Below are 72,089 nucleotides of genomic sequence, written 5' to 3'. Positions count from 1 at the left end.
TGTTACCTACGTTATGGAACAGTTTCAATATGCTGCTTAAATTTATATCAGCTTCTGAAGCTGCTACAATATTCAGGAACTTCCCTGGTTGACTGGCAACTATTGTAGTGAAAAGTGTTTGGCAATCAGTGAAGTCATGGAAACTTACTGTACAGGTTAACTACTGATGTTTGGTAGATTTCAGTACCTTGTTGAGGTCTCAGTCACTGCCCTGAGGAATTTACAATCAAAGATACATAGAGATAACAAACCTGCATCGAGTTTACTTGGCTGAAAATTGTTAGCCAAGCCAAACGTGACACACCAGGCATGACAGATATCATATACCTTGCATTCCACTATTAGTGAGCCAGTGAAAATAATTTGAGTATTTAAATTAAATACAGGAGGAATTAAATTGGACTTAGGACTGGAGGAATATGGTGGGAAATGAGGTAACTTGCATTGCCCAGTGAAAGTTTCAAAAGGGGATGATTTTTATGTTCAAAAATCATATAGAAGTTGGAGAAAGAATTGTTTTATTCTTCAGAGCAAACTGTTTACAAAGAAAAGTGGCCCAGAAAGGGCTGAGCTTCAGTATTGCATATAAAAGTCAGGGTGAGAGGAATAAGGTTTAATCCTGGAAGATTTTCAATTATTCCTCAGGATTTTGAAGATCAAAGAACAGATATGAACGTTGTGTGAGAAATTACTTACCTGACTGCCTTCAGAATAGATTTCTTTTTTTTTTTTTTTTTTTCTTGAAAGCAATTTGTCTCATTTGGTTTATTGGGTCAATGACAGCCCAGTCTCGAAGCTGAGTCACTAAGTGTGTCAATTAATTTGCAAGCTCAGTGCCAACCTGCTCTACGCTCAGTTTCCTCTATTTCAAAACACGCTACTTTATCAAATCAGTGTCAGTACTTCATGGAGCATTCAAGTGCAAGTCCTGCATAGTTGTGTGCTAAAATAGGCCACTGAATTTTAATAAAACCTAAAGCTGTCCTTTCTTATCTCATCTAACAGTGATGGTGATTTGTTTTATCACTTACAAGAGAATTGCTGTGCATAAATTGAATGTCTTGTCAGTAAAACCATGGTTAGGTATATAACACAATTGTTACAGATCTATCATCAAGGTCACCGCAATTCTTGCTCAGTTTTACTGAATAGATTTATCTTGGCTTTGTGCAGTTAGATGGAAAAGCTAAACAAAACACGAGAAATAATTTGTTTCTTTAATTTCAAATGTGAAGATGCATAAGGTAGATGATTTAAGTCCTGATTTGCCTTATTCAGCTTCTGTGTGGTCTGGATTCTCACACTTTTTTTACATCTGTTATGAGTTTTCTTATTTAAGTTTTCTGTATGAACTGTATTCACATTTACGTGCTACATTATTGCAAGACTTGGCTGAGTTTACATTACATTTGCTGTTTTGTTTCATTTGGCCCTTTTCATTTTTATTCTACAGCACTGTATGTGTTCTCATTTGTTCAGATGGCAAAAGCTTCATCAGAAAATAGGAGACAAAGATTTGAAGGGGGAAGCTGTGTGCTTTAAGGAGAGAAGCAATAATCTTCTCAGTCTCAAGACCTTGTAAAAATAATTTTGGATTAAAAAAACCCAGAAGACTGGTGTTATTGGGAGCTTTGAAGACGTGAACTTAAAAGGACAAAGGGAAACAACTTAAAAACTGGTAAATAGAAGGAAGAGCCATTAGAACAGTTAATAAAAGTAGGCACTGAAGAAAAATGAAGAGAAGGAAGGCTTACAAAGCCTCTTCTGAAAAAAACAGCTATGGTGTATGGGGTGGAGAAAGTGAGGATAAGAGGCATGTCAGAAAGGCAGACGCATTTATGGATAAGTTATAGGAACCAAAAAGGGTTTAAAAATAATAAAAATCTCAGGCCAAGGTCCTGAGATTTCATGAGTGACACTTCTTTAGAGTATGAAAATATTCTCTGCTTCGAACAAGATTTTACCTTGGTTAATTATTGTGTAGATTACTAACTTGCAAAGTAATTTAAAGCTTCCTATATTGTAGTTTCTTTCTGACATGCTTTCTAAGGTGAAATTTTCTATGCAAAAGGTCTGCATAAACAGTTCTCCTCCTGTCTGGATTAGTCTTTGGCAGGCTATAAAGAACATTGAATATAAATGATTATTGAGTGATCCAGAGCGTGAGAGGGTATGCGTATGGTCTTGACAGAACAGGACGTCAGACTCAACAAAGGTTATTTCTTAGAATAAAGTAAAATTAAGTAAGTCTGGTTTTGAATGTGAGAGGGAAGAAGGCTGATTACTAGTAATTAGGCTTATCCTCTGATAACTATGTTTGTGAATATTGAGTGCAATAATGCAGGTAAACCATCCTGTCTGGTAATCACACTTCGTGTTAAATTCAGTAGCAAATTTTTGACATTTCATTTACTAAAGGGAGGTATGCAAAATAGGGAAAAGTGTCTTTTTGTAATTAAGAGTACGAAGTTATTTCTTCTCTCTGCCTTATCCTTCCCAACTCCATGTCCAAAAAAATAGAATGAGGTGGTTTTGTTTTATTTTGTTTATTTTTGAAATCATTTCAATTAGAATAACACTTCCAAAGGGTCTGCGCATTCCAGTCTAAGCAAGCCCAGGAGTATGTTTTAATTCAGGTGACCTCCCCAGCTTGTGTATTGATGGACCCGTGGATTATTCTCCTATTCAGTTTCCTAGTGGCAAAAGGTAGTGGGAGGAACAGGGAAGGGAAATGTCACTTGAAGGGAAAAAAAAACCCCAACAACTAAACAACAAACCAACAAAAAACTCTGCGGGAGTGGGAGGCTGCTTTAGAGTAGAGGCAGTAGACCACATAATCGATCTGCTATGGAGCTGGGTAGGAGTTGTGGCTGTATTACCTGTGACCAGGATACAAACTTGGTACGGATGGGAGTCAGCAGGATATTTGTAACCTGAAGCTAAATAGTCCATTAAGGGATCATGCTACTGCATTGTTACTTCTACTGTTTCTGAAATCCTTAGCAAATGGGTATTTAACTAAGAGGTTTAAGGAATAGCACCTTTCATTTTACATGTTTCTAATAAGGTAGTTATGGGTTACGGAGTTGTAAAGACTCATGCGTGGAGCCCTGACGATCCTGACTTGCTCTGGATCTTATTATAAGCACCTGTCGTATGTGATAGTGGTAGGCTCATAGCAACATCCTTTAGTGGGGAGATTACCAGGTATGCACACATTTACAATAGGTTTTCAAGATCCTGGAGAAACCTGAATGATGAAAATCATCCCTATGGGTCAGAGTGCATTTTCCCTTTTTTTTTCTTGAGGCAAGAGCACAAATGAGGAAGATCCCAGTTGATGATGCCCTGCCCGCAAGTGAATGATTTCCTTCTCTATTTCCTTAGGACTTCGTAGGGCTCTTGTACCTTCTAATTCAATCCAAATCACTCGAGTAGCAATGTATTGTTAACAGCTATCAAGTGCCTTGTTCAGTTGCTAATCCTTTAACAAAACTATTTCAGATTTCTGATTTTATATTTCCATTGTCCCATACCTCCTGGGATCATACTGTGCTCGCTGGCAATATGTTGTTTGGGATGAATCAGATATGTGTTATGGCACTAGTAACATGGACTGGAGTCCCCATAATAATAATAATAATAGTAGTGCGTATGAGTCAGTGCAGGAGTGGCTAAGATTAACTCAGAGTTTCGGGGAGCCAAGAGATGATTCATCCTTTGAAATAAAGAGAAGCTGGTAACAAACATTAATAGACATTTTCAGTTTTGTTTGCAACATACCAGCACTTGCTGTAGATGTTGGGGAAGCAACACGAGGAACTGAGAGAATATCATACTGACAGCATCTTTTTAAGCAATGACTTAGTAGATGCACGTTGAGTTGTCACTGCTGTGGATATCGGCTCTCTCTAGCGCCAAGATACAGCAACAAACTTTACTGGGTTTGCTACTGCAGCAGCTGACTTTTTTCCCAGTCCTTAGTGCTGTTGTTTTACCCTTGAAATTTGCTGGGCATTTCCTTGAATTACTGTATGTTAAGTGAATTTCATCAACAACAAATATATTTAATTTATAGTATTTAAAGTGGGAAATTACTCAGATAACAGGAAAGCCACTCTGAAGTAGATTCACTGGACAGGAGAATGAATTTGCTCTCCACAGAGCAGATGTGTTTGCTCCTCCAACTTACAGTAGTTTTTGCATCTCTGACAAATCCTTTTAACTGGGACCTCATGCTACTCTGCCTGCTGTGACAGTCACCCTGAACCCCTGCTACCTTGAAGCCATCTTCACAATTCAATGCTGAACTGTACCCGACTGTTGTCGCACATGCTTCCAGCTCATGGAGAACTCGCTTGCTTCAGATGAATAACAGTGTGACACTTATTTTGCTCAGCTGTCAGACAATATCTTGGACTTCCTTGCTGGTGTGTCCATTTGTAAGAGAGCTTTTATGCTTTCTCGTCACTGCAGATGTTTGGGTTGTTTTTATCCAGTCAAAGGAAAGAGAGAGGTCAGAGCCAGACGCGAGTATCATGATACACTCCAATTGGTATCCAACGTGATACAGAGCTTTCTGCCCTCAGGGATTTTGATCCTCCCTACGCATTGCTCAAAGTGGAAGCTAACCTGGTGTGTCACAAACTGTCATCTTTTCCTGGTATATTTAATGCACATACAACTGCTGCTTTTGTTGTCTGTGCAGTGCCTCAGACCATGGTGGCCGCTGCTCTTCCTTTGTCCAGCCAAAATAGTTTCATCATGTAAACGAATAACTTACATTTCTTTTAGAAGCAGACACAGGAAAGAAACCCCTGAGGGTACTTCTACCGGCCGTTTGTTTGTGTCCTTGATTTTTTTTTTTAAATAATTTATTAATTTTTTCCAGTATCAGGTGTTTAAGTGGGCCAAGGCCTACTTCACAAACATTTCCAGAAAAAAAAGCTGTCAGGCACTTTTCTTAATACCCATATGCTCCTCTCATCTGGGTCACTGTAAAATTAATGTCTTCAATACATGCTCTTAAGCTGTGTTTTTCGTTCTTCTTTATCGAGAACAAAAAGTGCTGCAATTTTCATTGTAATTAATCTTCTGCATTGTTGGTTTCTCTCTGACCTTGTACCTGCCTTGAAGTCACCATTCACACTAACAACTGTCCAACGTTTTTCTCAGCTTTCCTATTTGTCTTTTTGAACAGAATTCTCCTGTACCATGGAGAAAACACCTTTGTATCTGTGAACTCAGAAGTACTTTTGCAATTTGTCATCTCTTTTAATGCTCAGATATCTCAAATTCAACGTGTGCACTGTTAAATGTTCACTAAAGTCCTTCTCTCCAAAAACAGATAGGCTTAAAACCTTGAGAGCGCTGTTTGGTTTATGTCTGTATATGTCTGCTTTCACAGGAAAAAATAATTTCAAAAAAAGACTGTAAAGTACACACCTGCCCTTAGCATTTGATAATGTTTTACTTTCCTTAAGTGGAAAACATTGAGTAGATAGTGATTTCAGAGGGACTGCCTCCACCCCTCCTTTTTGATTTTTTTTTCTCTTTTCATGGGTTATAACAACCTGGTTTATAAATCGGGCAGACCTGACTCTGCATATTTGACCTGTATCTTGTTAAAGTATTTTGTTTCTTCTGATTACTTTTTTTGTGTGTGTGAGTGTACTAGTTTTGGCTGGGATAGAGTTAGTTTTCCTCATAGTCTTGTATGGTGCTATGTTTTGTATTTGTGACCAAAACAGCGTTGATAATACAGGGGTGTTTTAATTATTGCTGAGCAGTGCTTACACAGTGTTAAGGTCTTTTCTATTTCTCTCGCTGCCCCGCCAGTGAGTAGGCTGGGGGTGCACAAGAAGCTGGGAGGGGACACAGCTGGGACGGCTGACCCCAACTGACCAAAGGGATATCCCACACCATATGATGTTTGCACTCAGCAATAAAAGCTGGGGGAAGAATGAAGAAAGAGACACATTTGGAGTTATGGAGTTTATCTTCCCAAGTAACCATTATGAGTGATGAAGCCCTGTTTTTCTGGAAATGGCTGAAGAGCTTCCTGCTGATAGGAAGTAGTGAATGAATTCCTTATTTTGCTTTGCTTGTGCTTGCAGCTTTTGTTTTACCTACTAAACTGTCTTTATCTCAACCCAGGAGTTTTTACGCTTTTACCCTTCTGACTCTCTCACCCATCCCACCAGGCTGGGGAGTGAGCGAGCGGCTGGGTGGGGCTTGGCTGTCTACTGGGGTTAAACCATGACAGTAAGTTGTCTTGCTCCAAACTTTTCTTATCCACTCTCCTAGTGAACTCAGGAGTACTGTGCTGCATGTGAAGAGTTTATTGATCTGTCCTTCTTGCCTATTCAAAAGTGGATAATCCTTGGCTTCAAGTGAATAATCTGCTCATATGGAAAACATTCAGCTGACACTGTGTGGGTAGCTACCATGTGAGATAGCACAATGGAATTATCTAAAATAGAGATGGAATTAAGAGCATATAAATATTATTTTGTTTAAAATAAATGTAAAACATTACTTCTGTGATCAGTGAAGCAATTACTATCTTTTTTTATGTGTTTGTGTTGCAGATTTTGTTAAATCAATAAGGCACCTGACTAGTTATGTCCCATCTAGCAACTCTTCCGAAAAAAGAGTTTGTATTATTTTAATAATGTGTGTAATCTTAGTGAATTTCTGTCCACCACAAGCACCAGGAATCTTTCTACCTTGAAAGCTGAATTACTTTGTACAAATACTTTGTTTTTCTTTCTCACAGTATCCATTTATTACATGCTACTTCTACAGCATTCCAGCAGATTAACTTTCCTCCCTTTCAGATTTGAGTACATACATGTAATATTTGTCTTTTTCCCAGGTAGAAGTGGTAGGCATTATATAAATCAGATACTTCCTAAAACTGAATGTTACTCAAGAAAACTATACAAGTTTTCCCAAGTTGAGACATCTTTCTCCATATCATCTTACAAAAGTTGTGTCAACTCTATTTAATTACTATTGACGTGATATCAACTGATGATTGTACAGGCTGTTCAGAGACCTTTGTGTTGCAATGCGATGTTCCTTTTCATTGTGGGATGACTAGATTGCTCTGCAGTACTGGCTCCTCCATAACACATTAAAATTTAACCCATTCATGTTCTGGAAATAATGGGGTTTGCCAGGTACCACTACACAGAAGTGTAGTCGACCTTCCTTTGTGGAAAGCTTGCAGCTTGAATAATTTAATAGGAAAAATTGTAACCATTTTAGGATTCCTGGATAAATATTTCCTAGACAATAGTTAGCAACATCTATATATACAACAAAGTTCACATTGTTGAACATGGAGTGAGAAGAGAAGGGAAAGAAGAACAGAGAAGAGAGATGAGAATCAGGTTGTCTTTATGCTGAAGATATTTCAAGGTCTTAGTAAGGTACAGAAATAATTGAAAAATTACAAGACAATTTACTATTGAGCCAAGTATCCTAAAAAGTACTGAGCTCTCAAGCAGATGGAGTCTAATGTGTTTTTCTTCTACTCTAAACAGTTGATTAATTCCTTCCAATTAAATGTACGTTTCAGAGTGGGAACATTCCTGTGGCCTTGCGAAAGCCAGCCAAACTCGAGGTGATTCATAGTAAGACTCTCCTTTGTGGGGATCCTGAATTAATCAAAATACTTATGGAGAAAATAATGCAGATATCCAACATCCCAAAAGACTGAACAGTTTTGTTCAAATTCTTTTTATATGGTTTTCTCTTTTTATTCATCCAATTCTGCATGCACACCATACATAAAAAGATATTCCTGTGTGAAAAGAATGTAAATGTTATACTTCCTCTCTTCCTGTTGGGTAATAAGTCTTCACATTGTTTTTAGTTTGGAAAATTAAAGTAGATTAGTCAGTTACTAATTATTTATTAAACAGAATAGTTGGCACTGTAAGTTATTTTGGAAGTTTGCATCTCTGCTGGCTCCCAGTGTATCTCATAATAACTGTCAGCTATTTCCCTTTACTTTAGGAGCACTTGGTGGCCTCTCTTTGCTGTCCCTCTTCTTTCACACTCAGCTGTGACGTGGCCTTCATCTCTGTCCTGATATTGATTATTAGTTCAGAAAAGTGGTGGAAAAAACCAAGACCCAATACAACAGGATGAAATCTGTAAAATAAAATTAAGATTTGAATATGTGAAAGCTTCTTAAGAGTGAAATCTATGAAGAAAGGGATATGTGATAGAAGTTGTGGAAATCCCAACATGGTGGATTTTTATAGAACAAACTACACCAAATCCTGTCTGTGAAGAGCAGCCTATATTGAGATATGCTGGATGATCTAATCCAGCAGGTCTGTCTAGTTTTTTTTTTGAATGGCATAGAAGGACTGGATGCCAAAGATAAAGAAAAACATTAACTTTGAAATCCTATACTAACGTTCTAATTATCTGATGTAATAGTACCCAGCAACAAGAGGAATATAAGCTGGTATTAATGTGACCTGCAAAATGAAAACTCCCTCCAAAGTTTCATCTAAATCCTTCTACTGGGTCACTTATTTCCCACTCAATACAAGAACATATTTTCATTGTAACTTTTCATTATCTTCTTTGAAAACTATGACTTTTTCACAAGAAATTGGATTTATGTGACCTCAGATATCGGAGAATAACATTTTTGAAGCTTTTGATGGAGAAAGTTAAATGAGTTTACAAAGGACAATATTATTATAAAGCTTATTTAAATGTATTTTATGCTGAATTTTCTTTGCAGTTTGCCCAGTGGGAATATTCGTCACTCACATTGAAAAAACTCCTTTTTCAATTTTCTTTTTCAATTCACATTTGAGATTACGTTGAAGAAGACATGACTTCTTACAGGTAAACAGAGTACCAGAGCTGTGGAAAAAATTTGGAATCGTCTTTTGATTGGTTTCACAGCATGCCTTAAAAATTAGGGGCATTTAAGGAAGGTCAGAATTACTTTTCCAAATTATGTTGTCTGATGCTGAGAAGCAGCACTAGGTTCACGAAAGGCCTGTAGATAGTCACAGATAAAGTAGAGAATATAAGGGAAACTACTTTGATATTGCAAGTACATTTCTGTAGAAAGTTGCGTAATAATTGATTCTGAATATTAATAATGACCAAACACTGAATAATTTGAACCTCATTGATATATCCTGAGGGTGGTTGTAGAGTAGAAACTTTGTACATTTTGTTTTTGTTTGCTGCCATTGGCAATCCTGCACTAGAAGTGCATGTGTCTTGGCTGGGAAAAAGAACGGTCTTCTCTCATGAGGCAATAGAATTGAGCAAGAGATGGGATCCTGTACTGTGATGGAGAAATGAGATGGTTTTTTGGAAATACACCAGAAGGTCAAGGATTTTTGTGTATCATCAAAGTCAAAGGGCTAAAGAACAGGCTGCTGCTTTGTAGAGGTAGCAAGATTATTTGTATTTTTTACAGTTATTTTGAGGAGAGAGATCTTGTAGGCATGAATCAGTTTCAGATGGTGGGAACAGCTTTCCATGTTGATAGGGATATCTCGTTACTGTCGCCTGCTTTCTTCTGACAGCGATAGTGACTGCTATCAGACACAGGATATGGAAGTTTGACAATTCCTGTGTACTCTTTGATACGTTCACTGTTTACATAAAGCAGAGGGAATACTTTCACTCTACATTGCTTTTAGTTTTAATGGAGAAAACAGATCCAAAAAGACTAAACGAAAAGTCTGTGTGCCAGAGAAGTACTTCATAAAACATGCAGGAGAAGCTGCATGCATTTCAGACATGTGACTTTTTTATTAATTTTTTCTTTCCTCACCCTGTAGGCAGAAGGAACAGAAAAGACAATGCTGTCCCACTTTTTGGGCTTTCATAACAATTTTGATCCCTGTTTTTCCGTTTAAAAAAAATAAACACCATAAACCAGCTGCTGAATGTTCCTACTTATGTCATCTGCCTGACTATAATCAGTTCTGGGGTTCAGGATCTGCCCTGTTTACAGTGACTGAAATTGATAGATTTTCCTTGTTTATTGGATTTGTTTCTAACAGTGTAAATTAATTCTGCATCACAATCCATTTTTTTTATGTGAAGTGTTTTAGGAAAAAGAACAAGATTAGAGTCATTACTATGCAAAATGTTCCCAAAAAGCCCAGCAAACAAAAGGAAGCCAAGATTGCGACAGATAAGGAATGTCATTATGAACATAGCTCAGGGCTATTGTGACTTGTGGCCATAAACGTGGGAAGTAATTTTCCTCATGGATCCTTTTTAAATATAGGAGCAAAATAAAAGTCTGGTGATTGTAGGTATGGTCCATGGGAGATACTGAAAGGGCTTCTAAATGTCTGGGTAATAGGATGGAGGTATCCCCATATTTAAGCACAACAAGAGCTTTTGAAAGGATGAATGATTTTTCTTTGCATGTATAAGAATTCATAACTCCTAACTGTTAATTTTTTTAGGATGTTACCACTAATACACCAGCATCTGAGATGGAATTACATAACTTCTTAACAGCACTTCCTTTCTTAACAGTCAGATAATGTGGTAGGATGTCCCTGTTCTTACGCTCTGAACAGTGTGTTCACAGAATTGCACAGAAAAACTCTTCACTTCTGTTTCCATTATGTCAACTACAAGAAGTACATGCAGAAGCTTTAGGCATTTTAATAATTAACTGGAGAAATGTCTTGATTGATTAAAAACCCCAGACAAACACCATGTATATGAAACAAATTAACCCTGCTGAGATAATAAATCAAAACAATTTAATCTCCAGAACTTTACCTTCTCCTTTAGTATGGATCAAATAGTGTATATGTGCAGTGTATATGTTTGTGTGTTATTTTCTATGATTAATAGGTAATTTTCAGCTTTTATTTACAGTTCAACCAACAGTAATTTCACTGCTTTCTCAGGAGACTTTATTAACGTTTATGTTTGTGTATGATACACATGCTCTTTAATCCCTCTATAAATATATTCTTTATAAGGACTTTTTTTGGTGCTAAAGTTTAGCTAAGTATCTTGCTATTGGGTTTTTGACTCAACCACATGTTTTTCATGTTGTATTTCACAGTTAATTCTTGCAAATTCAAACTGGTATGATGTTCAGCAAAAAAATATAGTTGCTTATCTAGCCATCTCATTTTCCAGTTGTATATTTCCTGCAGTTCACTGATTTTTCCTGAATGTTTTGAAAAACTAAGTTTTATCTGTAAATATTCTTCCTTTACTACTTATTCTGCATTTAAATTGATTCTTCCCCGGATCTTTGTTTGTACTAAACCCCGAGGGCAAACCAATTGCTTTCATTTTAGATTCAGACAAGCAGCTTTCAGAACAAACAGAAATGAAGTTTTGGCGAGATAAACAGAGTTTGCACAGGAACTCTGCCTTTAAAAGTCAATCTGCAAATCAAAGTTCTTAGAATATGAAATTACAACACTTGAAGTGAAATAGTCTTCTGTGGGGTAGCTGGGAGTGGGGTTGGCATTGGTGATAATCTTGCAGGTTGTTTCATTTCTTAGTGTTTCCCAGAGAAGGCGTTGATTTGCTTTCCTCCACTAATTAAATGCTTGCTAGATGCAAAGGGCAGCACTGGCTCGTATAAAAAGGACAGGTCAAGTGGTTAAAGAGCTACCCAGAAGTTTGTTTCAATGCCCCTGAGCCATCAAGCACCCATATGAATTTTGCCATACAAAATACTATCTCCATTAAAGAAAATTGTAAAAGCCCATAGACTGCTTGAAGGTAGGATTTAATCTTTAATGTCTCCCTGTTTCAGATCCTCCCCTGTAGATTGTAGTTATTCTTTACTGCATGATCAAGCATACAAAGTAAAGAATATGTTTCATTAAAGTGAGAATGGGAACTGTAGTAAAACATAAGATAGCAGTGCAGAATGTGATTGCAAGACTGGGCTTTCTATAATTTATTTAATTTTGCTTAAATTTCTTTCTGGATCCCCAGCAGGATTATGGATAGTGCAGAGAAAAATTATGAAGTAATCAGCATTCCAGAAATCATACCGTGGACTCTGGAGGAAAGCATGCAAGCAAATTAAGTAATGCATAATTTCTAACCACTAATGAAATGAAATATGTTGATCAGGATATAAACAAAAGCTGACAGTTGACAATTTTTGTCTCAAGGGAAACAAAATGTTTAATTTTAAGTTGAAGCATTTAAATTTAAAAAACAACAGCCTAGATTTGTTGAAAGGAAAAGTTTTAAAACTTACATTTGTAACACTTAATTTAAATATTTTTTTTTCATAATTTATAAATATTTTTCCAAAGAAAAAAGATGACAAAATTCATGCACGTTTTCCAAGCATTTTAGTGACTGTATACTGGCATTTTAGCCCTATCAAGTTCTGTGGGGAAAATTTAATTCAAGTCTTGATGTTAAAAGGAGATAAGACTGTGTTGTAAACTACTTTAAGTCAAGATTGACTATTGCTAGCTATAACAATGTAAATTTGAAGTTAAGATATTCAAGGTCTCGTGGAAGCAGTGGGGAGTCTTCTAAAAACCTGCCCAATATGCTACCTTTTGGGAAACTTACCTCAGGACTGTAAAATCATCACTGCACGTTTCATCCCAGTTCTCATAAAAAGGCTTGTTTTTTTCCTCTAGGTTGCTTTTCCTAGAAGAGGCTCACCTACATAACCCATATTCAGCAAAGTCATATTTCTGAGAGAGAGGTTCTAGATAAGTGTTTTGAGAAAGATTTTTGGTTTTGCTGTGGTATTAGTCATGTAAACATTTAAAGGCTATGTCAAAACAAGAGTTGAGTAAGAGATGAAAACAGAAAACATTGTGTAATGTTTCTATTGTATCTTTTTGTGTTATTTGGAATTTCAGTTTTATTTATTATGACCTTCATTATTCACTCTTGGTTTTCTAGTTTCATTTTTAAAATCTCTTTGCCAGTCCCAGCCAGAAGCTGCTGGGTACTGTTAACCTTTGAAAGTTCCTCTTCTTCAGTATTAGCAGTTTGAGAAAGAGGTTTAGGATCAAGGTCAGTGGTTTGGTAAACCCAAGGACAGAGTAAGAGGCTCCAGCAAACTTCTGGATGAAAGAGGCACTTGACTGTGGTCTAGTAAAGAACAGGAGGAGGAGGAATGAGGTTCAGTATCACCTGCCCCTGTAAACACAAACCATTTTTCATGTTCCTGTTCTGTCTTTTGCTGAGAAGAGCTTGCTGGGAGAAGACAAAGGAAGGGCAGTCCGCCTCTGTCTATCAGCCACTCAGTACTTCATCAGTTTTCCCTGATTTTCCCCCCCACACACTCTAAGGCGGCCGTGTCTGCAAAGCTTCTTGTAGCAGGAAGTCAGGTCTTATAATGAATGCCATTTTTCTGCAGTAAACTTTTTTACTTAAATTAGGGCTACTGATTTTACACTGTACTATTTCTGCTGAGGATAAATTTCACATGGAAATGTCCCAGGAAGTAGGAATTTCACAAGGCATTTTACTTGGAATGTTTTTCTCCATCTTCTCTTGGTATTTGGTTCATAAACCTTTCATATTCTTCTGTAGCATTGGCTGGTGCAAGGTTTCTACTGAGAGAGAGGACATTCATATTTATTAAAAAATGGTTTCAAAGCATACCAGAAATCACAAATTGTTTGGAAACCAAGGATACATGGAATCCTATGATTCAAATCATACAAGTGCGGAGAAATGAAAGAATTTTTTAGAACAAACTAGCAGCAGACAGCTAAAAAGCAGAGAAAAAATGTGAAGCCGAAAGAGAGAAAATTGTAAATGTACAATTTAACTCCCAAAAAATTTCAGCAGCTCTACATTGGCAAGTGCCCTCTGTGGTTTGGAAATTAAATATTATTAAAAGTTAATCCAGTCCGCTTTCCTCCTTGGGCCAAGTGTAAGAAAGAAAAGCAGAACATGCAAGCCTGGTCATGTACTTATAAACATCTTCCTGCGTGGTCAGGATGTGGGCTTGCTAGTCATCCTCATGCCTCCATGATCCCATACCAGTGCTGATGCCGGTGCTCCCTAGTGGTATGAACTGGCTCAACCTTCTGAAAGTTGAGTCGCTCACATATTGTGAGGTACGACAGACTGTGGAGAAGCTCTTGGATTACTTGTGCCACACTATCAGCAGCTGGCTTGTTTACAGGAACAGCTCATTGAGAAAGGCTGGGTGACCAAATGGGATGAACGTCTGGCAGTGAAGGAGCAGGGGTAGTGTGGGTATAGTCAGGTTCTTGATTCCACTTTCTTTTCCCTTTTAACCTGTCATCCTAATTTTCAGCCCTATCTGTGTCTTTAACCGTCACCTCCAAAGTTGTAGCTTTTCAATAAGCTTACTTGTGTTACTCTTGTTTTACTCAAGAAACAGAAGGTGGCATACATTCATTCCAGTTTTTCTCATGGAGCCTGTTTAGTAAAAGTGGTTATATGTAAGTTGGAAAAAAACTTACTATTGCCCTGAGCTCCCTACCTGCCAAGGAAAATAACATAAGTGCATCTAGTACTCCTAGTCTCAAATAGACCGGACAAATTCAGGATTGTGTTTATCACTGACTGTAGAATTTTTGTATGATGCATTTCTTTATCTTCTGGATAAAATGAAACTTCTACTTTTCCCCTTAATGCTAGAATATATTAAAAGCCTTTTGAATATGATGCTAGCACAGCCAACAATGTCTTCTGAGAAATAAGAGATTACAGGGAAATGAAAGGTATGAGAATATTTTACTGATTAAGAATTTGATCTTTTTATGTGAGGGAGCCTGCCTTACTAAAGTAATCCCATTTAATTGGCCTTCCATCTTGAAAATTGTCTGCTTTTGCAAAGCCAAAAAATACTGTATCTCAGTAAATGCTGCAGCAGGGACCTATGAGTGTAAATTCCCTCCTTGGCCTTTCAGTCCATTTTGCCAGCTTGCTTTCTAAGCTTGCAGCCGTGTTTTTGCCATGATTTGCAAGCCATAGAATTAGGATCAGACAAGGATACACTTGTTGCATACTCCAGATCAGCTGATCAATTCCTGCTGGTGCATGGGCTGAGAAAGGGAGAGGAAGGCAGGTAGAGTAATGTCCCCAGACCTCCTCCTTGGCCAGAGTTGATGTTGGAGGGATATACAGGCATTCAGATTATTCTACTCCATTCCAGTCTGTCAAGTCTGGAGTTTCCTTAATGTAGCAGCATATCGCTGCCTAGGAAGCCCTTTGAAATATTATATACCTCCTCTTCACAGCTGATTCCAGGCCAGCTTAGGAAAAAAAGCCTCCTTTTCTCAGACTGAATTCTATGTGTTCTTTCTGTCCATCAAGGGTAACTCAGAAACAATGAAGGCATTGTCTGTGGTGTCCTCATGCTGCTAGCAGCACTGTTTTTTTTTTTTTTCTACCGTAAATAGAAGTTTCCCTTTCTTCATCAGGATGTGCACATGGAAGCAGGACTTCTACTGTTTCAGGCAGTGGCCAACCTCACAACTGGTTTCAGGTTTTGGGTTTTTTTTTGTTGTTTTTTTGTTTTTTTTTTCCTGTTACACTACAGTTAGCACTGTTGTTATCAGTTACTTGGTATGAGATAAAATCCTGCAGCCCATTCTTCTGTATATAATTTCTAAACCTCTGGACCTGGCATGGGAAGTGGAACTTTGTAGCCACGCTCAGTGATTGCAAGAGAAACCAAGAACTTCGTATCCAAAAAGGCATTTTGCCCTTCTCTTCCTTCTGACCCAAAGCCTAGAACTTACTTTCTTTCAGGAAGGAAATTCCTAGCCGTCCACTGTACAGTGGGTCTTTATGCCATTGCTTGCCAGCATCTGTCATGAGCAATTTGTCAACAGATTAGAGTTCAGGGTGGTTGTGAGATGCTATGGTGGTCTGCAAATGAGTAGTTCCAGAAGCACCATAGTATGGCCCATGTAGAGGGTGTTAAAGTAATGTGCAGAACCATAGAACAAGCCAGGTTGGAAGGGACCTTGAAAGATCATCTGGTCCAACCTTTCATGGGAAAGGGACCCTAGATAAGACTATCTAGATGATCTAGAACATCATAGAGTTCTCTGTCCCAGAGGAGATTCCTCTAACAAGGCTATCCTGCAGTTTGGGTGGATTCTTGTCTGTCTCCTTACCCTTTATTCTCTTCACTAGAACTGGTTCATGTTCTTCCCCCATAGGAATTTTGACGCTTCATCTCTCAGGCTCTGGACTGATCTTCAGCCAGTGGGTGACAAATTCCTCTGCAATTTCTTCTCTATTTAGTCATCTGGTGAATGTGTTTCACCAGAATTCAGGTGAAACTAACCCAATACCAGTCTGATTCTAAATATGGGGGGAAACTCCGATTCTGTGTCCGCTAAGGTGACCTCAGGCTCTACAGATTCACTTCCTTAATGACTACCTTTATTTCACCTTCCCATCCTTGACCATCAGACACCCTACCTCAAAGTGTAAAAACATGACGTTGTAGGTGTGGAAAGGTCAAATGTGAAAAATAATAATGTAATTTCATTTCAGCCTGGCACTAACAGAACACGAAATTAAAAACAATGCTTTACTAGATAAGGAAGAACTGATTGCATGTAGAGAGGCCCCAGTCCTCAACTATCAAATGTTCTATCTGACTCTAACCCACATCACTTAGAACAGGAAACCCAGAAAAATCTGTTTCCTTCAGATCATGTTGACGTAATGGTATACAAGGTAATTAATATTCTGGATTTCAACCTGGCCCACTGGAATCCTCAAAGGAAAATGAGACAAGAAAGCAAACAAAACATTTCCTTTCTTTTCCAGAGAAAGATAAATAGGAACAGCTAAGCAAGTTCTGACAAGCTTTAAAATCTGATATGAAATAGGATTGTATTATACCACCTAAAGAGGATGCCGGAGTCATCAGATTGATAAGAGTTGGTTGTTCCACTAAATAAACCTCTGTTTTAGGAGGAAAAAAATAACAGTTCGTGACTAGAAACTCTTTTAATCCAGAACTGAAATGCTGTCTGAGCCTAAAAGCTGATAGTTTAAAAAGCCTAACCATTTGCTAGACATTACAGGAAGCAAAGCAAATAATCTCTCAAAACATTTATTGTTTTTTGTTGTTCTCGAGCCATTTAGGAAACAACTCCTGGAGGTATGAAACCTGCAGGATAATAGTGGAACAGATCTCTGAATGGTGGAGACCAATTGTTTCAGTATTACATTCAACTTTAGCTTAAAAAGCAAACAAATGTGCTTGAAGTTTACTACCCTTTCCCCTGTCCTTTCCCTAATTTGGTTAAGTAGATGGAGAGAGCGAGCGGGACAGACAGAATGTGCTTTCTCTCTCTGCATAGAGGTGGCTATGGGTATGTAGCAGGCTAAAGCTGGTGGTACTTGTGATGAATTGATTGAGTTTGCTCTTCTGGTATATCTACCAAGTTCTGCTGTCAGAGAAGATAGAGTATCCTGGTGGACTTTAAAGCTCTTCTTTTAACCAGAAGTGTGATGTATGGCAAGAGGTTTGCTTTTTACCAGCTTCAAGTTTTTCTCCTTTCTTTGGCCACCAGGTAAGAGGGTGGCGCAGGATGTAAAAAACTACACTGATCTCCACTGGATTTAATGAGTACAGTTTTAAAAATAATTTCATACAAATTTATCACTCCATTTCATTTTTTTGATATGTGAGTAGAGTTATGTATCCAACAACAGATATGCAAAACCCTCAAATGCTGCCAAAGAATACAAGTTATACAAGCGGGCATGTCACAGGCTGACTTAGTGACTCAAGTCTTGGCAGCTGCCCTATAAACAAAGCTACTGAATTGGTTTGAATCTGTTTAATTGTAGAACTTCTTATGCAGCTCACTTTCAATAATATGCTTTAAAGAATTACTAGAGTGAAAATTTGATCAAACTGCGTGAATTACTAATGAGTTGAAAAATTAGAGTAGACTTTAGAAGTCCAATTATAATAGTTGTATTTCAGTCTCTGAGTTTTAATCAGACATGAATACATGCTAAATCTAAAGCAAAGATTTGCAAATCAAAATGCATTCTCTTTCTGTATTACTGTAATTTGCATTTCTGCTTTGGGACTCAGACTCCAACTCCTGCACCAAGCACCACTGTCAGAACTGCTTATTGCCTACAAAAACTGATTTTGAATATCAGACAAATATTGAGGATCCAGTAGTGTAGGCTGATTTGTGGATGATTAGAGGCCTGTTCATACATTCTGTGTGTTTTAAATATACAAAAAATAACAGCATGCAAGGGGAAAAAAAAAAGTAAAATAAATAATTATAAACCAATAACTATGATTCTGCAGGTCAGACCTTTCCTCAGAGTTATAATGTTATAGAGGTAGCAGAGTTCCAAGAGAGGGTAGTCATGCTGCTTATTGACTGTTATTTGCCAGTTTGTAAAAGTGTAAAATGTATTTATACTCCAGAGTTTGATAGCAATGAGTGTTAAGTATTAACATTTGTTGAGGATATCTTCGCTAGCATAAAATTGCCTGCTTAATTGATAGCAAGCCCCCTTAAGCAAATCCCTATAAATATTGAAAATTTAGAATGGCTACTATACTATAATGCTAGAGTCTTTATAGGTAGATTTGTGCTAATCTGCCCCTGTGACTGTAAAGTCTCATGACAACTCTTTCTCTCTCTTTTCATTTCTTCTAGAATGTTGTTTGTTGACTTCCAGAAATGGGGACTCCGTCACCTCTCCCTGGAGAGGAGGGAAAGAGTATTTGTGGTCAGTTTGGTTTGACATTGGCATTTCATTTAGAAATTGAACATGAGATCTCAGTTTATGCATATTTTCAACTACCATTAGCAAAACTTGACAGTTTGTCACCTGCTCTGGAGCAGCATTTACCATTCATTAGTGCCCAAGTCCATGTAAGTTAACACTTTCTTCTGCATTTTCTCCAGAATTGTGCAGCTCAGAAGCTGTGACCCAATACCTTTGGAGATGAACTTTAGTTTTCTGGGATAGACCATAAATGACTTTTAACTGAATGTTTCTCTGAATATCCAGAAATTAAGGGGAGCTGGAGGCAAAGAGCTAACTAAGACTAAGACAGCTAACGAAGCCCGCTTTTCTCCAGAAGGCAGAGAGCAATGTCACGCAGGAGGCATTGGAGTGAGGCAGAAAATTCCAGCTTGTTTCTTTGAGGGATTCTTGCAAAGTTCTCGCCTTCCCTGACTACAAGTGCTGTCCAAAATGCTTAGTCCTCACAGGAAGGTTTGGCAAAGAGGGAAAGCTCCATGCCTGCAGGACCCGTATGCAGTTATTGCCTCAGTGCTACATGCTATCTCGTGACTTTTTGCCTATAGCACAGAGCTAGACTCTGGTTTAGTTGACTAGTACTCTGGTTTCAGTCTTACTGAAGTGGATGGGATCTAAGCATTTCCCTGAAGCTAAGCCTGCATTTTCAAGTATTGCTTTACATACAGGTGTTTCTGCAAAATGACAAATGTTTAAGTGCCAAAGTTCCATTTAATTTGAGAACAAAAATGTTTTGTTGTAAATGCAGCACCAAGGCTTGAAATTTACAGAAAATAAACACATTTGATTTATTTAAACAACTATGATTGCTTTTCAAGCTATCACTAGTTGAAAATGCCATTAACAAAGTTTAGTATGTTTTTAGTCCCTGTGTCTGTAAAACAGACCCCACAGATCTTTGTTAGCACCCTGTAGTATTTTAATTTATGCTACCAACATATTTTCATGGTCAAATGTTCTAAGAAACTCTCCTTGGAAATGAAGTTTTAATTTCATTCCAGCGTGTAGAGGGATTACTGAACCGTTTTTCTTCCTTAAGCTATATAAATATTTTTTTTCCAACAGTTTATGGTATGATGACAACTTCAGGGAAAATTAGTGGCCAAAAGCAACCTTACTATTCATACCAATATGTATACATACTCTTTGTTGCTCATACAAATGAATCTTATTTTTTAGCCACAGAGTTTGCACCATGTATCTGTCATAGACAAATTATCTATACTGGAACAAATAGCTATTTATCTCCAATTCAGCTTAGTAGTACAAACTTTGTAATTCATGGAAATGTTTTGTTCTATGTTTGTTTTTTTGAATGGTTGACATATTAGACATAATGAGGAATGACAAGGAATAATGAGACCACTTAGATGATATCTTTGATGATTTTTCAAGGAACACAGTCCCAGAGATGGGCCTCCTGAACACATTTTTGGTTTTGGACACAATGTAACATAATTATTTTTTTTTTAGGCAGAACTCACTGTTGCACTCAGTGGACAGTTCTGTTCAATAAATGCAATGGCAGCATATGCTCTCTTCTTTACTTGCCATTATTCTTTGGATGGGTAGCATTCAAAGGGAAGTTTTTTTGGAGGGGCTTGGGTGTTGTTTTGTTTTCCCCTTCTACAAGTTAAAAGTAATACTAGTAGCTCAGACACCAGGAGGAGAAAAACCCATATGAAAAAAAGTAAATTCTACCTGCCACAAACACTCTGTCATGAAATATTTGTGAAATGTCCAGTGCATAGAATCACAAGTATTTCAGTGACTGTTAAATTGATCCATCTATGATAATATATAAAATAATATATAAGATATTATAACAGATAAGGCAATAGATTTGCCTCAGCAGGTGGAATTTGAGACATACATAATATGTCAAAGATTATACACCAGTTAAAGTGTGAGTGTTTAAACTAAAGAGCAAATCTAATTTTGATGTAATTCAGGAACTGAAAAAAAAAAAAGAAATTGCAAATTGGACTTAGACTAGGTAAAACCTGCTCAATGAAATGTAGTTTATATAGATTTAAGCATATTCCATGAACTTCTCAGAACAGATTTGGCAGATGAACATCACTGAAAAATAATGCTTTACAACTTTTTCTAAAAGTCACTAGCTTCAAGTACATGCATAAATAGTGTATGTTGCTCTAGAACAAAAGATAATTTCTATTGTACATGTATTGTGTGAGTGTGTAGATATATAGCTACATATATGTGGAGATATGGATGTGTGTGTACGTGTGTGTATATATATATAAAAAAAAATAAGTCATGTACAGAGGGTGTAAAAATGAAAGTGTAGTAGTCCCTGTATGAAGTCAGTATCTACTGTTCTTCCTCTAGGAAAATGTGAGTATAAGATGAAGTGCTGGTGTAGCATTGGGCATGTATGAATACCTAGCTGCATTTTCTCTAGCCTTGCATTAATACATACCAAGGAAACTAACTGTCTTAAAGCAAAACAACAGCAGTAGTTTTGATAAGTGTCAGCTAATTTGTAAGTATTGCTGAGGGCAGTGTATTTAAACAGCCTTACAAATGCAGAGGAGAAAAAAGCTCCATAAAGGAACACTGTATCTGTTTGAAATGAAATTGCCAGAAGGATCTTGTACAAGGAAGATGATTCACTTTTGTAACAGCTGTTCCAGAATAAGTGGCAGAGATTTCAGTATTCTCTGCCCATCTGTGGGTCTTTCTTGAGAACTGCAGTATTTGTTGTATGTGAGGTTAACTGCTTGTAGTGTTAATTGCAGCAAAACGTCTTCAAGGTCAAACGCTGTACAAGATTCCAACGTGTTAGTCATTTATGTAAATAGGAATGACTAGATGAGCTAAAATACAACTATTTTTCTGAAGAGTTTTACATTCCTATGTTCCAAAAATGTCTTTATTTCCTCTTCTCTTCTGTGGGTTTTGATTACAGCTGTGGGAAAGTGCACTCAAAGTTGTCTGTGCTTTTTTCTGAAAGCAGGCAGAAGTGTGCTTGTTCTAATGTCCTTTAGTAAAGAGTTCAAAGCCGTGTAACCATGAGCCTTATTTCCTATTCTTCTTCAGTTTCTCAAGATTGCGGCTGCTGAGGAAAGCTCGCATTGCAAAGAGAAAAATGCCACTGAGATACCTTGGGCCATTTCTGTGGAGTGGAGCATCACGTGAGCTAATAAACTGGCCTTATAGTTTGTCTGAAATAAATTAAATGAGTGATGTCTTCAGTGAATATGTTCTTGGTGACCGCTGAAGAGGCGCAGTTGTGTTTTGGTGTAGCTGGAGTGTAGTTCACTGCTGAAATGCTTGTGTTTAAGGTAGTCCGGTGGAAAGATGCAGAGAAGGACGTGGCAAGGTCAGGGTGATAGATAACGGATTAGATAGATCTTTTGCATTCTTCTTGGATGTCACTACAATGAATTTCTGCTTCATGAGGCTAAATCTAGAGCCTTAAACCATCCAGAAATCCTGGACTACGTCAGACCTGTCACCAGATGATCATCCTGTTCTGTCTGGCCTCTCTTCTGGGTGAGAGCAGGAGGGCTAGAAACCCTCTGATGAAAATAAAAGCTGAAAAAGTGCAATTCTGTAGCAAGAAATTAATTCTGCCTCTGCAGTGGTAATAACCTCTGTAAGGTTTGCCCAGCAGATACCAGCAGTGAATTAGCACAGACCTTGTGGAAAAATAAAAGCTGAATATGTACTGTTGCAAATGCTTCACTGCTTAAAGCATGATTGCTTGAAATAGATTATTTTTTTTAAATTAAGGTTAATTTTTATTGTGAAGATCCAAATTTTATTCTCTGAATCCTTGAGAATAGTGTGTTAGACTGTCTCTGTATACAAGTCAGAAAACATTCAGGTTTAGATTTGGTCGACAGTTTATAATAATGGCCTTCCACATAAACAATGGGATCAAGTTACTTATTTCAAAGATGTTTTAGGTTTAGCCTTTTTACATCTTATGTATTTTTTACCTGACCTGTTCTCTTCCTGTTTACTGTCCTCTTCAGAGTAAGAGCATAACTCTTCTTGTTTACCATCCCTCTCAGTTTGAATTACAAATTTGACCTGACATTAAGCTATTCCTTTTTGTAATGGAGGTAAAAAAAAAAAAAAATTAAAAAAAATCTAGGTCATATGGTATTATCCTTCACTTTCATTGAACCATCTGGACTCCTGGAGCCAGAGATGAAAACTGTCAACATCTCTTGATGCAAAGCAAATAGACTTGGCTAAAAGGGAAGTTCAAGCTGGAGAACCATCCTGTAGAAAGTTTAGAGCAGTTCAACACTGGAGGAAGGAAATCATTATCTGTCAGAAGAGCTCCATCCTGCCCCAAAGCCATAGCATTAGATATCTAATGCTGTTCCTTTAAAGATTGGGCTCATATTCAAGATTTCATTGGAAACCAGATTTTGGTTTTACTAAAGTTTATTTTTGGTTTGCTGTTTGTAAAGGTTATGTTCCAAACAATGGAAGAGGTCTAGTCTCTCATATCAGGACTTCCGTAATTTAAGGAAACTACAAGGAGGACTTGTTACTGCATGGATCACCCCCCAGTAATAAAATTCATACACATATGATTTTATGATACACATAATACAAGTCAATTCCAGGTCCTTCTGAACTGTACAGAATATTATGTGTTATCCACATAATTATGTTGATGACTGTGGTTATGTACCTTTTCAAAAAGATTTCCTTGAATCAAGGTGTTAAATAATACAAATAAAGTGACACTGTCATGTCACAACACGGTTGAAATGCCTTATGATTTGGGCTTTCATGTAGGATCATAAACACTGAAAAAATGGAGTTCACTAGTAATATTTATTCTTTACCCTTAAAAGATTCCTATTTGAAACTGTAAAGACCCACTGAAAAATAAACTCATATCACATGGAATTGAATGTTCATTACAAATAATGATCATTATACGAGTCTAGATTATTACTTGTCATTTTATGTTCTTGGCAATTAGTATCTTCCATTTAAAATATTTATTTTTCCTTTTGGCTGAGTTTCCCTACAAAACTGGAACAGTCATCTTAAAAATTATGATCTCCCAGGCAAAATAAATTAAGTCTTGGAATTATATCAAGACTTTTAACTGAAGAAAAAGTTTCAAAACAATCTTTGTGCAGAAATTAAACTCACTTTCTCCCTTCAACTCATATTTATACCTACTGCTTCTCTGGGTGTTTCGCTCTGTAAATCAAACATATGCTCTTTTTCTTGCTTTCTGGAAGACTTCCAAAGGTTGGGGGGAAGTCTTACAGGAAACCTTTCCAAAACATATTTAGGACTTGTTCTTCCTGTGCAGATAAATCCTCAGATGTGTTTTAATACAGACTAACTGAAGCTGGAAAACTGTAATATTTGGTTTGGGGCATTTTTTTTTTCAAATTAAAAGGTATAAAATTGATGGCTATTTTTCCTATTAGAATTTGCATCAAGAGTTTTAGCTCATTGTTACTTCCTTGTTTCTTTCAGTGAGTTCCAGATGTGCTAATAATTTGAGATTTATCTTAGTATAAATGTTATTTGATCAAATGAGCATGTATTGCATTCTGAGACTTCCTTATCGGATTATCAGACGGAAGTGAATGCCTTTCATGAAGTTTTCTGTATGGCTTTGATTTGAAAATGTCTATCTTGGAGTTACAAAAATAATCCAGAAGAAAAGACCTATATATACAAGAAAGATATGGCTTTAATGCTTTCCAGATATAGGCTCAGATTTTCCAGGTGTCCTGGAGTCTAATTGCATATTTTATTAATCTAATTTTGTCTTGTGTGACTATTGATATACCACATAAATGGAATCCATTTATAGAATACTGCCAATTCACAGAATTAGAATTTTGTACCACTGCAATACCACAAGTTAATTGTGCAATGTCTAAAGTGATTGGCTCTAATTAACTTTACATTTTTTTCTGTTTTTCTTCCTTCAGGAAGCATACATCGGAATTCTGGCCTTTTATTACTAACATTCTTAAATTATATATTCTTTCATTGATCCCTTGGAAAACTCAACCCTCCCTGTTTAACAGGTATTTCTTTTGGGGCAGCAAAGAGTAGAGATGAACAAAAGCAGTCAAGGCAACAATATATCAACAATATACCTACTGACATTTACAATATTCCCATCGTTATTTGAAGTATGTTATTAAGAGAAGCTGCTGAGTTGCTATCTAACTTAGGGTGGTGTTTGCTAGTTACATAGTTTGCATATACTATCACTATTATTAAACCTTCCCTTGTTTATAGACTACATTGAAATACTGCTTAACAAGGAGAGAAGCAGAGGTAGATGATTATCAGTGTTAGGACCTAACTAAAGAAGCATGCTGACTTTAATTGTACATCACGTCTTTTGCACTATTCTGTCACGTAGTAGGAAATGCTCTGATTTTAATGAGACAAAAGTAGAAATTAATACAATCAAATCAGATAGTAGTTGTTAGTCCAGAGGGATGTACAGATGCTTTCAGGGATGCTGATGGTGTGGCTAGCATCATGTGTGCATTCAAAATAGGCTTTAAAAATAGTGTTAACATAGCCAAAAATGGAGGCGGGGGGAGAATGATGAGTAATTCAAGGTATGTGTATCTGCTTCTTTTCTTCTCCCCACAGTCTTATTACTCCCTGACTTCCACAGAAGGTAAATGTTAGTGTTTCCACTCTTTCAGTTACAATGCTGAAAAAATCAATGCTTACAGCAGTGAAATTAAAGTCAGTACTCCTAAGGAGGGTAAATATTAACTTTTCCCAGCTTTCCCAGGAGTTATTAAATCTTCTTATGCTATGAGCCTAAATAAATTACCATGTAAAAATTTATTTTTGTCAGGCATGTAACCCATGGAGTACCAAGGTTTGTTTCATAAATGTAGCTGGGGATTGATCTGGATTCAGAAGGTCCAGTGGCTCTCGGGAGGTAGGAAGCTAATTTTTTATTATCATTGCCACTATATGACATGCTCCATCTAAGACTATGTATCATGATACCAAAATGGACATGTATAAAACATTAAAAAAACAGATTATTCAGGATTTAATTGAGGTCTTAATCAAGGCAAGAAATTAGATTTAAAGGTTTAGAAAATGAGATTTAATGAGTAAGTAGACATTTCAATCAATACCAAAGTATTCATCTGTGTATATACAGAGGGAGAAATTCATATATATATCTCTCTAAAAGAAAACAAAAATATTTCTGAACTATTTTATAAATAGCTAAAATCCAAGAAGATAAAAATCTATACTTTCTTGTGTGATATGCAACATGTTCAGTTGCCTATATAAATGAGGAAAGAGATTTTTGCCTCTTGTTCTATTTTACATTTCCTAAGAAAAAGTAAATTCTTAACCTCCTCATGGGTATATTTGTGTTCTAGATTCCTGAACTGACTTCCTGGTCTGAAGAATTCAAGATGTAATTAAGTAGACGCTTACGACAGTGAAAAGAATTATACGAAGTAAGTCAGGTCCACCAAAATACACTTGGAGTATGTAGATCAGAACTACCAGAAGGAAAAAACTGGCCCCTATTACTACATAATCAAAAATCTTCAGAGCAGGGTGTTTATTCTACTGAATAAATACTATTATTAGTGCATATAGAATCAAAATAGGATGGTAATGTCTTCCCACACCAGATTTTCTTGTCCATCACTTTGTTATTAGGATGCGAATGTTTGAACACTGTCACTGCTCTAGATACAACACTAACCTTTTTTTCCAAAAATTACTCTGTTAAAAATTTTTTGTATTTAAGAAAAGCCAAAAATAATTAGCATAAAACAATTATTTATCTCTTTGATGTAAAAGGTGTTTGGCTGTATTGTTGAAAATGAATCCCTTGAGATGCTGTAATCTTCATAACTTCTCCATTTAGAGTGTCATCTTCAATTATTGTTATCAGTCCCTCAGCAATTATTGATGGGCTGAAAAAAAGAAGTTGTTATTTAGAATCATGATGTAATAGAACATGTGAAAAGGACAAGTAAAGAAACTCAATGTGAATCTATATAACCTGAAAATTAAACAGTCTGGTATTTGAACAAATTTATTTTCAAGAAAAGCATAGGTGGTATACGTGTTTCAGGAGAGAAATTCAGCCTACTCAATCAGGACGTAACAATGTAAAGTGGCAACTTTACATATCATCATTTGTTTGCTCTAGTTACTGCTAAATCCCTGTGGACATCCAGCTGCCACTGGGCTTCCTATCAAAATTTTCTCTGTCAGGGCAATGGACAGAAGTAATCCTTACACAATCCTCTGCAGCTCTTTGCTGTTGATTTATCCTGTTTCTGTAGCAGGACTGACATACAAACTAGTGTAAGGAGAATTTTGTCACGTGCAGTTTGCTGTGGTCAATAGGTGCAATATATTTTACATATGAAAAAGTGTGGGTGAAACAACATAGTCATACAATTTCCTTTGTGCAGAAGTATCTGAGCAGCTAATTGTTAGAGGCAGAGAAAGTGTTAAAAAAATGTCACTTTATGCTTGTCTTGTTCTCACACTCTTTCCTAGCTGTCTGCTTTTGGCCTTTGTTGGCAATACCGTAATAGGCAAGGTAACTCTTTGATCTGATCCACCATCGCCACTGCTGGGCTCTTATGACCTTAGTCCAGTTTTGTCAGTTCTTGTTCTGATTTGTGTCTTGGTTCACTTGCAAATTGTGTGGAAATTCAATACAAATGATATACGCTGTATCTCACAACAAGTTTGATTAAACAATTCATGGAAGAACACCAAGGGCTAATAAAAACTAATACACCATCTTTAACTTGGGAACTTGATTTGCACTTTGCTGAGAAATAGGAGCACATAAAGGGAAATATCAGTATGTAGGTGATACTCTTAAAATAGCCTTAGATATCTGCCGTTTGTTCCTTGTATATATGATAATATATTTGATAGACTTTTATCTGAGGCAGCATTTCCCTTTTATTTTAATTTTGCTGAAAGTGCTATTGTGTGTGCTTGTTCTTCATTAACAAAGGGCAAAAAAGCACTGTATCTGACTTGACTTACTCCATCACACCATAGAACTGCATCATATTTTTTATCTCATCCTTATATGAATAATATTGTCCCATATTCTCTTCTTTATCTATTGACTGAAGAATTGGTGTGTTGACAAATCCTGGACAAATTGTGTTGAGTCTCACACCGTAGTTTTCCATATTAGCAGCTAACTAGAAAAGAGAAAAAGTTAGGCATTCATCATCAACATTTTAAAAGAGTATCGTGTAAGTAATTTTTCAAAGAATGAGATTTACCACTAAGTACTCTTCAGCCTTGCCTAGTACGCAAATTTTGTTACTACTGATTGCTTTGTTTCAACAACTAATTTTGAAGCATGTTTTCTCTAGTAATCGTACTAGATTACTAGAATAAACCAGCTGTTTGTCTGGGAGAACAATTCTACAAGAAATCAACACTCTTCTTTCCATGCAGCTGTGTTTTTCTAATATTTTTATTAGTGCTCTTAGCATGTCATTAACATTATTCTAGGGTGATGATATCACTCTCATAAGCAAAACCAAGTAAAAAATATCTCCCAAATCTATGCTTCCAATCTTATAAGAACTTTCTTATTAAAAGAAAGCTATCTGAAATCAAATCAAGATTTAACTCTTAAGATTGTATTTACCTCCCTCACATCAACAGAAATAGGATTTGGTGTCTACTCCTACAACTGTAATGCTAAACCTTTCCAGCTGCTCTATTGTCCCTGCCAAGGGATGAATCTATCACTGAGCATCTCCACAGGAAAGTCCCTGTGAACTCCAGGAAAGAGGCAGGAGTTTTTTCAGGAAGCAGTTCAGGAACATGATGAAAGCAAGCAGCACAAATTGTTCTGGAAATGGTAGGACCCTTCATTTGTGGTGCTACCAATGCATGTGTGTAGCAAAGAAGTCTGATCAACATCCAGGCATATGTTGAATGCTGGATGCACTTTCTTAGTGATGGCACAGAACTTATGAACTATACATGATATATCCAAGAATAAGCATAGTTGTTCAACGCTGAGTTATATTTATTTTAACATTTAACAGGAATCCTTTCTGGTATTATGTAAATCACATGTCATTTTTGTGGTATGGTAGCCTGCCCTTTTCGTCTGGAGAAGAAAAAAAACTGAAGTCCTAGATGTTTTGTGTCATACCTGCCTAATGTTAGGTTGTAGTGCCTTTTGTGGTAAATACAGTGACTCACTATCTTTATTCTTTTTCTCCTCGGTATTCTCATGTTCCATAGAGACAGCATTTCCTCTCTTTTTCTAGAAGACCCTTTATTTTTGAACTTGGATGGTGATGTTTATGTCATCATGAAAAAACAAAAATGGAAAACCCGGTGTCAGGTTCATGCTGTGCAACGCTTATCCATACTAATCTGTTTAGGTTAATCTAAAAAAGAAGTTATTTGGCTAGGGGGTGGGGGCGTAAAATATGGATAAACTAGCCAAATGATCATTTCAGGTACTTTATTATGGAAATTAGATTGGAAATCTTGTAAGAGTAGACTATCTTTAAGTTTAGCCTATGAAAGTGTAATCATATTTGCTCCCTCCAAGTTATTTTATCTTACTGCTTGTTCAGTTTAACTAGAAAGTTTTGGAGTCAGAGGCTAAGACCTACTATATGGTCATATAAAATCTAACATGTCCCATCCTGAATGTGTCATTTTGCATTTTCAGTGTATTAAAGGTTGGTAAGAATAAATAATGGTAAACATTTTTGTGTTCAAGTCACTTTTTGTACATTTTACTGCCTATTTATCATAAAAAAAGCCATCAACCTGACTTACAAATAAGGAAACCAAAATGTTAAATGACGGGGACGGAGTTATGAAAAATATTTTTAAAGCTTGGATGAGAATTTGACTTTTGGGCTCCTTCCACTGTCCTTAAATTACTTTGCAACATCTTTCAACATGCTCCCAAAACCTCAAATCGGTTATAAACACACACATGCCTTACTTATTCCATCTTTGGATTCCCTTTGTGAAAGGAGGGAACCTCCACTGTTTCAGACACTTTGTTTTCTTTAAGAAAATTAGTTCCAGCTGTGTGACAATAGAGAAGGAACATGAGAAACTTAGCATGTTCCCAAGGAGCTGCTGATACTGTTTTTAAAAACACATACTTACTGCTATTGACCGTGTGAATCCAATTACACCATGCTTTGTAGCACAGTACACAGGTTGGAACGCAGCAGGCATAAGTCCTTTAAAATAAAAAGGTAGCTGAATGAAGATGTTGGGTACTCCTATTTATGATTACCTTAAACACACATATAGGTTTATAACGTAAAAAATAAGTGATGAATTTATAGAGATACAACAAAATAGATTAGTAAAAATTTGAAAATTATATTTTGTAATCTGAGGTAGGCTGTGAAAAGATATGAGATGGATAAAAACATGAGGAGGCAAAAGAAGAGTAATAAAAAAGTATAACTTTTAAGAGGAAAAGTTGTATCTATGAAGTATGACTTAAAAAGGAGGACAGGATCTGGAAGAAAACACTCAAGGGTGAAGTTTTTGAGCCTTCTTTTATGAATCTGTAAAGTATTTAAAGTATATAAAGTATGTAAAGTATTTTAGATAAACTTTGATTGCTGACTCCCTAGCTGCTGATATGTAAACTGGACACCTGCAATAATTTACAGTGATTTCAGGGAGGAAGTGTGGGAAAAGGTAAGGGAAATAGCAAAATCCATTTTGGCTACTGTACTGATTTAATATTATCTTTGTAATATGTCAAAACATAAACATAATGTCTGACATATCCCTTGCTTATGTTGCTTCTGAACAAAACTCAGTCTCAGACAAAACTTTTCCCCTAGCCCTAATGTAAGAGATAAGAATGAGTGTCCTGCACAGCTGACTGAAGTGCAGTCAGCCAATACATCTGCCTGTGCAATATTGTTACTGCTTATTTATTTGACAATGTGGTTAGCACTATAACAAATACATACTCTTTTGCATAGTGGTTTTTGCTGAAAGGAGCAACTATAAACAAAGTAATTCAGACTTGATGCACCATCTGAGGCATTGTAAAATTTATTTTACTTACAATACTACTCTGGTAATATTTCACAGGTGATACGTTTTTTAAAGAGATTTAAATGAAACAGGGGAGCCATTTTGCAATTAGCAAATGGAAAAAGGACTAAGAAGTGAATGCAGGACCTCAGTGCAGAAAGAGTATAGAGATAAGTGAGTAAACACTGTGAATGGAATGATAAGTTGAAGACCTCAGTTAATGAGCAGAAAGAAATGAAAGCAGAGATGTGGATAGGAAAGCTTTTTGAAGCGTTTTCTAGATTTAATTAGATTGGCTGAAAAGGATTTCATGGTATGGTACCTCCTACAGCAGGCCCTGGTCTGGAATGAAAAGCCAGGATTAAGATTTTTAGAAGGGAACAGGAAAAAGAGGCAACAGTCCTGGGTAGTATCATTGCTATCCTCTGTAAGGAAAAGGAGAAGCAAAATGAAGAATGACTGCTAACATTATGGACCTTTATGGTGGGAGTGGGAGAGCATAAAATCATTATTTATAGTAGAGAAAGAAGAGAGAACAGTGGGTTTTGAGAAAAATTAAGAACTTAATTCTCATAAAACTGAGTTTGATGGCAAAACACTGGTCAAGAAGAGATCTGACGCTGGTCAAGAAGAGATCACAGACCATACATTTCTACCCATTATGCCAACAATTTCCACTATACAGTGACAGCTAAACTGGACCATATGGATGCTGTAGTCCCATGTGAAAGCTAAGGTCTTGTGAATAGCAAACCACAGCCTGTCCTAAAGTTGGAGGATAAAATTTGTCTGTGTTCCTGCATGTGGTATTGTAAAACTGGATACTGATTTTCATGTGTTAATATTTGATTCTAATGGAAGTCATCCCAATTAATATCTCAGATACGTTTTTTCAGTCTTCATATTTCATATCTTTAAGTGATATAATCAAGAAAGGGTGTGACTCATCTCAGTGGAGATGAAGAATACACTACCCGGCTTTAAGTATGGATTTGCCAGAAAAATTATGTATGCCAGAGACCTGCATGGGGTCTTTGCTCTGGAATCCATTTTGTCTGAAGGAAAAAACTTTCTAAGACTGCACAAAGCTCTAATTACAACCCTGACAGCTTCAAGGTTTTATCTTGATTTAAATGCTGCATTTGTGATCCAGTGAAAGCAACGCTGTTGTTAGCACTGTTCAGCGGTGGGAAATGAAGAACTTAACCTAGTGGCTGGGTGTTCTTTTAAACATATTTATCTGCTTAGCTTGGATTAATGTGTTATGCTTCTGAGTGAGAACTTGCTCTATAAAAAATGGTTTTTGTGTTGTCTCCTCTGGGTTGCGATCGCAACACAGGCTTAATATTCCTCTGTTTGGTGGCTTTTGATGATCGTCACTGTTCTTCAAATAATTGGAAACATTGGAATATTAGCACATTAGAAATATTATGATACTAATTTTTTTAAACTCCTGAGTAGTTTTACATGTTTTAAAGAAAAAAACAATCCCAATGAGGCTGCAGCTAACAGACATACAAAAGACAAAATCTACTGGGAAACACAGAGGAAGAATTTTTTATTTTTTTTTTTAAACATAGTAAGACAAATTACTTGTTACTTGAGAGGGAAGAGAAACAAAGTCAAGAAATAAACAAAGGAAGGGCACAGCTCACAATAATGAAGTGGAATAAGGTTCAAAGACTTACTTAAATATCAAAAGAAAGGAATAACTGGTCAGGAAGGGAGGAACAAATAACTTTTTTTTTTTTTTTAATCAAAGCATTAAACCCAGTTCTTTTCTAACTGAAATTGTTATTTTTGCTAAAATGGAGAACCAAGAAGAAATCAATTGACTCACTTTCAGCCAAAGCAGCGACAAAGACGACTAGTCCTAGCATCTCTCACCCAAAACAATGACAGTCCTGTCTCACTTTTGTTCTGGAGTTTGGTACCCAGAACCACGGTGTGGGATTTCCAGCTCTGAGCCACTCCCCTGCCCCAGGGAATGCTGAACCTCTCTATCTGTTAGCCATGTACCTTACAGACTCTGCTAGCAAGTATTTTGGGGTGAATCTCTGTGTGACATTGATCCTGCCCTGCCTGAATATTTATTCAACCGGTGAGCAAAGATGAGTTCATAGCATATTAGTTAAGGCATTCACTTGTTAGAAAATCTAGATTCTATTTGCTGCTTCCATGAATATTTAATTATTTTATGCAAAGTGGAATGGCAGTGAAACAGACTGGAGAATATTATGCACAAAATAAGGGGGGGAGGGTGTTCAAATGGATGATGATCGGGCAGTGTACTTCTGGAAAGTGATGCACGTGGTTTTCAATCTCTCTTAGCAAGGGGAGGCAACTATGCCTAGATTTGCCTCTCTCTGGATATTGCTGCATCGTTGAACTGTTACATGAAAGGGGTCAGGGAACTTCCTTCTCCCCTCAAACGATCTTCATTGAGAACTAGGTGGTGAATTGCAAATGATTTCATGATGACTAAAGGTGCCCTTTGATTTACCAAAACCAATTCAAGGAGACCAGCAGTAATCCTGTGCGCCAGTGTTAACTGTGCTCTTTTTTGTTTTTTCTCAATTCCTGGCAGGCTGACAGAGACAGCTCTTGCCCTTGGTTATAATCTAGTCTCCTTGTTGTTATAATGTCAAGACCACTCTACCATTTAAGACGTGGTGTCAGGCTTCTCACTACAACTGCTTATTTATCATGGTCAATAGTTTCAATATCCACAACTTGAGAAATTAGTATTGGAGTTGGAGGATTGTATCAATAAACTTTGTTGAAACCAGTATTTCCTTTCAGTTCACTGAAGAGCTTTGCTGAATACAGAATTAAGCATTTTTCCCCAGGTATGCCTTCCCACTGAACATGTTGCCCGCAAAGACTTGAACAAGTCTCTTTCTTTGAATAAGATTTATTAGCCTGTAGATAACCTTTCCGCCTCCTATTTTCTCCATGGGTGCACTGTTAGGCAGCTTGAGACAAATGCAATTTCTGTTTGATACTATCTTTAAGTTTCATTAATTCTTGGAATAGAGTACTTCATGTTTGGATGAGTGTGGCACAGAGAATACAAGAACCAGTCTGTTTTCTAACATGACTGTTGATCTCATGGAGGCTTTGGGCTCATCAGAAAGCAGTGCTTCCACACTATTATTATGCAGTGATTAAGCTCTATTCTCAGTTATACTTTAGACAGATATATTCACTATTAAAACATTTGAATATTCCATTAAAATATTTAAATTTTCTCTCACTAATGTGATAATCACAGTATTGTGTGGCATCCTAAAACTCTAAATTTTCATTGTTTTTGAAAAAGATGTGAAAATGCTGAAAGGTAAGTTTTGGCAAACAGATGGAACCTATTTAAAAGCAAACCAAAAGTGTGTTTCTCCACGTTGGGAAATATTGCCAAAGTAATTTGTTTTCCTTAATATATAAGTTTGTTTGATAAAATATACTGATCAAGACCTATTGCAACACATAGAATACTTACAAATAAATAACATCACAAGATTTAGCCATATTTATTTAAATTAAACATCTTTCTAAACCACATTACAGAAATCTCCTTTGCTGCCCTTAGGCAAAAGTCTGGATAAACAGTATGCTTACGTTGTTCTTTGAAGGCCAAAGCCTCTTTTGAAGAAGCAGATGTGTAACTAGAGAAATGAGCTAGGGGTGTGATGATCCTACAGAGTAATGAGAGAATCAATTCTCTCATTCTTAAGAATAGGGAGGGGGTACAAGGTCACATTCATTATGTCAGTTATACTGCTGTGATCTGTGTCAAAACAAAGGAGACACAGAAATCCTAGCAAAAAATCTAAGCTGTGTCATTTCTAGGAAATTTTTTAACAGTCAACTGAAGTCTCAAGGGAATAGTTTCTACATTTTCTAACCTCATTCCTGTGGATTCTGCTCAGCATCTTCTTTTTTACAAAGGGGAGGGAACAGAAGCTCTTTCATGATGCTGAACTGAAGGTCCCAGTTGTACAGCCATTTACACTTTTGCTCCACTGTATCACCGTGGTAAAGTCTTGCCTTTACTCAGTGATGTTAACCATATGCTTAGCTTTGTTCTTGTAATATATATAGATTCAGGTCCTAAAGAAGCCTGTTTGCTGTGAGGGGTACTTTAAATGTTTCTTTTGGCTGAAGCTTTCTATAGGAGGAAGACAAACTGGCTGCTTGTGGAGCCTAAATGCTTGAAGTTGAGTGTAAACCACTGATATGGCTGTACAACAGAAAGGTATCCAGATACACTACACATTGAACAACCTCTCATAAAAAGCTAGCATGATCTGATGCTAAATATTTTACCTGTTTTTAAGCCCTCTATGAATACTTTGATTTTTTTTTTTCAATCGCTACAACTCAGACAGATACAAATTCAGTTTTACAGAATACCTTCTTGAAAGTATGAAGGCTATCAACACAAAAGTGCATACACACACGAATTCCCTTTCCCCCTTTACTTAATAAAAGTGTATAGGTACCAGCCACCAAAAGGTAAGAGACAATGCTGAATTTAATTATGTCAATAATCTCAGGAGTTAAATTTAGTTTTGTATGCTTTTCCTGTTGCTTGTAACTATTCTGTTAAACAAAATTAAAATTAATGTCCGTAGCTTCCTACAGAAGAAATTTTAGAACCTTTTACTCTTTAAATTTGAAATGAAGTTTATTACTGTGCAAAAACCTGCAGCCACTGGCATTATCTGTTATGGGGGCAAGTTGGCAGTAAAAGACATTTCCCATTATCTCAGTTGTTCAGCGGCATTACTTCCTCTTGATATGAATGCACAAATCCCATAAAATTAAGAAAATTTTATAGCTTTGAGATGCAGTGGGTTAGGAGTTGTGTGCTTGCTGCATGTCTTTACATACTTCTCTCCCTTTTGCATGTAGTCCTGTCTTGTGGAGACACTAAAGAAAGGAAGATTCAATACTGGAAAGAAAGGGTGGACGCTCTGGCTTTCATCCAGCTGAATGAACACTTTAAGCATTCACTTCATAGGAAGCATTTAAGTAGCTCCGTGGGTGTTTGGAAATATAAAACAGTAAGGCTTGATTCTGTCCCTAGTTTAAATAATTGGCAAAATTCCCATGGTGAAGAACTGGAGACTGATTAGTGGGTAAAGCAAATATTATTGAATGTTATGTATGCACTAAATATAACTCTTCTTGCTGCTCAGCAAGACCCAAGAATATTTGCTGTCTGCAGAGCGTATCTGATAAAATCTCAGAGAGAACTTGGACAGGGGGGATCAAAACCACTCAAAAGTTTAATGATCAACAGAAGCTAACTCTGAGAAAAGAAAACACTAGAAGAGAATGTTAAACAAGCCAATAGCAGTTTGCCTTTTATATATGGAATAAACTGTAGGACTTAGACCTTCAGACTGGAAAGGAGAATTAGAGTCACAAAGCACAAATAGTAGTAAATAAATAAACAATAAAAATTAGTGTATGTCAGCTTTTCTAATGTGTTTTTCCTTATGACCTTTGAAACAATTGCTAAATACAAGATATGTAAAAGCAAACAAAGCAAAGAACACTTTGACAGGTTCCCACAATCATATGGAACAATGTTAATGTTAAAAAAGTAAATAAATGCAAATTTTAATCAAATAATTAAAATGGCACTTTGCAATTAAGCTCTTACCAAACCGAGAAAAGCCAAGCTGTTAGGTCTTAAAATCAAAGTAATTTTGTGTTCATTCGAGACTAGTTAGAAATGGAATCAAACTACTTGCTGCCTCTGCTCTTTCTTAAGCACTGCATGGGCATCAGCACTTCTGTGAAAATATTTAATCTTTTACTTCTGTTGATGAACTTTTGTACTGCAATAGGAGTTTCCTTCGGGTTAATTTGGTCGCAATACAATGTCCATTTGAGCCAATGGAGATAAACTTACTGTCATCAGTAGGCAATGTGTTACGCAGTATTGCAAGTGCTGACTTAAAGGTACATGGAGACTTTTAATAAAGGACCCCTCACTCATATGAGGCATGTGCATATATTAAGTCAGATCCTCAAGATCCACATGCATTATGTCAACAGGGTGAACTGGACTTCTCATCACAAAAGCCAAGGTTTACAGGAGAATTTAATAGTACTCAGAACATTCACACCTATCGGGCACTAAACATTCACACCTGTCGGGCACTAATCCCCATTCGCACTCAGGAACTATGGCCACTGCTGTCTTACTGGCTTTTCATTGTTAAAACACATAGGAATACCCCAGAATAAAATTCCTATCATTTGGTATTCCGCATGGATACCAAAGCAAGCGCTGACAATCCAAGTGTAAGCCAGCATATGCATTATTTTTCTCAGACAGTATGACAGTAGCAGGAGAGAACAAACTCTTCAAGCAAACAAGAGAGAATGCAAGTATTTCCCCACAAATTTTTTGAGGAAGGGTGTCAGGTGACATCATTCTCTATTTACTGTTTCCCCTTCAGTTGTGCTTTTTTGCTATGAGCCCAGCCACAGCAACATGCATACCTACAGCAAAGGGAGAAAGATTCTGCCTCACAACTGAGCAGCAATAACCCTGACTGGCTTAGAAGCCATATAATTCTATTTTTATACCAATAAATTGAAATACAGTTATAGCATAGATGAGTATTGAGCAAAGAATGTGCTAGCTTCAGCTCAATGAAATATGAGTGTTAATTTTATGGCTTCTTAAGCAGAGGTAGGTCACATCTGAGAGGACTTGGTGCAGGGACAGAGTTGGTGTGTGACAATCTTCATTAATAAAGTAGATACAGTTTAATCTTAAATATTGCTACAGCTGTGCTCCTCTGGAGTTGACTGGAGGACCTGCTACTGCTTCCTTGCTTTCTATGAAAAAAGATTATCTGATTTTCCATATTTGATGCCCAATAAATACTTTATAATATAAAAAATAATCAGATTTAAAGTAATCCTGAATTCAAATTAGGTCTATACATTAGACTTTGTTTCTTACACACAATGTGGTGTACATAATGTTTTAATTCAGCAGTGTTATTGAATAGTGTTGAATAAGCATAAAGAATTGAGGCTAGTTAGGTTTTGCTCAATGTGTGGCAGTACTGAAGCCTGAAAAAAACTATTTACATCATGCTCAAGATTATTAAATGTGAGACTGGTAGGTTAGGAAAATTACTGAATTTTTCATTGAACTGAGTTTAAAAAAGCAAATGACAGTTGTGATCCTTTGATATTAGTTTGGTTGCTATGATGAAAACCAGGTCAAAATGGGAATAAACAGGGAAAAGCCATAAGAAAAAAGTGTGACTGATTAGTATGATTCATTTATTTTAGAAACACACCAGTGAGTAGAAGGTGTTTATACAGAAAATATTCTTACCTGCTAAAGATGAGATATTAATGATTACTCCTCCATTGCCTCCATTTCCTTTTCTCATGTATTCTAGTCCAAGGTATGTTCCTCTAATCACAGATGTCTGATATAGGGGAGAAAGGGATGATTATATTCAAAATATATTTATTTTGTGCTCCTAAAAACTGAATCTTGCTTTAATTGTGGTGCCTAGAACCTGTATTGCTTTACCAGTTATCTTATTTATACTTGGAAGATTATAAACACAGATGACATTCCACAGTAATGCAACTCAATAACTTCAGAAGCACAATTGCAATGCATAGAGATAATAGCAGCTTAATTATTTTTCTTATTAAGGTATCAATAATAAAACCAAAATGTTACAACATGAAATAAATACTGTGAAGGAAACGAAATACAGAATTAGTAAATAATTTATAGATGAAACACGCACTTTATCTGAGGATGTAAGTGGTGGATGAACTGATCCAATTCCCAGCATTTTTATTGAGACAAACTGCTCCACATTGTAAAAACTATACAGACTGAACTGGAAGATAACACACTTTTAACTCCATTTGGCTCATGGCATGAGATCCCTTTTTAGGATTAAGTTATATGTTATATTTCTGGTCCCAGGATATTAAAAATCTGTATTCTTTTCTCACTGAAGTTACTGGAATTTTACCATTCCTCTCAAAAGAAGGTTAACCCAAACAGACAAATACAGATAAGGTAAAAAAGCAGTTGAAGAGGTGTGAAACATGGTGTTAGCATAATATTAGCTGCAGCATGTGATTTTTAAATTTTTTTTTTTAAAGAAAGATCTTTGAGGAAGATAATTTTACTGAGACCTGTATAATCTTGATTCCTTAAGATCTGTTTCTGAACCCTACTGCAATCAGAACTTCTGCTGGGATTCATCTCACCAAACTTCAGACATTTAAACTGAGACGCCTAAAGATATGCCGAGCCTGGGGTTATCAGCCTCCTAAATGAATCAAGTGGTTGAGTCTTTCCCACAGAGTAAGTCACTTTACCAGTGACTTTAACAAGTGATAATAAAAAGGCAGTGGACAGTGCTGCTAGTAGAAGATACTAACTTTAGTAAAATATTGCAATATTACTGCATTAGTGATGAGTTTCATAATTACTTACTGATTTTGTTAGATATCTCCATAATCAGTTCATATTTGGTTTACAATTTCTACTTAAAATGAACGTATTGAGTTACTTTTATTTTTCTGGAAATATTATTTCAGTTTTTAAATGAGAACTCCATTTATATTTTGTTACTGTTTAGTGCCATTTATTTGACGCAAATAAATTAAGATGTTCAAAAGATAAAGTGGCCCTACAAATATGTTCACGTCTGCACACAATTATTTCACTGAGGGCTTTGACCAGGGAAGTTCTACAGAATTGTGAATCATGGAGAAGGAAATCTCCCAAAGTAACAAAAAAACACAGGGGAAAGAAATCTGTATATGACTAAAGCCTAATGGATAGTGGCTAGGTGTACTGGAAAGAAAAAGCTTTTAAAATCAGAACATTAAGTATTTTTCTACCATTATCTAAATTCCCAAAGCCAAACTGGAACAATTTAAAGACACGTATTACATTTCATTTTTATTAGCTGATAGTTTTAGACATACCTGTTATAAAACATAAAGCAAAAGTCCTAATTCAAGTTCAGTTGCCCTTTGCGCTTATTGGTTTATACAGGAATTAGATTTGGAAGACTGCATGTCCTGCTTTATTAATATTGCTTGTTCATTGCCCAAGTAACATGAAGTTAAGCTGCCCATTGACAGACATAAAAAAACTTGAGACCTCATTTCCAAGTCTGCTTTGGAATTTTGGTAAAGAATCAGCTTTTTTCATTTTCTCTAGTTGCAGCATTTTTTGTGATATTTTCAATTTCTTTTCAGTATACCAATTTCCTGGAATAATGTAAAAAAACCCACAAAATATGAATAGTTCAGAATTCTGAAATAACATTTTAAACTTTTATTAAACAAAAAATTCCCATAAAAAGCTTTTTTATTTTTCTCATGGAAACTTTTGTCTTAAGTAACATACTTTAAAAAATGTTTTGATTAATATCAAAAGAATGTTATTGATTAAATGTTTTAACAGAAACTCTCCAAAGAGCTGTCTTCAGTGGCTTGTAAAATACCAAACTAAATCTGATTTCTCTCTCATGTCCTGGAAAGTTTCAGAGCCATTATAAATGTAGTCAAGTGCTGTTTAATGTTGATTGTCACATGTAAATTTTAAAGAATTTATTGAAAAACAAGATCGTTAATGCCCAGTACTGTTGCTGTAAGGCATACTTATTCTGAACATAAACTCATTGGCAGCTCAACTGAAATTAGGCTTGTACTTAAGGGCGGGTGGTGTTTTTTAACAAACACATATGACAGGCTGTACACAAGACATTTTAGAAAGGAAGGGGTTAATGCTGTCTACAGAGAGCAGGTGCAGGTCCTATCATGCCCTGGAGCAGTGGCTTAGCCTGCTGAACAGAAAAAGAGAATTCCACTTAGGATGATTAGAGGAAATAATTCAGTTGGAGAAGGGAGTAGCTTGGGGCTCCTTGAGGATTTTTCTATTCCTCCAGCCTTCTCATTCAAAGAGATAATAAAGCTAGATGAGTCTTTGGCCAAACCACAATTATAAGACAGGGAAAAAGTGGGTAGCTTGACTTTCCTATCAAAATCACTGTACTGCTCTTTTTTCTCTCTAGACTCCATTAACTGAACATTTCTTCAAGTGGCTGGGGAAGCTGCCTCCTTTATGTAGGTATTGTGAAAGGTTGTCTTCAGAATTAATGCAGACTTTCATTTGGATGTTGCCCTTACACCTGCTGTTATCCTTGCAAAAACCTTCTCATTGAGTGTGGCTGATCTTGGGTGATGTGGCTATTTCTGATGTTTGGGCTGGTAACATAAAGAATTATTCTGGACATAAACTCTGAACCAAATATACAGGGTGAGAAGAACCTAGCTGTCTGCACACTCAGCAGATGGCACTTCAGATTAAAGGCGTTGTGTGATTGATAGATCTCCCATTCTCTTGCCAGAATTCCCCTCTCTCCAGGAGAGAAAGTCCTCTCAATAGTTCTCCAAGGAAGAACAGCAGTGGCTGAACTTACTGTATTACGAAAGCGTGCTTAGAAGTCTTAGTGCCACTTTACAGTCGAGCCTGTCGATCCAGCTGAGTTGATAAAGTGAAGCTGGCTCTTGTATCTGGGTGCCAAACACTCAATGGGAAAGAGGTTTTCCAAAGAACAATAGTCTTTGGACTATTGTTTTCCAAAGAACAATCGCATACTGGGTTTTTTTTGTAGTGAAATTCATCCTTACAAGTGCGTAAATTGTAGCCTCAGGCCTCCTGTCATATGAAATGAGACTTTGGATTCCTATTTGTTGACGTCAGAGTACTTCATCTGAATTCTAGAAGAAAGCTGATCAGCTATTACTTCACTATACCATGAAATACACAATAGAAAGTAAACCAAGCAAAGAATGACGTGCAGCCCAGTTTCCTGGTTTTGGGATATGATGAAAAATGCCTGCAATTTGCCTTTCAATAAACTGAAAGAAACTAAAGGGGTCTTCAGATTATGTAGTTCTCCATGTATAATTTTAAGAATAATAATTTAATTCCATGTTCTTAATTCGTTGTTTGTCTATTGCAAATAGAAATTCTGGGAAAGTTAACATTGGAAATTACCTAATTAAAAAAAAATTGTCTGACTTGTTTTAAGATGAAAATATGCTGCGAGACTTAACTTTGTACAACAAAGCATGTTGCATTTTAGAGTTGAATTTTTTACAATTCCTTTGTTTACAACTGCATTTAGCTGCATGGATATTGTCCATAAACATGTCAAGAACAAAGAGTAGGAAAGTAGTCAAATTTGCAATTAAATGCAGATAAAGCACAGACAGCTGACTCTCACCTAGTTTTTTTGCTCCTGGGTACTGAAAACTAGTATCGTTAAAATCAGAAAATAATCTAAATGGTTGTCCTCCTAGCTGTTGAAAAAAACTGATCTTAGCGATACTGCTGTTTGTTTTCTTACCAAAATACAGTGTTTTACTATAGCACATAATGAAGATGGACCATCAAGGTGCACTGCAGGTCTGAGTACGCTCCCAAGAGAGGCAATTTTACTCTTAAACTGCCAGTTGAAAATTTAGGATTCTTTCCAGTGAAGTTATAATGGTGAGTGTGGGAATATCTCCTAGTATTAGCTTCCATAATTTACAGATTTAAATTAGAGGAGATTAGACATTCTGAAGCGCCATACAGTAATAAACCCAAAACTTAATATCTGACAGCATTGTAAACTTTGCAAAAACAATTGTGCAAATACTCAAAACATTTGCAATTGCTTTTGGAAGTATCATATCAGTAATCAGTAACTTACTTAACAAATCGTTAAATGGCAATTTAGGTATCAGTGTCAAAATCAAAAATAAAACTTCCAAAATCTGCGATTCTTGACATTTCTATGTATCCCATGGCTGTAGAGTTTTAATTGTATTGTTCTAAATGAAATCACATATCGAAACTCTGATTCTAATAAGACTCCAAGTCTTCAATAGAGACCTAATTCTTTTTTTTCTGGCGTTAGGAACCAGTATTAGCCAGTGTTGTACAATGTTCTTGTATTCCAACATTGCACCTATAAGTCAATTTTCATACTCTATGTTTCATTTTAGCTTGATCTATAAATATATATATAAAGTGTTCTTCAGTGATGGTGCCCAGAACATCATTAATCATCATCCTTTGTAAGTGACAACTGCTTTGAAAGTAATTTAGTACTTTTTTTTTCCAGTGTTACAAGGCAGGTGTTCCAACTGACAGTTTCTTATACCTATTTAATAAGGTTTCCCTTGCCACCTCTTGTCTGATACTTCTGCTGTCTCCTTATGCATGCTAATATTTTATGCTGAGAAACTATATCTGCATTTCTTCAGTGCTGAAGATGATGACTCTACTGTTATCAAGGTGATAAGGCAATATGAATTCCTTTGAGAGAACAAAATGGTAATCAGTAATGAGTCCTAACATTATATGTAGGTTTCTGAGCTAATCTAGTTCAGTGCTAGGGATACCGAACAAAAAACAAATGAAAGAGCCATTGACTTGTGGTTTCATAAAGCACGTTAGCACAGACCTGTAGTCTGGCCCAAGATCCTTTGACTTTCATACTGTGGTGTTGTAAATTGATGGCTATCTATAAGGAAACATTTCAAAGTACGTTATGAACTGCGTAAGACAAACTTTAAAAGTCTGAAACTAAGTGCTGCTAGTGATATCCATGGAAAATGTTAGCATTTTGCTGTTGGACAGGGAGGTGATACTGATTTTGTCTTTAATATAGGTTTTCTAGGAAGCAGACAGGTTATAGCAAGCATGCAAGTCCTTTGGCATTCCTATGTATGGGTTAGTTTACTTGCTATATGAAATAAAATTGCAGGCTCTTGACTCTGAATTTCCAGCTCAAATTATGGAAAACAAGAAGCCTAGGAAGGGAGCGGCAGAAACGAGAAAGGAATGTGCAGCAGGATTTGATCATTTGCTAGAAATCAGTAGCTTTTGTACAACGTGGGACTGAAATACTATGTTTTTGTCTTTTACTGTGTGGCTTCCTGTACTTCCCTCCCACCCACCCCCATTCCTGAAGGACATAGGAATAGTATTGCATTTTGAGTAGCTGGGCTTAAGGAGTTAGTTCAAAGAAATTTTTTTTCATTGTACTTCAACATTGGTTACTGTAAACATACATTAAAACTGTAAGCTAAGAAGTTCATTGACTTACTGTGCAATTAAGGTAAGTCTGTGTCCTTCCTAGTGCAATATGAACAACAAAAATAATTATACCTACAGGCTTCTTTATGCACTTAAAGGATTGACCCTCATGCCACTGATTTCAAGGTAAGTGGTACTTCTCACTTTTTGGTGGCCACATCTCTCCCTAGGCACTTAGTCCTCTTTCTGACATCCAATTATGCTGAAGAATAAAGGACTAAGCCATTGAACAACAGAGTTAGTGTATTTCTGGTTGTCTTAGAATGCAAGCTTGGTAAACTAGTTACCTATGCCATTTTACCTTCTACAGATAGCACTGTTTGATTTGTTTTGTTTCTATGTTGGTAGCATTAGGAAACAGTGCTCGCCTCTGTCTGTACTGTGGGACTTGGTGGTAATTCCCACCAGCTGAATCCAGCCATGTGTCCTGGTCACGTTATTTTGCAATGAAAGCTCAGTCCTTGTCATTTCTCCTTGTACACTGGGAAAGGACAGCAAGGTGTATGGACCAGAAGAAGGTTGCAGCATACTCCCAAGGGATCCCTTTTACGGCTTGCACAATGGAACGGCCTTGTGATGATCATGAAGTCTTTGTCCCAAAAATAAATAAAATTATTCACTTCTGAAGTTTGCCTAGTTATCCTTTTGGTTTCTTCTGAGACATGAATTGGCCTTTTGAGGAATAGTTCCTTACTGATACGCAAATGAATTGATTTTGCAAGGTTTGCTAGTTGCTGGACCCTTTATTTCACCATGATCTGTATTGAACGGAGCCACACATATATACAGTGTTGCATTCTCTTCTTTGTAGTACCAATCTAAGTATTTTGCAGGGACAAACCCTGAGTTATCTAGACTTCATTTTAGAAAAGGACTTATCTAAATTCACAGAAACTTGTTACCTTTGTCATTTATGGAAATAAATTATGCAAACACATGAAAAATGTAAAAACCTGGAATTGTTGGGTACTGCCACATTTTGCCTAGTAATGAAGGATGAAACTGACATGCACCTGAACAGATTTTACATGTGTACTTGAATTCTACTTCATTCTGGGCAACACTTAAATAATTGGATCCCATATGACTGGTTTTTTTTGGCATGGCCAAGTTATGGCCTGCAATTTAAAGTTTTGCCAGAGTAATGTGTTAAAATGTGCAAAATCATCACATGAACAGGAGATAATTGTGATTATGCTGTCAAATTATTTCATGAGTCTATTTAATTTCATTTGGGGAATCGGTTTAACTATACCTACAAAATAATTCGTTGGCATAAGAAAACAATAAGATAGTCAAAATTTTAAGCAAAGTGCTTCTGTACTTTTGATTCAGGTAATATTTAAAATGTAAGCATATGTGATACCAGTACTGCTACATTTAACTGTATACTGCAACCTATGTCAGTTTTCAGAAACCTCTGATACGAACACAAAAAAGGAACCTCCAAGTAAAGTTTGGGATTGACTTAGTATAAAATGTACTAACTGTGTTTGTAAAGAGAAAAGATACTGTAATTATAGCAGCCACTATAATTACAGTGGTTCCAGAAAGCCTACGTCATCAACACAAGATAAAATTAGGGAAGCTTCTTAGAACACCAAATTGTGTTTAACTAACATATATGTTCAAGGCTCATAAAGATGTGGGCACTTTTCTTTCTTTAGGGACTTGAAGAGAAAAAAGTCAGATTATAAAATTTCTGGATTCCTTAGGCATAAGTTCTTATGAAGTTGAATGCAAGAAACACTGTTCTTGTCATGCTGGAGGACTGTAGGTAGGACTCTTGATAAGCATGTATTTGTCATATGTCTTTGTGCTATTCTGTGCATGGGTATGTGTGTGTATGATGGACTGTTGAAACTACACTGGTAATATCCATTTAAAATGGAATTCCTGTATGGTTGCCAAGATCTTTTTTTATATACCAAAACAAGAGTGTACATTTGTATGGGTATGAGTAGTTGAAGCTGCCATTGATCAAGCTGATATCGATCAAGTCAATGCTATCAGCTTTGGAGTTTTGAGGTGAGGAATGGATGGCATTGCTGGAATACTTAACTGAAAAAGTAAAGAGAAATATTTATAAAGTAACAAAAAGGTGGGTGTTGTTCAGCACAAAATATAGCAAAATGGTGGAAAGCATTGCAACAGGAATATCTTTTAGCGGTTGATACTCTTTCCCCCCCCCATCTTTATCAAACTGTCTTTTCTCGCTCTCAGGAAACTGTGATGGATACAAGTAGGAATTGTGTTTTATTCCCTCTTTTTCCTTCTAAATTAAGTCCCACTTTTTGAACCTGCTTCTTCATTTCTGTTCCTCGTGCTTTCTCAAGCAGTACTATCAGGGAACTTCCTTACGCTCCTTTAAAAATGTTCCTGAACACCAACCGGTTCTGTGAACTGTTTTAGCCATAAAGAACACACCCCATATGTGTTTGTTCTGATTTGTCTTGCTCTGTACTGCTCTACTTTTGTACTTTGTACTTTAAACTGGGGCAGGGAATATTTGTTGTATCAATATATAAATGATATCACTAAGACAAAGACTGACATGTAGAGGGTTTTTTCCCCTTTTTTAAAGTAGAAAATATCTGCATAATGTGTATCAAAATATGTGGCCATAGAAATTATTCCCGTTCTAGGGATAATATAAAGGATACTTAAAATGTCCAACGTTGGGGAAATAGAAACATTTTAAAAACATGTATTTCATACATATTTTGCTCCTTTCTCTACAAGAAGCAAAAAATATTTTATGGAACCAACCAATATAACGTATTACACGCAGCAGCTGTTATTCTTCCATTGTTATAATGGAAAGTAAAAGGTACCAAATATTATATCTTGGTTTATGGAAATTACAGTAACTAGATAGAAATGCCCCATGGAAATAAGCTAGTTAGTTGACTCAAGGTTAGACAGGGAAAGAATATTCAAATCAAAAGATAAATAAGGATATTTGGATCTTAGAGTGTCCTTGATTTAACCCACGTGGCTATACTTCTACCCTGCTTGATCATTTTAGATGTTCTTATTCCAGTCACCAGCATGTATTGATGACATTTTTCAACTTTCAACTATGAATTAAGTCATTAGGACATTTATGGTGAACTTACCTATACAACAATGTATAAACTACATAATCTTCCCTTTTTTTTTTTATTTTAGGGGCAGTAACTTGATAGTTAACCATATAGATTTGTGAGACTTCAATTCTAGTTTTTCTGCTACTTGAGATGGTTCAAAACCACCTATGGTCTGCTTTAGCCCAGTCACTGGTAATAAGCCAAAAGACTAGTAGAAGAAGGTTCTCAGTGCCTTCTGTTTGAAGCTTTTAGCATTGAAAAATTGTTTGGACATCACTAAGTTAGGATATTTACCTGGATGTTAAATATCTTCAAGACTTGCTGATCAGAAATGCCTTTATTTTTTGAGCTAAATTTAAAGGTTAATCACAGACAAATCTGTTTCTCACAGGGACTTCAATTTTTCTGGTGATGACTAACTATCTGTGCTTGTAAATTTGACAGGTGGATGGCTGCCTGCAGTAACTTATATCTTGTGTTAAATGAGGCACAAAAATAAAGAGAAATAAGTCTTCTAGAACACAGGTAAAATCTTCTTTCAAATTCAAGGGATCTATACTAATAGATGTTGTTGTACCAGATAATATCAAAGAACTGGTAATAGTCTGTTTGAAAACAAATTTTACAAGCTCATTGAATGTACTGTGTTTTAGCAAGTAAGTGCTCTTAAGTGGTGTGCTTCTATCAGTGATGGTGGTGAAATAGCCTATATTAAAAGCTCAGATTGTATGCTTGCTTCATTGATGAAGAAAATGTGGAGCTCTTGGTTGAACAAGTTTTCTTGTAATACCAACAAATGGCAATTTATTCTCTAATGCAGGCCAGCTGAGTCTTGCAAGTAACTAAAATGTTCTAAAACATTCGTATAAACAGACTGGCCTCCTGTAGATGCAGCTCTACTGCTTTGGCCACCAAATTGTTACACCTACCTGGTATTTCATTGGGTTTTATAGCGAGAGAATTTTGTCTGGTGTTAGCCTGAGTACCTCTACACAGTGCTGTACGTCTTGGATAGACAACTTAAAGGACCCACCACGCACACATTTATTGGTTAGTCCATATGCAGTTACGTGGTTATTGTTTCAATAGCTGTGTTTACCAACCCAGTAATTCATGTTCTGTCATACGGCACAATCTGTAACAACCCTTGGCTTGTAAGTGTATTCCAGCATTAAATAAAATATGAACATGTGAAAGGAGGTAATGCTTACCAAGTTAATTTGTATAGTGCTTTCCCAGTCCTTCTCATTGTTCACTCCAGCATTATTAACCACAATATCCAGCCTTCCAAAATGTTCAATTACTTTTTTGAAAGCACCTATAGTAAGATCCAAGGGTGAAATTTCTTAGCACTTATGGAAAGTAAGATATAAAAATACAATGCATGCATACAAATAGATGTTTTATTAGTCTACCAAAATGTCCACTGTTTTCTTAACCACAAATGAGCAACATGCAATTTAATTCTTTATCTAACCATTCACCAATATTAAACATAATCAGGAAAACTGAAAGGATTAAGATACCATAGTCGCCTTTTTATTCAGTTTTATAATGCCTGGTAACAAGAGCTAATGAAAGTTCTTAGCACCCATATATTTTGTATTAGATAGGATGTTTGGCACCCTAATTATATAAATTAAGCATTTATAGCTTGATTTGTAACAGTTTGCTATAGCTAGTGAATTCAAGATTTGGCACCATCTATTTTAAATGAAAAATAAAAGCTTCATGTGTTCAGAACAATTTTCTTGGCTGAGTCTGAATTTAACCTAAGAACGCAATTCTTATTCAGTGATATAACTAATATGAATCTTTCAATTACAAATAATTAATCATAATTCTTGTTTAAATGTATCCATTTATGAATAAATTGTTATACATCCTACTTGTCAGGTAACTTTAATAATGTGTTTCTCAAATTCAAATCTTCTCCTTCTGTTGATGAAAATAGTGACCCGTCTTCCAAAGAATTTCAAAATAAAGAACTGGGAAACTTCCACAATGACCTTGTGTTCTCCCAGGTGACAGTGTTCGAACTAAGATAAAAGATGTGTATGGAAAAACATGATGATGTCATAGTGATGAACAAACTCATCTAGGCTGGCTCTGCTTTGACAGCATAGTTGGATGAGATGACCTCCAGATGTTCATTCCAGACTAAGATTTTCCATTACTGCAGACATTATCTGACATGTGTATATAGCTTCTTTGTTTTTCCCTTCAAATATTGTTCCTTGTCACTAAATATTTATTATGATGTAAACCAAAACACACACCCCACCCCCCCACCCCCAATATTGTTTTAAAAAACATCGTTTGGTGACTGACTAAAAATCTAGAGTATTTCAGCTATACTGAAATTATGCTTGACAGGCCTTAATGAAAACACTTCGCTAAAAGGTGATCCCAGGACTGTCTTAATTCTCTGATCTTTAGTCTTTGGCTATTACTGTCAGTCAGGAGCATAGCAGCAGCTTTGAGACATCTACCTTTTTGCAGCAGTTACAGGGGTTTACAAAGTTTTTTTTCTTGCACCAGATGGTCGGTACTGTTACAGCCTTTTCTTTGCCTGAATGCTGCAGGTCCATCACAGTCACCATCTTGTTATCAGAACAAGAGCTGGGCAGCTGATGGGAAAGGTTTTATTTGTCCAACTGCCTTTATTGTACAGATTTTTCTAATATTTTTATTTTGTACTAGAATATTTTAATATTACTAAATATTTTTGGCTATTTTTGGCTTTTGTTCTGTTGCTAATTCATTCTCTGGTTTCTCAACTTAACTCTTCAATCACTTCTCATCTTTCCAATCCTGCACCAACAAAAGCAAATTAAAACCTCTGGCTTTATTAGGAGCAGAACTGATTATTTAACTTAGTTTCAATGAGTAAAATAAATACAATTTGGGTCCTCACTTAGCTTCCAAATTTTGGAAACTGGCTCTCTGATTCCCCTTTAAGCCTTCTCTAAATAGCATCTTTCATCAACTTCATTCTTAATAGAATCTATTGCCTTCAAAAAATGCCATGGATAATAGTACTTTTGCCAATTATTTGTTTATGAAATTCACACAGTCTTGACCAATTGTAGTTTTCTAGTTTACACATTGAGAAAAGAGCCAAATGCTTTTCAGCTGTTTGTGTATCTGTGTTAAAATAAAGAATGATTACCAAATTTGGAATATTTCTGGTAAAAGTTTACCTGCCTACAATAATCCCATCTATTACATATCCACAAAAGGAAGAATCTCATTATAAATTCTTAATAAAGTTATCACCCACACATCACTGTAAACTGACTTGTTCTTCCCTTTTCAAATGTAGAATAATTCTGTGTTTACGTTGCACACTAGTTAGTGCTTATGGAATCATAAAAATTAAAAGCAGGTGATCACATGAAATATTGATTGAAGAAAAAATGAAATATGAAGAGGAGGATTCATTTTAAAGGAGAGGTAAGAAAAACAGTGGAAAGTAAGTACAAACACCAGGTATATGTGAGCTTCCTAAATATTCATGGAAAGCAAAAGTAAATGTATGGTGTTTTTTCACAAGTGGGACAAGATAGAAGATTTTTGGGGGGGACTACTGAAAGAGCCACTAGAGAAAAAAGCACAGGTAGGACTTGAATGTACATGAAGCAGCTGATTTCCTACCCATAAGCCTTATGTACCTACAGGTACTAGTTCTAGTACTGTGACTTGTTTCATTCCAAAAGGGCTAAAGTTAAAATAAGAGGAACTTCATTCACGCACATGACCTTTAACATAAAAAGCAAGTACAAGAATTGACACATCCACTAAGAACTTTAAACAGTAGGAGTGAGATTAATCTAAGTTTATTAAGTGGTGGTGTGCAATTACAAGTGAAAAAATAGGAAAAAAACCCCAGTAAAATGAACCCCAACCAAGAAAACCACTAAAAAACACCCCAGAAACCCCAAAGGATTGTAAGACATGGTTGCAAATTGATGCTAAGAAACCTGCAGCAGGAATAATGCGGTATCAGAGAAGCATAAGCAGCAGCTGCCCGCTCTTGCTCCTTGCAAGAGCCCATTCCGATCCTACTCTGACTGCTCTTTTCCTACTAACTTGGTTCCAAAACCTCCCTCACTGACCTGTCCTGCTCACTCCAGTTCCCAGTGCACACCCCGTTGGTCCTGCACTAGCCTGGCACTAAAGAAAGGAGGAATCATGGGAGAGAAAGCACACTGGGGTAACACCCATGCTGCAGCACATGCTATTCCTACCCCTAGGATGCTTTTTCTTGCTCCTAGGTTACTCTTCCCATGTGGAGAAAAAGGTCAATGACCAACCTAGCTGATAAAAACTGTTTGCTTATTAGAGCAGATCTCAAATTTAAAGTCCAGCATCTCTCTTACAGACAGACAACGTAAAGCTTTGGCATTAGGCCAAAGGAATTAAGCATAATCATGCTAGCTCAGAGTAGTGAGGAATATTGCTGAATTCTGGACTAGCTGCAATGTTTTGTGAAAGAGGAATGGATATGCTCAATCACCACTGTTGAGAAAGGGGCCAGTGAAGCATAGTGAATAAAGGCAGAACTAAAAATGTTCACATCTAGCCTGACACAAATGAACCTGGGGAAAGGGCACTGACAAAAGTGATGCAAAAATCTGAATCTGAGTCACTACTTATGAATGTATCTCTTTAATCATGAAACTTTGATGAAGTGACATGCCTGTTATGAAATATTGTGAAGGGTACACCAACATTACACGATACTCTAAGAACTCAGTAGGGAACATGATTTATTCACTAAGTGAAAACATAAATGCAAACCATACACGAGGGAAGCTCCTTGCCATTCCCTGCATCTGCAAAATGTGTGTGAAATGTTATCAACCCATGTTCAACACCGCGATAAAGCAGTGTGCCATCTATTGCCAATTCTGCTTTCAGCTACAGCAGCACACGTTGAAAGTAAGTGCGCTCTATGGAAGGAGCACTGCAACCTAGAGCAGAATTTATTACCCCTGTGACGAGGGAATGCAGCTTGGAGTCTGCACTGAAACCTCATAAAAAGCAAGTCTGTGCTTTAAAGTTTATATATATTACTCATAAAATAACAATTATCTTCTGCAGAGGCTTTCATGCAAAAATATCCCACACAGCACTCAATGGAAATGATTTCTTTGCCTTCACTTTACAATGTGCCAAGTAACACGGTGAAATACACGCATGCTGGTGGTAATATTTCACATCTGCAGGTTCAGAAACAAATCCTTCTTGAGTCACTGTCAGAAGCGATTGGGAGTAGGCTGTCCTCCAGAAACCTTAATTGCACACTTATTGGTGCAGCAGCCCGGGCTCTTTCAGGTTGCTGCACGTTAAGCCGGAGCACAGCGAGGACAGTTTCCCTTACCTTTCAGCTGCTCCTGATCCGTAACGTCGCACTGGATGAACACCGTCCTCTGCGCTTCAAACTGCTCGTCCAGGGCCGCCTTGCTCTCCTGCCCAGCCTCGGAGTTGCGGTCCAGCAGGGCTACCTGGGCGGGAGGGAGGGAAAGGCTGAGCGGCGGGCGGGCGGACAGACGGACGGCTCCCCCGCCGAGCCGAGCCGAGCCGAGCCGAGGGGGCTGCCGCCGCCCCGCACTCGCGGGTACCGGCCGGGGGGCAGAGGCGGGAGGCAGCGGGGAGGGGCGCTGCCCGGGCCTACCTTCGCGCCCTTGCCCAGCAGCGCCTGGACGAAAGCCCTGCCGATGCCCTGCGCCCCGCCGGTGACCAGGGCCACCTTGCCATTGACGTGCATTGTCGCCGCGCTGCTGCCGCCGGCCCCGCGCCCGCCAGCCGGAGCAACCTAGCGCGGTGTCACCTGCCCGGTTTCCTCCCTCCTTCGCTCGCTCCCTCCCTCCTGCCCTCCCGCCTTCCTTCCCTCCTCCTCCTCCTCCGGCTGCTGCTGCCGCCGCGGCTCATTCCCCCCCGCTCCCCTCTCGTTGACCGAGAGCCGCCCGGAGCCGCCTGGGCGGGGGGAGCGGGGGTGGAGTAGGTCATTAAATCGTTCTCCCGGGTGCCTGGATGAACCCTAGAGACTAAGGGCTAGAGAGGAGACCAGCCTCATCCCCTCTTCAGTCCCCCGGGGTCCCGGGGCAGCTACAGCTCCCCTCAGAGGGGGGAAGAGCCTTTGCGCCTCCATAAATCGCGTGCGAAGCAGCTACAAACTTTGATAAGGGCTCCTGGCAGCTCCTAAGGCTGTGTACGTTTTGGTTGGCCCAAGTTGCGTGAGCAGCAGGGTGAGGAATTGAAAGAAAGTTCAGTCTCGAAAAAAACAAACATAGAGCCTTGTTTGACACTTCAGAATACCCCACCAGCCTTCTCCCTCTCATTCTGCCAGTAAGCAGAATCTGCTTGTATGAAAAAGCAGCCTTTAAACATTATGGGTATTAGATATATCAAGATAAGCGCTTTCTAGAAATTTGCAGGTCTGTGGATAACGTAGTTTGTACCTTAAAAAATGTTCAACCACTTTTACAGCTTATAAGTCAATTTCTCCTACCTAATGTGAATTACATGCAACTAAAATTTATCAATACTAAGATATATCACCGTACAGCAGAAATAAGAGCAACCTTAATTATCTAAAAGCTGAAATCAATTTTCTTGTTCATTAGCCTGTAACGAGATTCACAAATGTTATCCCATAGAAAATACAATACTGTGGAGTGTTGGGTGGATGGGAAAAAATCCATTGTACCTGTCCTAAGCTCTATAAACATATGTACATCATGTATGTGCATGTGTGTAGTAACACCCACACTTGTCTTTTGGGTTCTCTGTTTTCTTTTGCCTGGTGTATCACGTTTAAACTTTTTGCTTGTGCTTTCAAGGCCCTGAAGTACTCTGTCTCAGACTTCATCTCCATCATTAATGGCTGCTGTAATTTTTCCTTGCCTTTCAGCAACAATGTGCCTATTTTGCCCTGTCTCTTATCCCAGCTGCCTGTTTCCTACTAGGCTGCCTTCATGTATGAATTCCCTTCTTTTGCGTTACCTAGAAGAAACAAATTCTATTGCTCCTAACACCAGCAAACTGTTACAGAACCATTAAGGTAACTATGTTACCTAATTGAGTAAATTGAGCAACACAAGATCTTGTTATTACAACCTTTGTCCTTAAAAATGTGAACTAATACAATCCAGCTGCTAAATTGGATAGCAAGCATTTAGTTTTCCTAAAGATCATGATTCACAGTACTTCATACAAGCAGTCAGAGCTGGCCTCTGGGATTAGTTATTTGTTTGACTATGATACCTGTGTTTCTGGGAGGGTTCCAGATTGCTTTGGAGCTGTGAAATTTGTGCCACCTAAACTGCCATGCCTAATGAGCTCTTTCCCAACCAGCTGAGCCAGCTTCCCTAATTTGTTGAGAGACGAGTACAGTGCCAGGTCAAAGACACATCATGAGAACAGTATTACCACACAGGGACCTAACAATAGCATTACAGTGGAGTGTTTCACTCTCAACCCAACCCTGATACCCCCCCCCCCCAACCTTTGGCCAAATCATGATCAACATCTGTCATGGTCTTTATTTCCACAATGTATTAATATTTTTTAAAGTGCTATGCAAAGGAAAATATCAATAAACCCCTCCGTGTTTCCAAACAGCTGTAGTTGGAATGACCTTTGGCAACTATTTTCTAAATTGTTGATAACTTGGCATGAATGGTAAGAACAATCTGGACTCTTCAGAGATGCTGGAATGCTTTAAGATCTGAGTGTGTACACTGTTTCCGTAAAACAAATCTTATAAGTCTGTGTCCCAAAGATCAAATTGTTTGAATATAATCCTGGGTGTCATAGGTTGAAATAGTTTAAAAGTATTGTGATAAACTAACCCAGGGTTTCTAACTCTGGTTTTGTTGGCTGAACAGACTCTTTCCATTATTCCATTCAAGAAATTTTTTGCCATCTTGCAAAGATGTGTCATTTAAAAAGGCTCCATGTCAATACCCATAACCTTGGCAAAATATATTTGAAATTAGACAGTGTTCCTAGCTAGAATAGTATGTGCCAATCCTCCAAATCCAGGAGGAAGTAATAGAACGATGGCTCTGTGATTTACCCCTGGAGCCAGCAGAGATTGCTTGGCTGTAAGGGGTATGAGTGCTCTGCTCCTTCAAACCGCGCTGCATTTGCTACCAACTCACTGCAGGTACTCTTAAGAACTTTGTTGCAACATAGTCCTTTACCACCCCAAGTTTGTAATATGACCAACTGCATAAAAGATGAAATATTGCCCATTGGAGAAAGCTCTTTGTAGACATTTACTTTGTTAGAAATCCAGAGTCTGAGAAATCTGAGTCTTGCTGAAACTTGGCGGGGGGGGGGGGCAGTTATGAAATATTTTTTCTCTGTGGTTCATAAATTGATAGTTTTTGAACCTTGCCTTCAATTTGCATGAAAGCTTTCATAGAAGCATGAGGACTTCCACTTTTGAATGTTTCAGTGGTCCACCTTTTCAGATAATCTATTCTTAAGAAAAAACAGTACCCGACTTCACATAAAAAGTTGGGAGAGCTGTCACGATGGGCAGTAGCATACTATAAAGGAGCTATCTTCCTAAGTGGCCAGCTTACAGAAGACTGAGTATATGCTTTGCGTACCTTATTCTGTGTGTGAGAGAAGCTGATATGCTCATTTAAGAAAACGTGAGATGGTTAAAAATGATGTTGCATTATTCAATGGTAGAGTCAAACCGAGTCATATCACATTTACGATTTTTTCACTGAAAGGTGCACTAACACTTGCCCTAGGGGTTTGTTATCCAATATGTTAGCTAGACTCACAAATATCACAAACAACTATTATCTGAAATCACAGGCATGAAAAGATATTAAATGACTCCATGAGTGTTTGATTTTGGTGCTTTGAGAGACAAGTAATTCCATATAGGTAATCTGCAGTTTCCATTCAACGTTAAGAAATAACAATAATACTAAATAATGTCTTAGATGCTGAATCTGTTCAGATTAAATCTTTCACCCGCTGCTAACAGTGCAATGCTGAATGCATATTAACATTTGCATGTTATTTATGTGCAGAATGTGATTTCATTTACTGTTTTCTAGTAGACTTTTTGGCTAGCACTACAGTGTCTTTTTTGCTTTCCTTTTATGGCTGTGGTGCTTCCTCTTCCATTTCCCTCCATTTACTTACATTTGTTCTTTTCCACGGCCCATGGCTTATGCTCCACTGTTCCGCATAGACCACAGTGGCATCAAAGCGTGAAGAGACTCCAGGTGGTTTTAATCTGTTTTTGAAAAGGAGACAGGAATATGATCTCTCTCAGACATATGTCACCCTGTTCATTCAAAAACAACCCATTCTCAAAAGCAACCCATGCCTCACTTTTGTTACCATCTCTTCATACTCTGCAAGGTGCTGTTCAAATTGCTATGAAAACTAAATAAGTGATATCACACCTGTGAATGGATTATCAGGCAATGCATTTAGGAAGGCATCCAAACACAGTTACGCAGCAGGTGTACTTTGGTAGGTAGTTTAGTGCATTTCCCCAACTTTTACTGAGAAGAATGGGTGGAAAACAAAGCTGGAGAAATGCCCCAAATGTCTAGCTTTGCATGGGGTAATTAAAAGACAGATTTCAGGTCACATACTTAATGTGGTGTGACCAAGAAAGTTTCCTTAACAAGAAACTTAAGTGTTCAGCAAATATAAGACAGTTTTCCATATTCAAGAGTTTTTTTCATAATGCAATTTCTGTATGATGTCTCTGTATGCACTAAATTAGAAAGGCAGCAATTACTGCATAAGAAGATGAGATCATGCAGCTATGCTTTATTTCAGATATTATACCTAGCTGTGTATACAAAATAATTCAAGACAGATAGACTGGCTGCCAGAAATGTCAAACTAACTTAGAGGGCAAGAAACTGAATGAACAACAGGCTCAGAGATTTGCCAAAAAGCATTTTTACAGCACAACATCATAACAGCTCATGCTAGGTCAGTGGCTAGATTATTTTGCTCATCCAGAACAACAGCAGTACATGCACAAAAATGTCATGTACTTGGGGAGAATAAGAGAACACAGGATACATCAAAGAAGAGTATAAGAAAATAGTGATGAAAAATCTATTACCAGAGCTCATACTATATGAGTTGTTCAAGATGTCAAGACTTCCATGGTGAGATTTGGAGGAAGACACTAAAACAAACAGCCTTGTGGTTGTCCATCTTTTCAAAAATAGCAGGCAGGCTAGGAGAAAGCATAATGTGTTTTTTGAAAATATGAGAAATAGCAATTGAAGTTAGTCGTATTGTCAGAACAGAAATGAAAGTTAACGCCTTAGCAGTATACGAGAATAAAAAGGCTTGGTTTAGTAGCTTAAGGAGGATCATAAAGTGAAGACTAGATCACTTTGCTTTATAAAGTAGAAAAGGGAAGTGACTGGAGACATTAAAAAAGGGAATAAGAAACTTGTACAGTGCAATTTTCTTATTTGTAAGAATGCCTAGAAAGTATGCAATTTTTGTGAAAAGATTTGTCAGAGCATGTGGGAAGATATTACAGTAAATGAGAGGTGAGAGGTGATGATCGGTTTTTAGATTGCCTTTAACTGACGTTAGAGAAGAAGTAATGCTAAGAGTTAGAGAGCTTCCTGTCACTTTGGGAACATTTACTACAACAGAAAGAAAGGTTTTGGAGTAAAGAAAATTATCTAGTGGAAAATGTGATGTGGGGTGGAAATGCGTGTGATGTGATCTAGTGATGAGGGGTAGGAAATAGCTGCCTAGGAAGCTAAGGACAAAGGGACTTAGGAATCCAGCCTTGGATACCTATTCAGAGAGGCTTTCTAGCTCTCCAACATGCCTTTCCTTGATCAAATTCCTACTGTCATGCTCAGCATTACCACAGCCTATATCTTAGGCATTGCAATGGTAAATTTTTTTAATCCATTGTCCTGCATATAGGTCAAATAACTGGGGAACAATAAGCTGCTAGTGTTTCACCTTAGATGCTTAATGCTTTTAAAGAAAAAACAAACTTAAAGCAATTAAGGTAACACAGTGCTCAATGAGGACATGAGTATTATTATTTAAATAACTTTTTAAAAGTCACTGGATAATTTAGGGAATATGGGATTAATTCCATGCCTGAGAACCAATAACACAGTTTAAAAAATTATAGTCTACTGGAAGGATGAGAACAGGAGCACGAGTGTGTACAACCAGGGCAGTACAGGCCTTGCTAGGAAGGCAGTTCTGCAAGGTGTTAAACTTCTCAAGGCTCGAGCCAGGCCCTAAATGAATAAGGAAGGATTCAGTGTTAAAGCATGCCCTGCCCTTTCTCTATCTGATATAATTATAGGAGAACCTTTAAAACCTCGTATTTGGCACTGTCTTTAAACACCACAGCAGTATGGCAGCTGGCAGTAAAAACAAAACAAAAATATGTGAACCCCTCCCATGCCTCTTGCAACTTTGGCAACACACTATATGACGGACTCTCTACCCTATTCATTTGATTATCAACTCATCGAGCAGTGCAAATATCTATACATTTGGAAAGAAATCGTTGTAGGCTTATACTCAAACTGTAAAAGGCTTCTTAAAAAGCTAGTGTGATCAATTAAAATGAGACCAGCCATCCAGTAAAGTAACTTCTGTTCTTAGAACTGTGTAATTCTAGTGCAACTGAATTGTTGTCTACTTCCTTACAGGATTATAACCGCATAGATAAAACTCATGCTTTTTGATATTTGTTGAAATGCTGGAGTCTTATTATCTTATTTGATAAATACTACTAATGTGCTTTCTTTGACTAATATCAAAGAAAGAAGTTTGAAGGTTGAAGAGAGAAGGAATAAGTTTTTGATTATATTTTTACTTTTAAAAAGTAAGAACCTAAAAAAACCCAGAGAAATCCTGGAAAACCTTAATTCCAACTTTGAAAACTAATGAATTAGCAGAGGGCCATGAATCCAATGAATCCTCCTTATTCTCCTCTCCAAATTTTTGTAGGGTCTGAAGGTGATAGTTATCTTTCAAGCTAATGTTTTGGCTCCCTCCTTTTTTTTTTCTCTACACATAATCACTGTCCAGGTACATCAGTGTCATGGTTTAACCCCAGCCAGAAACTAAGCACCACACAGCCGCTCGCTCACTCCCCCCCGGTGGGATGGGGAAGAGAATCGGAAGAGTAAAAGTGAGAAAACTCATGCAATGAGATGAAGACAGTTTAATAGGTAAAGCAAAAGCCACGCACGCAAGCAAAGCAAAACAAGGAATTCATTCACTGCTTCCCATGGGCAGGCAGGTGTTCAGCCATCTCCAGGAAAGAGGGCTCCATCATGCGTAATGGTTACCTGGGAAGACAAAACATCATAACTCCAAACGTCCCCCCTTCCTTCTTCTTCCCCAGCTTTCTATGCTGAGCATGACCTCATATGGTGTGGAATAGCCCTTTGGTCAGTCGGGGTCAGCTGTCCCAGCTCTGTCCCCTCCCAGCTTCTTGTGCCCCCCCAGCCTACTCGCTGGTGGGGTGGGGTGAGGAGCAGAAAAGGCCTTGACTCTGTGTAAGCACTGCTCAGCAAGAACAAAACCATCCCTGTGTTATCAACACTGTTTTCAGCACAAATCCAAACCATAGCCCCATACTAGCTACTGTGAAGAAAATTAACTCTCTCCCAGCGAAAACCAGCACAATCAGTTTCTGGGTCTTCTGTTTTAGGAAAAAAATATCACATACAGAGCTTTTTTAAGGTAGAGCAGAGTATTTTGTGCTGCAGAGTGACTGTTATATGTATGTTTTAGGGAAGTCAGAGAACTTCCACAATTGTCTTGTGTGCAAAAACCTGGAAGTGCTACAGAATACTCGTAATGTACTATAGATTACCAGCTGGTCAGAAGAATGATGAGGTGACATTCAGGAATAATATGGAAAAGTGAACCAAAACTAAAAGAAAAGGTATGAAAAAGGAAGCAAAAGAACTGATGAGTGATGTATTTACTAGAAATGACACTTATCACTTAAGACAAAATTAAGAACTGAGTTGAAAATCTCAAATGTCAACACCATGGCACTTTTGTTTATAAGAAGTTCATGCTTTTAAATTATTTTTTATGCTTAGTGTTATGAAATACATGAAATAGCATGAGAAACCGAGTAACAACAACCCAAAAAATTATATAAAAGTATCCAAATTGAGTTCTTAATTTCTTAAGGAAAAATAACTACTGATATTAGTTGGTGAAAATACAAAAACAACCCATAAATCTTTATTTTAGGCATGTAACCTTAAATTTCATATTAAAAATAACAGCAGTTATTTTTAAAAAATCTATATAAATGTGTAATAAAATAGTTCTATGTCAAAGGGAAGACCATAGCTAATACTTAAAATTTAAGCCTGTAGCCTGTTTGCAAAGTATTTTTACTATTAGAAGTTTACAGTCAATTACTGGATATTATTTCTGATCATTTAAAATGTTTACAGCTACAAAATAAACTGCATTTGTTAATCAATTGACAATAATGTGTTATGGGCTTTCTAGCTGAGATCCTCGGATGAATCTTGATTTACAAAGGAACATTCAGGGTTTTAAGGAACTCATCTATGCAGCTTGGTAAACGGAGCACATTGTGCTGGCATAAGCACCTTTATTTTTTATGAATGCAGCCAAACTCATCCTTCTGTCCAAATTAAAAGCTCTAACTGAAATATTTAGTACAAATCTATGTGGAGATCAGGCATCACCTGCACATGCTGAATTCAGTTGCTGAGACCTACAAATTAGTTCCTGTTTACTTCATATGACCAATAGGAAGAAACTGAAATCCTCAATGTAATTATTGAGCTAAGTTCAAATTGGCCATTATATTCTAGGATACCTGGAAATCTTACTAACAAGTACATTCCTCCAAGACAATATAAATAACTGCGTATCTTTCTTCCATTTTATATTTCTGCTATCCAAACACGCAGAAATAAACATCCATTTTCAGAATTAAAGAACTCTGAAAGCCTTTCTCGCTACTGAAAAAAATATATCTTTGACAATGTTATGAATCTCGAAACCTCCTGACATATTTTTGCTGGGATGGTAAACCTATAATGCATTGCAAAAATTTTTATGTGAAGCTATATAAATGAGTCTTCCAAGACATTTCGGAAATCATATAAAAACAGAATCCATAGCCACATCAAATATGGTAACATACTTAGGTATTTAATAAGGTCATCAGTATGTAATTTTAAATGACAACACAGAAAACCTAATAAAGAATTACTGTGAAATAAATGAGGACCTGGAATTTTAGAATGTCATATGCAAAGGGAGATGCATATGGTCTGAAGTAAATCAAACAATTTATTAAAGTTCTAAGAACAAGTTCAAACTAACATAAAGTACCATTGCAGTTGACTGTGAAGCTTTTTCTTCACAATGATTTTAATAACGGTGGACAAAAAGCTGAATATGTGCCAGCACTGTGCCCTTGCAGCAAAGGCGGCAAACAGCCTCCCGGGCTATATTAGGCAGAGCATCTCCAGCAGGTCGAGGGAGGTGATCCTTCCGAGGGGAGGTGATCCTTCTGCTCAGCCCTGGTGAGATGTATCTGGCGTGCTCGGTCCAGCAGGTTCAGAAAAGAGCCACTAAGATGATTAAGGGACTGAAGCATTGAACATACAAGGACAGGCTGCCAGAGCTGGGACTGTTCAGCCTGGAGAAGAGAAGGCTGAGGGGGATCTCATCAATATGTGTAAATACCTGGTAGGAGGGTGTAAGGAAGCCACAGACAAAGTCAGTGGTGCCCAGTGACAGGACAATTGGCAATGGGCAAAAATTGAAATTCAGGAAATCCCACTTAAACACCAGAAAAAACATTTTTCCTGTGAGTGTGAGCACTGGAGCATGTTGCCGAGAGAGCTTGTGGAGTCTCCACCCTTGAATATAGCCAAAATTTAAATGGACGCAGTGTTGAGCAACCTGCTCTAGGTTACCCTGCTTTGAGCAGGGGGGTTGGACTTGATGATCTCCAGAGGTCCCTGCCAACCTAACATTTTGTGATTCTGTGAATATCATAAGGACAGTTTCCACTTGTAATTTTATCAGGCTAAATCACTAGCCAGTAGATTAAAACACATGTAAATACTTTTTGGTTTTTGTTTAATGTTTAATATGGATATAGGTATGGTTAGACTACAAATGCTTCCAGTGTATAAAAGAGTTAAGGCCATAAATATGCTATAAACAAGCACAACTGATTTGTCCCTACAACTTATTAATGTAACATTATGCATTTACATTTGCAGAGCAACCTGGGATCACTTTGCAGAAACAAAGAAGGAAAGCAGATCACTTTGGAACCTTTTTCAGAAAATGTAATACAACTGTACAAGGAACATTGGAACATGCATCACAGCAATTAAAGCTGTGTTGTTAAAGCTACGTTCAACAAAGCAATGCAGTTCAAATTAGAAAAGTAATTGATTACAATGGTGAAGAAACCCCACTAACACCAACATATGCTGGATTGATTACATGAAAACTCCATATGAGGCTTCCTCACTTAGGAAGCTGCTTTGATTTACAATGTGCGTATTGTCCAGATGGACTGTGCACCTCCATGGAAGTCGAGTCAGACAGTTTCTGACAGAAAAGTAACTGATACACTGTTTTTAATGTTTTCATATTTTCCAATTAGTAGTTATAGTACAGAATTAAAAAACCCTCAACAATTATTGGATTAATTCCGTTTTGAGGTAAATCAGACAGCAGCTGGCAGCAAAAATAGTTTAACTTTATTTAATCTCATATATGCACATTCACAAAAAGAATGGTATGAAAAGATTAAGGTCACATATGTCTATGAACTGGGGACAATAAAAAAGATTTCCAGAAAATATTTGATTTTGTTCTTGCAATGAAATTACTTCAGTGCACAAACTATTTTCTTCAAATTTAGTGTTTTTAAAAAAATATTTTATTTTTAACTTTCACAATTATAGATCTTCATGAAAGAGAATGTAAACCATTTGCTTAGAAATTATTGTGTGGGTAACTATAAACAGGGTTGGTAGCACAATCTGAGAAGTTGTCTCACCTTTCTCATTACAATTAGTCCACTTAAAATTCTTCTTAATTCTACCATGGCAAAAGTAAGAAATTTTCATATCAGATGTTTTCTTCACATTGGAAAACCGCAGGTAAAGACAAGTTATGTAAGAATTGGGACTAGTAAGATTTGTTTGGTTAAACCCATTGAATGGTAGTCAGGAATTTGAATTTGCTCTGGTCTGCCATGGAGTTCCCACAAGAAGGGAAGGGAAGCCTTGGAAGTTTCATAGTCCACATTGTTCCATTGTTTTGGAACAATTAATGAGTCATTACCTTTTTCTGCAAAGTAGAGGCTCCACTTCCGTGCTCATTTCTCCCTCTGAGCCCCAATACTAGCTATGTCCTTCCTATGCTTAAGCAGCTGTGTGAAAAGGCTCTACAGTGACTATATATAACATCTTACAAAGGATATTTTCTCTGTGATACCAATGTGCATTTTATGACAGCTAACTCAGTTCTCATGTTTATTAAAACTCATAAAAACATTTAATTTTCTAATACAGCATTGATAATTATTTTTTACTTTCCAGTTCTGCTTTGTTTTGGTTAATATTTCACTGCAACATTGAGAAATCTGGATGAGCCTGAACAAATAAATCAGGAAAATCTCTTTTGGGGATAAAATGCATGATGTAAGAGCATTTCATTTCCTAAACCTTTCCTTTAATTTAATATTTTGAAGATGACATTTAGTGCTAAAACTGCATATGCAGGAGTGTGTTAGAAGGTTGAGGATTAAAATAAAAAAAAAATAAAAATAAAGCTATAGATAAGGTGAAGATGGAACTAATGTACATAAAGACATTTGAATGGAAATTAGTTTCACACAGGGATATTCCATTTAAACCCAACAACATTTGTTTTGATGGTGGGATTAAGTAAGGAATATACCAATGTTGAGATTATGAAGCAGTGGTTGCCTTCTAGAAGGTGAACATACGTGAACAGGTAAGGACATTGCTAGTCATGTTTATACGGATTAAATATGTTATCTGGTATACTCAAACTGTTAATGCAGCATAAGACAAGGTGATTAAAAAGAATTCCTAATTCTTGTGACCTTTTGTAGATTTAAACACAGATACATACTGTATCTCTCCCTCAGCTTCATGTCTTGTGTACTTTGGCCGTGTCATGCAGAGCTACATCTGCAAAAGGACTTCAGTAGTTTTCAAACAAGTGCTCAGCTGCTGCACCCTTTGGACGGTTTTGTTTTTACCAGGAAAACTGTCTCACTGACAGTGTTAATGTGTAAACTGTGTGTTAATCTTTGTCTAGTACATGCGTAAACCCGTTTGTGTAAAATCTTCCAGTCTTCTGACCGGTCCTATATGCTGCGATGTGAGCAGCAGGCACAGATAGATACTGATTTGAGCTTTGTACATATGGCAACGCCTCTCTCGCTAGCTTATGTTGTTGTGCAACTCCTACTTTTCAAAATAATTCCATGGCAAAATATTTGCCTAGTCTGTGGTTCTTTTCTTTTTCCTATCAGAGAGAGGGGAAGGTTCAAACCCACATCTCTCTTCTGAGAGGTGTCATTTATCACCTAAATTTAGGCTGCTTTACGGCTTAAAGTGCTTCTAGCATTCTTGTGATACAGGGCAGCAATGAAATTTCATTAAGCCAGATAGAAAGTGAAATATAAAGGCAGAGACACAGCAAATACCTTCCTTTTATTTTTTCCTACTTACTGCCTTTGAACGAATTTAGAAATGTGTACAGTGAAAGAGCTGAACAATCTTGTGTTAAGCTAGGCAGACTGTTTATTGGGATACGCAATTTCCCTCCTGTATTTTATAATGCACTGCTGTTGATGGAGTTAACAGGTCTGTATATATGAAACATATACATAATTACTGAGACACAGACATCTTTTTATGGATCTAGACCTTCATCCTTACGTTACTGAATTTCATTTATTGGAATGGTGACTATTAGTACCTTAGCATTATACTATTAAATAAAATTTTCTAATTTTGTGAAATGCTTTATCAGCTAAGAGAGAAATATTGTTCCTATTTGAATTATTTCATGCCCTGTAACATTACTGAATAACAGCATAATGTTTGAGATGTTAAGGTTCACTTCTTAGTTTTTTCCAAAGGCAAGTGAAAAAAAATCCTGAAAACTGAGAACTTAAAAATCCAAAATAATAATATGAGAATTAACATAGGGAAATTACCAAAAATCTGTGAACCATGTAAGAACAGAATGAGTCCTGGTGACAACCTAAGTATTTTTGTAAATATGAAGTGAATCAGACTGGATCATTCCACCTTTCTAGCTCCCTGTACCATGCTATGATTCAAGTCACTATTCTTTGTAAGTAAGGATGTTCAGTGTTTCAGTATTAAGCAAGCCCAAATCTCTAATGGAACCACATTTATTTCAACAAGTTTCAAAGAAAAAAATAGTTAGAACAAGACTGTTCTTATTTCATTAGTAATGATAAGATTTCTTTTGGCAAAATGAATGTGTTTCATTCTGAATTTGTTTTGGTTTTGTTTATTTGGGCTTTTATATTCTATTAGTTGTGTTATGCTGTAGCGTAATTTCTGCTATATATAATATTTCTTGTTATGTTTCAAGTTCCTAGCAGTTTTTTTGCCAGAATTTCCAGTTTCCTATTCCATGAATAATTGTGAAATTTCCTGACTATGAATTCCTTTGTAGTGATAAAAGTAGTTGTGAAATGTGAGAATTTTCCATAAAATTGAACTTCAAATTCTCAGCAGCTCTAGTCAGGGTTTTAAGGCTTATTAGCCTTAAAACTTCAAATTCTCAGTCATTCTATTCAGGGTTTTTAAGGCTTATTAGACAAATGTATTTAGACAGATTGTTTGCCTGGGGAACAAATAAAGATAATACTACTAGACCGCATTCCCATGAGTGAAACCTTCCATTCAATCCCCCCATAATTTTTAAGGTCTTCCAATTATTGCCTTTTCTTTTGCTTTAAATCATGAAGCTCCCACAAAGTACTGAAGTATGTACTGTACAGATATTTATTAGATATACCAGGATATGATAAAAACATCATCCTCCCAGTTTTGGAGGGAAATTTTGTGTTGGCTTGTGAATCGCAACCTAGGTGTAAAGAACTACGTAATCCATTTCTAAGCAGCTGAGACAGCAAAGTCTATCAGGCAATTTACAGTATTGCAGCAGAAGTCTTCAACAGAGTTTAATTAAAGTGTTCTGGTGATCTGAAGATATTAATAATCCAGCACTGAAATTAAAGAAGTCCACATCAACAGAACTTTTTCTCAGGCTCATGATGCCAGTTGGCATTGTTATGCATATATATATCACATGTATAAATCTACAGTTGATGACCAAAATACAGAATGGTTGTCCAACCACCTCCAAGTAAGCGATGCAGTGCCAAGATATGAGGCACCTAGTCCCAGCTGGTTGATTCAGATCACTTAAGTGAGGTATTCTATACCTAAGCTTTCTATACAGTTCATGGAGAGAATGAGGTAGGTGATCTAAAGGGGAAACTTTTCTGCTGAGCTGCTTAGAGCTTGCGAGTAAGAACGCTAAGCATTGCATAGGGCTGAGCCCTGTGCTTTGGGTGTCTGGTCATTTGGCCCCAGCATCCCTTCTCAGCATCAGTGTGTAACTAGAATGGAATATTTGGCTATTTAAAAGACCGATGTTAATGGTGGTGGAATCATTACAACATGCACAATGCAGTTAGACTGTGGAACCCATTGCCATAGGATGTCGTAGTAATTTTACATGGGTTAAAAAAATGATCAAGCAAATTTAGGTTAATTAGACACCACACTACCATCACTGAAGGTGAGATAGCAAAATGTGGAAGAATTTATATATATATATATATATATATATATATATATATGTTCTGTTCTATTCTGGTTATCATCAAAGACAGGATTTTAGAATATGTGGATCTTTGTTCAGAACAAGTACAGTCATGTTTTTGGTATTATGGCAGTACTGTAATGTCTACTAAGTTAACTAAATCTATTCCATACATTTTTCAGAACATTTTTCAAGAGAAAACAGATTATTTTTTAAGAATGTTTGATTTTTTTTACCTAATTTAGGTATATTCCATTCCGTCCTTCTCTCTGTATCAATATACATTCAGTAATCAAAATATATTTGTGTGTGTGTGTACATATATACATAGCCTGTATACCTTTCTATACCTAGGAAACAGTCTGGTTCTCCATGTCACTAATTTCTATTTGAAAGATAAATTAGCCCATTACAAACTCCCCAAACTGGTATAACCTGACAAAAGGGCAACAGTATTTACAGAGTGAGTTTATGTTTTTCTTCCTGGCTTAGGTGACATTAGGTGGGGCTGATAGAGTTCATTGCCAAGAAAAGCACATATATGTATCTCAAAGTATCTTTTAATGAACTTATCTGATTCTATACCTCAAAAAAATGAGAAGAAAGGAATTTTGATATGTGATATTTTTAGCACTTTTACAGTAAGAGTTTTTGTTGTTTCTCCTCCTGGATTTTGTGAGATTAAGGTCAAGCCTGTAAATCCAGTTTCTGTGTGATTCTAAATTAATTTCAGACAAGCTGGAGGTATTTAGTGGCTCTTATGCTTCTAAGGACTGACAATCTGGTATGACCATGATCCCACACACCACAGACAATTCAACCACAGAGTTTATAATATGGTTTAAAATAACAGACAAGCAATATTTTATATGGGATGAAGGAAGAGAATAGCACTGGTTGGAACAGACTTTCATAAATGTGTTATTTTCACAAATTATAGAATTACAAGACATTAAAAATATGCTAAAAATATTCTCTGCCTCTGTAATGCCTATTGACCTACTTGAATTACGTAGAAGGATGAGTATTCTTCATAAAGAAGAAGGAGAATAGCACAATACCTCTTATCGTTGGATAGTCTATTCATCAATATATTTATTTTATTTTGGACTTTTTGCTTTTACAAGTAAACCTGGTTATTCCTTTTTATTTAATTCATGTCTGTTTTCTGTAGGATAGAAATACATTCTCTTGAAATTGGTTATGTAGGGGCTTCCCAGGTATCAGGCACAAAAGTCAACTCTCTATATGTTGAATCAGAGGTGGCTAGTAAGTGCAAATTGTACTGCTAGGCTGGAGCATTCAGGTTTCCTTTTGGCAGTTTTTCTGAGGTCATTTTTTTGCAGCGTTGGGCCTGTGAATGGAGCATTTGTTTGCTCAAAGTTTTCAGAGTACCTTCTATGCATGAAAAGTGAGGGTGGATCTTGGCACCACTGTAGGTTCTTTTTCCATATCTGTTTTGGCCTTTTTTTAGTTTCTGGGCTCTAGCTTAAAGTTACTAACCACATCTGGCATCTGGAGCAGAGAAAGTTCAAGGCAGGATGTCTCAAAAGCCAGAAAAGATGTCCAAAAATTTAGAGAGTAACTATATGCAAATTCAAAATCATACACTAGGAATCTAGGAATCAAGACAAATCAAATATTGCATGACTAAATGTAATCCAATGAAGCTAAGACACACATAAATTATTTCATGCTGATTCACTCAGTTACATGACTAATCAGGCAGAGCTAACACAGTAGCAAACTCGAAAGGGAGAGAACTGGAGAAATCAGCAAAGTTGGAGAAAATATCAGTAATTGGGAAAACACTTTGCTTAACACTTTTAATTTATTGCACAAATTCATTGCATAGCTTCCTTCTATTACTCTGAGAACAAATAATCAGTCTAAACAATCAGAGATGTGTCTATACTAGCCTTTTGCCCTACATCTTTCAACCATTATTATTAGTGAGAAAGCAGTCCTCATGGTAGCTGATACAGCACTACTAGCACCAGTAACTCTTGGCATGCCTGAATGCAGATAGCGTGGGGGTCAAAGGTAGTAGTACTTTTCCCATAGTAGACCTCTACAGGTTCTTGTAGTACTAGAATTATTCTAGTTTAAATCAAGGCTCAGGGAGTTTCAGGCCATGACCTACAAAAATATTAAAGTGGACCTCCAGTTGCATCTAAATCCAAGACTGTGATTCTCAAAAGCCCTGCTGAACAATGTTAGGGAGTATATTTTTGTCAGTAAAACTCCTCTAATGCAGAAGATTCCACTTGTTTCAGTGACTGCCATCTTGTTAGGATTAAGACTGGTTGCTGTTTGAAATTTAAATCTAATTGGTAGTCTGAAAATTGACATTTCTCTGCCCAAGTTTTTACCTGTCCTGCTTCACATTAACTTCAGAAAAATATGGCTGTTTTGGCCACTTTCTTTAAATTTACAGGGTAGGTAGGACAGATGAGCTGTCCTCTGTTTTGTGGAATACCTGAATGATTAGAGAGTTGCCATAGAATATGGGGCTGAGGGGTTCAAGACTTTCCACAAAATGAATGAACTGAAATCCACATCTCCCTAGAAAGTGTCTTAACCTCAAGGCTGTGAGGCTGTGCGGTGATGCTGTTTTGGTACGGGGGACTGCCCTTCTTTTGAAACTAGGGTACTTAAATAGTGCTTCCAGAAGTACGCCTGTGTATTTTAAACTAAATGATCATTTACGGTTGGACTCGATGATCTTAAAGGTCTTTTCCAACCTATATGATTCTGTGATTCTGTGATTTTATGTAGCTGCAGAAATGGCCAGGCTTATGTGAGGTATTTTTGTTGTTTATTTGTTTTTAAGTTTTTAAGTTAAAATATATACCAACATGATTCATTTAAACTCTAAACTAAATAATTCCTTGCAAAGGCTGCTTTCTCACCATGTGGGGAATAAAACAAATCCTGAAATTATCAAATCCAATTAGAAAATCCATCTTGTCGTAACTGGGGATTAATTATTGCATCTAGTTATTGCTAAAATAATCTTCAGGAAGAGCACAGAATGAAATAAGAGTGATAGATGCAGAAGTAAAATAATAAGATCTGTGAGTCTATTGAATTTTTATTTGGGATTGTTGTTCATTTAACCTAGAAGTTGTATCAGCAGGAGATGTCAGTTATCATGACATTAACTAGTTGTGACTAGTGTTTAAAAAGTTTTTTTTGGGGAAAAATGAGGTACATAAATACAGCTGAGTATCAGCCTACTTTGAGACAACTGTTCTCTCTGTTTGTTTTTCTTTAATCTGACAACATTTTTTGGTCACAGAATTCAATTGAATTTTCAATGCTGTAATTGTGAAAGGCAGATGGAGTCAGAATTAATGTACAATAAGAAAACCAGAACTAGAGAGAAAGAGACAGAAAATGAGAAAAGGAAATAAACACACAGTATGTGGTAACCACAGTTTAGTAAATCATAAAGGTGAAATACAGATGGAGTATCCTGTGATAGGGAAGTTGCAACTAAACATCTGTTTCTTCCAAATTTCCAAAGAAAAATAGATTCATGTCTTATGCCCAGATGTTTAAGAAACTAGACTATCTGAATATGTCAGAAAACGTCAACTTCATATTCAAATTGTAAGTACTTAGTTTGTATGTTTATAGATTGTCTTTAGTGCAGTCACTGGCAAATAAACAATAGTCAACAAAAATGCAGATTTACCCCTTATGCCTATTTTTTCCCTTTAGTTCAGGGACAACAGAAAGTGTGTCATGGGTTTTGTCTACATGTACTAATAAAGAAGGCCAATATCCTGACTTTTGAACAGTGGCTATCTGGTGTGATCTTCTGTTCCCTAAGAATTCTTGACAGAAAACATCAAAATAGTTAATGCTCAAAGGTCAAGTACTGAACTAAATCTTTGACCTGCACTCTACTCCGTAATATACCCCATACTTCAGTTTAGAGACAATAATGGGAAGGATTCTGCTGCTTAAACATAGGCATCCACACCATTTTAGATGCTTTAAGGAATCTTAGATAGCCATGGACAGATATGACATAGAGCATTCAAGAAACCCAGATTTTCTGGAGCAGCAGTGAAAACGTGACCATGAATGTAACCCTGAGACACAATTCTGCCCTAATGCAACAAGTGGAGATTTCCTGTAAGTAAATGAGTTTCTCTGTGGCATAAAGACTGTCGTATCCTGTTGATAGTCTTAACAATCCTGAGATCCAAGAATTATGCTGAGGTGACAGAGCATATATGTGCATGTGTATGTGTGTCATACATGTGCATAGGTAGAGACAAGGAGTTAATGAGTTCATGGTAGCGTGAAATGTTTGAGATCACATCAATGATTAATGCTCAATTCATTGTGAAGTAATTTCAGATTAAGCCTAGTGATTGCTCAACTCAGAGCAACTCATGCTAAAGGCATCCTAGCCATGGAATAATATAAGATGATAAATCAAAAATAATTTAAATATCTTTTCTGTCATACCAGAATCTCTACAGCTACAGAGTATGAAATGAATTATTACCTCAGGATGACTCCCAGAAGATATTATATTTGTATTTAGAAGATGGAAGATTTAAAAAAATGTTGCCTCTGGCACATGAGAGTCTGTTACTCATTTCAGTTTACTTAATGGATGCATTACTAGCGTTTAATTTAACTCTGGTGACTATATGCCAATAGTTGCTATATAGATTCTTTACTGCACAAGTACAATCAGGTGACTATTCACTTATGTGTCTTTAGCAGGATTTTAGCTCCTCAGTTTGTTCCTAAATGCTAACACCATTGTATCACCCCTGAATAGAGGATAGACTTTTCAGGCAGTCAGAGAATACTCCGAAGATGAGATCTCTGAGTTTTTATGAATCTATTCTGCACTTTGCAAGAAGTTTTCACTAAAGTTGGTCCAAATTTTTCATGAATGGCATTTTTCCACAGAAAATACTGGTAAACTGAAGCCACATAATTTGTATTGGTTTCAGAAAAATTTCCAGTAGCATGCTTGAGCTAATTGAAAAATGTGTTGCCTATTTGGTACCATTGTGGCT

At 36.9% G+C, this 72,089-nt stretch overlaps 1 protein-coding gene across 1 annotated transcript; it reads right to left on the bottom strand.

Annotated features, from left to right (window-relative positions):
• Positions 1 to 26,578: 26,578 nt before the first annotated feature.
• On the bottom strand, positions 26,579 to 52,895 carry HPGD (15-hydroxyprostaglandin dehydrogenase). Its single transcript, XM_072862501.1, has 7 exons — positions 52,778 to 52,895; positions 52,484 to 52,607; positions 48,309 to 48,415; positions 38,204 to 38,300; positions 29,935 to 30,011; positions 27,814 to 27,977; positions 26,579 to 26,714 (listed from the first exon to the last, which is right to left on the bottom strand). Exons 1-7 carry the CDS (start codon positions 52,868 to 52,870, stop codon positions 26,579 to 26,581), a joined length of 798 nt encoding a protein of 265 aa, XP_072718602.1. The 5' UTR covers positions 52,871 to 52,895.
• Positions 52,896 to 72,089: the final 19,194 nt, after the last annotated feature.

This window comes from Ciconia boyciana, chromosome 5 (assembly GCF_034638445.1).
Source record: "Ciconia boyciana chromosome 5, ASM3463844v1, whole genome shotgun sequence".
Taxonomy (NCBI): Eukaryota; Metazoa; Chordata; class Aves; order Ciconiiformes; family Ciconiidae; genus Ciconia; species Ciconia boyciana.
The sequence above is the reverse complement of the archived record's forward strand: the minus strand, read 5'-3'. Positions and strand labels throughout refer to the sequence as shown.

Coding starts and splice junctions, on each gene's coding strand:
- HPGD (XM_072862501.1), bottom strand. CDS start 52,870: ATGCACGTCAATGGCAAGGTGGCCCTGGTCACCGGCGGGGCGCAGGGC. Junction 27,978..29,934: donor GATTCACACGGTCAATAGCA/GTAAGTATGTGT, acceptor TCTCTTTTCTAG/TTAGCTGCTAATATGGAAAA. Junction 26,715..27,813: donor CAGTTCTATGGTGTGATGGA/GTAAGTCAAGTC, acceptor TCTTTTTTTCAG/CCCATCAATAATTGCTGAGG.